Here is a 72,089-nt window from a genome sequence, read left to right as displayed (position 1 = left end):
GGCCTCTTGATGCTGCCGCCACCTCCACACTCTGTCTTTGTGCCACTCTGTGGCTTCCTGATGCTGCCACCTCCTACAAACTTTGTCATTCGGCCACTCTGTGGTCTCCTCATGCTGCTTTCACCTTACCACTATGTCATAGGGCCACTCTGTGGACTTTTCATGCTGTTCCCACCTTCCCTACTTCATTACTGGGACACTATTTAGCCTTTTTGGCTTGGCTGACATAATAATTTATTTGGCCCATCCTCTGATCTGTCAGAAGGAAGGTAAAATGAGACGCACAACGTATCCTGTCTGTGTAGTAGCTGTAAGGCCTGTATGGTCCCATCAGAATTGGCTTATGATTTGGTAGCCAAAAGCAGGAGTGGATAGAAAACACAGAAGACATGCAAATATTCCATTGACGTGTCATCTCTGTTTTAGATCCACTCCGTTTTTTTTTTGCCTTTAGAAATACTAATGGATTCTTTAGCAAATGCTGACCGAATAAAGGCGTATTCTCCACAGACAGGATCCGTTTTTTCTGGGTAATTGTTCTGATGGATCAGAGAATGGGGAAAATAATCAGTGACGTCAACACAGACTTACTGCTGACACCCTCTCCACTCTGTCGGGGGGGGGAAATCTACTTGCATAAGCGTTTAATAGAACAGGTTCTATAGATTTGGTGTGATTTGATGTGATTTGGTAGCCAAAAGCAGGAGTGGGTACAAAACAAAGAAGACTTTAACAAAATATTTTAATGTGTTATCTCTGTTTTGGATCCACTCCTGTTTTTTTTGGCATTAGCAATACTGATGAATTACTGACCAAATGCTGACCGAGTGAAGGGGGATGTTCCACAGACAGGAGCCGTTTTTTATGGGTTATTGTTCTGACAGATCAGAGGAAGGGCAAAATAATCAGTGACGTCCACACAAACTTACTGCTGACACTCTCTCCACTCTGTCGGGGGGCTCTATTTGTATAAGCTTTTAATAGAACAGGTTCTGTAGACATCTACAGTGCTGCCCATAATTATTCATACCACTGGCAAATTTTGACTTAAAGTTACTTTTATTCAACCAGCAAGTAATTTTTTGACGGGAAATGACATAGGTGTCTCCCAAAAGATAATAAGACGATGTACAAGAGGCATTATTGTGGGGAAAAAAAACATTTCTCAGCTTTTATTTACATTTGAGCAAAAAGTGTCCAGTCCAAAATTATTCATACCCTTCTCAATAATCAATAGAAAAGCCTTTATTGGCTATAACAGTAATCAAACGCTTCCTATAATTGCAGACCAGCTTTTTGCATGTCTCCACAGGTATTTTTGCCCATTCATCTTTAGCAATGAGCTCCAAATCTTTCAGGTTGGAGGGTTTTCTTGCCATCACCCTGATCTTTAGCTCCCTCCACAGATTCTCAATTGGATTCAAGTCTGGACTCTGGCTGGGCCACTCCAAAACGTTAATGTTGTTGTCTGCTAACCATTTCTTCACCACTTTTGCTGTGTGTTTTGTGTCATTGTCATGCTGAAATGTCCACTGGTGCCCAAGGCCAAGTTTCTCTGCAGACTGCCTGATGTTGTTGTTGAGAATCCTCATGTATTGCTCTTTTTCTCATGGTGCCGTTTGCTGTCATTAGGTTCCCTGGCTCATTGGCTGAAAAACACCCCCAAAGCATTAGGTTCCCACCACCATGTTTGACAGTGGGGATGGTGTTCTTTGGGTTAAAGGCTTCTCCTTTTTTACGCCAAATGAAGGAAACATCATTGTGGCCAAACAATTAAATTTTTGTTTCATCTGACCATAACACAGAAGACCAGAGGTCTTCTTCTTTGTCCAGAAGAGCTTTTGCAAAGGTCAAGCGAGCTTTTGTGTGCCTTATCTAGAGAAGTGGCATCCTCCTTGGTCTGCATCCGTGGAACCCAGCAGTGTGCAGTGTCCATTGGATTGTCTGCCTTGAGACATTGCCACCAGCAGAGCCCAGATTCACCAGGATGGCCTTGGTGGTGATTCTTGGATTCTTTTTCACCTCTCTAACTATGCTCCTGGCCAGAACAGGTGTCACTTTTGGCTTCCGACCACATCCTCTGAGATTTTCCACAGTGCGGAACATCTTGTATTTTTTTATAATACTTTGCACTGTAGCCACTGGAACTTGAAAACATTTAGAAATGGCCTTGTGGCCTTTTCCTGACTTGTGAGCAGCCACAATGCGCAGCCGCAGGTCCTCACTGAGCTTCTTTGTCTTAGCCATGACTGTCCACAAACCAACTGCAGAGAGCTGCTTTTTCTCACCTGTTGAGTTGATTAAAACAGCTGTTCCCAATTAATCAGGGTAATTAGGATGCTTTAGAACAGCTTGGACTATTTGGAATGGTATAGAACTTTTGATTTTCCCACAGACTGACAGTTTCTGAAGGGTATGAATAATTTTGGACTGGACACTTTTTGCTCAAATGTAAATAAAAGCTGAGAAATGTTTTTTTTCCCCACAATAATGCCTCTTGTACATCGTCTTATTATCTTTTGGGAGACACCAGTGGCGTAGGGATCGCCATAGCAACCATAGCAGTGGCTATGGGGCCCTACGCCACTGGGGGCCCGTCCGGATCGCATTCTTTTTTTTTTTTTTTTTTATTAACACACACACAGGCACTGGCAGCCAGGCCCGCCCGCCCGCCCAATGTAGTGGGTGGGGCGTGGGCGGTCCGCGGCTCAGGCCTGGCTGGGGGGAAGCTGCGTCAAGTCAGGACTCAGGACTGGAGCAGGCGGGCCCGGGGCAGAAGATGAGGTAGGTGGTGGAGGGGGCCGGAACAGGGGCGTACCCATAGGCGTGCGCACGGGGTGTGCCTGGGCACAGCCTAATCACACCCCTGTGCTCGCCTCCTGCACTGCCAGCCATGCACGTGCGGCGTGACGGAGTGAATGACGTCACGTTACGCTGCCGCCGGCTGCCTATTTTGAATGTGAAGAGCGGGAGCCTGCCTGCCCGCCCCCCCACGCCCAGTGTGCCTAATTGATCTGCAGGATGTGTCATCAATACAGAAGTGAATGGATTCTGATCTTTTGTGCACTGCCAGCAGTCTGCCACAGTAAAAAGAAAAAGTCTGGCGTGGAGAGGAGTCCTGACTGTCCCCAGTAAGTAAGTGAAGTGTCAAGTGATAGATAAGGATTATTAGATAGTAGTATACATACTAGTACATACTTTGCACAAGTTTATTATTTACAACTTAAAGGGAACCTGTCACCAAAAAATACTATTAACCGCTTAATAAGCGATTTTGTTGGTGACAGGTTCCCTTTAAGTTGTAAATAATAAACTTGTGCAAAGTATGTACTAGTATGTAGTACCTTATAGTGCTGCATAGTAGTTTCCTAATGCACTTTTTCTTCATTTAGCCGCATCTAGCCTCCTTGAGAAATCAATGTTTTATTCAGTCGCTGCCCCCTGCTTCAAGTCAGGTTTGAAGTCAAGGGGGCAGCGGCCTAGGCGTCTCCAATCCTGCTCTCCCCGCCGCCTTTATTGAGACGCCGGATCTCAGTGCCGGGACCGCGCTCCCAGCCAGCATGCGCAGTAAAGGGCTGCTGTAGCCTGTAACGCGATCCCGGCTCCGGCTCGTACACTCAGCCGGCTTCAGTTTCGCTACTGCGCATGCGCCCAGCATCTTCTGTAACTGCGCTAGTATGTAAGGCTGGCGGGCGCATGCGCAGTAGCGAAACTGAAGCCGGCTGAGTGTACGAGCCGGAGCCAGGATCGCGCTACAGGATACAGCAGCCCTTTACTGCGCATGCGGGCTGGGAGCGCGGTCCCGGCACTGAGATCCGGCGTGTCAATAAAGGCGGCGGGAAGAGCAGGATTGGAGACGCCTAGGCCGCTGCCCCCTTGACTTCAAACCTGACTTGAAGCACGGGGCAGCGGCTGAATAAAACATCGATTTCTCAAGGAGGCTAAATGAAGAAAAAGTACATTAGGAAACTACTATGCAGCACTATAAGGTACTATTAACAGCTTAATAAGTGATTTTTTGGTGACAGGTTCCCTTTAAGCTCACTTACATAAGGAACGCGGGGTCCGTCTTACAATAGTTGTCGGCCTCCACCTCCTGTTGGGGGTCAGTCACTGTCAGGGACACTGTTATGAAGGGGGGGCCCATAAATTTTTTTTGCTATGGGGCCCATGCATTTCTAGCTACGCCCCTGGGAGACACCTATGTCATTTCCCGTCAAAAAATTACTTGCTGGTTGAATAAAAGTAACTTTAAGTAAAAATTTGCCAGGGGTATGAATAATTATGGGCAGCACTGTATGTGGAATTAGCTGACGATAGTGTAAAAGGAGTGCGCTTCTTCTTGGCGCTAACATCGAGTTCATACTTGAGTTATTTGGTCAGTTTTGGTCCCGTGACTGCCCAAATAAGTGAAGTGTGCAGTGATTCTAAGTGAAACGCCTGTCATCTGCATGTCATACGGACTCACATAATTTTTTCACTACCAAAGTGTTAGCCCAGCAAACCGTGCCGATGCTGCTGCCCCTAACCGTGGGAAAGGGCGCCGGGCTCCCTCTTTCCCTGCCGCCATGCACTGTGCTGACAAGCGCGGGCAGCAGATAGTGTAGCTGGCCAGCTAAGACCTGTCCTAGGTTGCTAATATAGGTTATATGTTTTTACAGATAAACCTGCCAATAACCTTAATACTATTCCTATGTTTGTGTGTTAAAGACAAAAGCAGAGTTATTTACAGTGACTTCATGTTTGGATGTCATATAACTGTTATATATATATTGTGTTCACAGATGCAGAAAATATAATATGCCTTTAAGATTCATTATATAATGTAAGGTAAGCTCAATGACACAGCAGAAACCACAGAAAGCAAAGAGTTAAACTGTTGTTGCTGGGCAGGAGTCTTGACCAATCACAGCCAGCTTCACACACAGCAGGAGTTTCGACCAGTCACAGCCAGCCTCACATACATCCTGTGTGGGGGAATTACTCTAGCAGGAGCTGCTAGAATCATTACACCAGAGGAGAGAAGCTGAACAGACATTCACTCCACTAAGAGCTGTGTTTTATGGAAGCAGAGAGGCCAAAATAGGTAATTAAAACAGTTATATAATGTTCCTACTGTTAATAGTGATTAGAACTGTATACTGAACCAGTTATATGTATGTTTACTTACAGTTCCACCAATTGCAAACTACAAAGTTCACAATCCAAATCCAAATTCCATATTGCAATCCAAATTGCATACAACCATACAAGATCATACTCAACCAATCTGCAAATAGTTACTGCTAACTGCATACTGCAAATTGCGACTAAATTCAGCAAGTGAACTATTAGTTAGACCTTAGATATACCTCTCAGAGAGATCATAAAGTGCTTAAATAACTTAAAGTGAGAGTACAGATACTGAAGAGAGAAATATATCCACCATTTTATGTTGAATGACAAGATTGAACAGTTGAACCACCATCTTATGCATAGTTTTTGTGATATCTTTTCAACACGTGTTTTGTACATGGACTATCTGCTGCGGAGGCAGCAGTGTTTTATGAAGAAAACTTGAAGTTAATAAAGAAGTTATTTCAAGCATTTGATGTGCTCTTTAAACCTACTGTTTCCATAAAACGGCACTAGAGGAATTAAAGAGTAACAGACAGACTAAAAGTCAGAGATATCAGAATTCTACTAATGCCACAGCGCAAAAGGCACTTCATAGTGCTGCGCCTGCCACAGATAGCTTAACTATGGTATCTGTGTTCCATGCCAGAGTTTCATTCCAGCTGGAGACTTCCACTGGTGTTTGAACTTGCATACACGCCCTCTGTCTCACCAGCCTATGGCTGGATTGCAGCAGGTATTTAAAGGCGCTTCCTACCACAGGAAGATGCCTGAGCAACCTCATAGTTTTAACTTGTCTATCTCCAAGTGCTAAGGTGTCTCTCTTGTCTGCTTTGCTGTGTACTGGACCTTGCTTATTGAACTCCTGGACTTTGCCTGTTTGCCGCCTGCCCCTGACCTTGGACTTTGTTTACTGACTTTGATTGATTGCCGCCTGTCCAGACCCGGAACCTCCTGGCCGCGCAAGTCCCCTTGGTGCTTGCACCGAGTACTCTGACCCCTTGGTCAGCTGCCACTGACTCAGGGACTGCTCTGGAGTAGCCCCTGACAACTACCCTAATGGCCCAGGCCTATCCTCACCATCAGAGGCTCTAGTGAAGACCAGGTAGTGGCTTAGTTACGCCCCTCCAGAGTATACCCAGTCAGTGGCGCAGTGGGTCCACACCCACTTGCATAACACAAAGCAGATTCCTTATGTGTGTTACTGCAAGGAACAGTGTTCTACACCACTATAATGGCTCTGTGCAGCCAGGAAATAGCCGTTTTTAACGCAATTCGCAGCAAATTTATTTGGATCGAACTGAATTTTCCAAAAAAAATTAGGTGAACAGGCGAATAGAATTTTAGAAAAATTCGCCCATCTCTAGTCATCAGTATTGAACACCTGGAAAACCCCTTTAAGTTATTTTATTGAAAACATCATGGAGATATTATAGAAATGTGAGAAGGCACACTTGAACTCAGGTGGGGGTCCCAGTGACCAAAACAGTTCTCCAGAACCTAAAAAAAAACCAGCTGCAACACAGGCCGAGTTCACAACTCAGTTATTTGGTCAGATATTTTCATCAGTGATTGTGAGCCAAAACCAGTAGTGAAGCCTACTCAGAGATAAGGTATAATGTAAAGATTTCCTCCTGTTCTGTGTTTTTGACCGACACCTAGTTTTGGCTAACAATTACTGATGGAAATAACTGACCAAATAAATTGAGTGTGAACTTGGTCTTAGTTATACTAAAAATGAGCACATACTGCTGCTGACATGAATAGAGGGATATTCATGAGCACATTACATGTTTTAATACAAGTTTGAAATACATTTACAAAAAAACATAAAAATCATAAACAACATTGTATAATAATGTAATAGTCCCAGTCCCTTTTTTTATCTTTGTGCTCCTACATGCGGAATGCCACTGAGGAAGGAACACTGGGTTCCGAAACGCGTCAGTCAAAACGGCAAAAGTGATTGATCATATCTGATAAATGTTACCAGCATACTCCGAGCATTTTATTAGAACATTAAACCTAGCTCGAGGTCCGGCGTGGGGAAGATACAGAAGCGCATGCACAAAGATTTCCCAGGCGGTGAAGCGAGCGCGATAGGGGCAGGAAGACTACAGGGTCTGGTAAGAAGTATCCAGCTTGTATGTACAATAGTATCATAATACAAGAGCAGCACAGTTTGCAATATCGGACATTGATACTTTGTTGGATGGTAGATAGTGTTTTCGCGAATATCGGCACTTCGCTAATTCGCGAATATTTCAAATATTCGTTTTTCTTTTTTCTTTTTTTTTTTGTTATATTTTTTTCTTTCCCACTTCCCTAAAGTTGTACTTACCTGTCCTTTGGATTCCTGGCTTCCTGGCTGCTCCAGTCAGTTCCCGTTGCCTTCTGCCGACTTCCGTGCTCATGGAGCGTCCCCATCACCATGGGAACGTCTCCATATACTAGAATGTACTGTCGGATTTGAGAATTACGTGAAAAATCGCAATTCGATTATTTCAAGTTATAATAATCGAATTTCGATTTTAACTTGTTCATTAGCTGCAAGTACTAGCTTCATTAGTTCATTAGCAGCCTATCTGCATAACTTGTTCATTAGCTGCAAGTATTAGCTTCAAGTACTACATTAAGTACTAGTAAAGAGATATTGCAGGAGGCTGAAGAGATTCAAGAGATACTGCAAGAGATTGGCTTAGAGTCTCCAACTGGCTCATCTGTGTTGTTTTTGCTGATCATTGCTTGAGAAGAGGTAAGGAATTCGGTCAGCTGTTTGCTATTGTGCATTTGCTAATGAGCCTAGCTCACTAAGGTGTTACATTTGTTGCTGGGGGAGGAGTTTTGGAAGCAGTGTGTGTATATATAGAGACAGACTCATTAGCTGGCCTAATTCATTAGCTGCAAGTACTAGCTTCAAGTACTACATTAAGTACTAGTAAAGAGATATTGCAGGAGGCTGAAGAGATTCAAGAGATACTGCAAGAGATTGGCTTAGAGTCTCCAACTGGCTCATCTGTGTTGTTTTTGCTGATCATTGCTTGAGAAGAGGTAAGGAATTCGGTCAGCTGTTTGCTATTGTGCGTTTGCTAATGAGCCTAGCTCACTAAGGTGTTACATTTGTTGCTGGGGGAGGAGTTTTGGAAGCAGTGTGTGTATATATAGAGACAGACTCATTAGCTGGCCTAATTCATTAGCTGCAAGTACTAGCTTCAAGTACTACATTAAGTACTAGTAAAGAGATATTGCAGGAGGCTGAGGAGATTCAAGAGATACTGCAAGAGATTGGCTTAGAGTCTCCAACTGGCTCATCTGTGTTGTTTTTGCTGATCATTGCTTGAGAAGAGGTAAGGAATTCGGTCAGCTGTTTGCTATTGTGCGTTTGCTAATGAGCCTAGCTCACTAAGGTGTTACATTTGTTGCTGGGGGAGGAGTTTTGGAAGCAGTGTGTGTATATATAGAGACAGACTCATTAGCTGGCCTAATTCATTAGCTGCAAGTACTAGCTTCAAGTACTACATTAAGTACTAGTAAAGAGATATTGCAGGAGGCTGAGGAGATTCAAGAGATACTGCAAGAGATTGGCTTAGAGTCTCCAACTGGCTCATCTGTGTTGTTTTTGCTGATCATTGCTTGAGAAGAGGTAAGGAATTCGGTCAGCTGTTTGCTATTGTGCGTTTGCTAATGAGCCTAGCTCACTAAGGTGTTACATTTGTTGCTGGGGGAGGAGTTTTGGAAGTAGTGTGTGTATATATAGAGACAGACTCATTAGCTGGCCTAATTCATTAGCTGCAAGTACTAGCTTCAAGTACTACATTAAGTACTAGTAAAGAGATATTGCAGGAGGCTGAAGAGATTCAAGAGATACTGCAAGAGATTGGCTTAGAGTCTCCAACTGGCTCATCTGTGTTGTTTTTGCTGATCATTGCTTGAGAAGAGGTAAGGAATTCGGTCAGCTGTTTGCTATTGTGCATTTGCTAATGAGCCTAGCTCACTAAGGTGTTACATTTGTTGCTGGGGGAGGAGTTTTGGAAGCAGTGTGTGTATATATAGAGACAGACTCATTAGCTGGCCTAATTCATTAGCTGCAAGTACTAGCTTCAAGTACTACATTAAGTACTAGTAAAGAGATATTGCAGGAGGCTGAAGAGATTCAAGAGATACTGCAAGAGATTGGCTTAGAGTCTCCAACTGGCTCATCTGTGTTGTTTTTGCTGATCATTGCTTGAGAAGAGGTAAGGAATTCGGTCAGCTGTTTGCTATTGTGCGTTTGCTAATGAGCCTAGCTCACTAAGGTGTTACATTTGTTGCTGGGGGAGGAGTTTTGGAAGCAGTGTGTGTATATATAGAGACAGACTCATTAGCTGGCCTAATTCATTAGCTGCAAGTACTAGCTTCAAGTACTACATTAAGTACTAGTAAAGAGATATTGCAGGAGGCTGAAGAGATTCAAGAGATACTGCAAGAGATTGGCTTAGAGTCTCCAACTGGCTCATCTGTGTTGTTTTTGCTGATCATTGCTTGAGAAGAGGTAAGGAATTCGGTCAGCTGTTTGCTATTGTGCGTTTGCTAATGAGCCTAGCTCACTAAGGTGTTACATTTGTTGCTGGGGGAGGAGTTTTGGAAGCAGTGTGTGTATATATAGAGACAGACTCATTAGCTGGCCTAATTCATTAGCTGCAAGTACTAGCTTCAAGTACTACATTAAGTACTAGTAAAGAGATATTGCAGGAGGCTGAAGAGATTCAAGAGATACTGCAAGAGATTGGCTTAGAGTCTCCAACTGGCTCATCTGTGTTGTTTTTGCTGATCATTGCTTGAGAAGAGGTAAGGAATTCGGTCAGCTGTTTGCTATTGTGCGTTTGCTAATGAGCCTAGCTCACTAAGGTGTTACATTTGTTGCTGGGGGAGGAGTTTTGGAAGCAGTGTGTGTATATATAGAGACAGACTCATTAGCTGGCCTAATTCATTAGCTGCAAGTACTAGCTTCAAGTACTACATTAAGTACTAGTAAAGAGATATTGCAGGAGGCTGAAGAGATTCAAGAGATACTGCAAGAGATTGGCTTAGAGTCTCCAACTGGCTCATCTGTGTTGTTTTTGCTGATCATTGCTTGAGAAGAGGTAAGGAATTCGGTCAGCTGTTTGCTATTGTGCGTTTGCTAATGAGCCTAGCTCACTAAGGTGTTACATTTGTTGCTGGGGGAGGAGTTTTGGAAGCAGTGTGTGTATATATAGAGACAGACTCATTAGCTGGCCTAATTCATTAGCTGCAAGTACTACCTTCAAGTACTACATTAAGTACTAGTAAAGAGATATTGCAGGAGGCTGAAGAGATTCAAGAGATACTGCAAGAGATTGGCTTAGAGTCTCCAACTGGCTCATCTGTGTTGTTTTTGCTGATCATTGCTTGAGAAGAGGTAAGGAATTCGGTCAGCTGTTTGCTATTGTGCGTTTGCTAATGAGCCTAGCTCACTAAGGTGTTACATTTGTTGCTGGGGGAGGAGTTTTGGAAGCAGTGTGTGTATATATAGAGACAGACTCATTAGCTGGCCTAATTCATTAGCTGCAAGTACTAGCTTCAAGTACTACATTAAGTACTAGTAAAGAGATATTGCAGGAGGCTGAAGAGATTCAAGAGATACTGCAAGAGATTGGCTTAGAGTCTCCAACTGGCTCATCTGTGTTGTTTTTGCTGATCATTGCTTGAGAAGAGGTAAGGAATTCGGTCAGCTGTTTGCTATTGTGCGTTTGCTAATGAGCCTAGCTCACTAAGGTGTTACATTTGTTGCTGGGGAGGAGTTTTGGAAGCAGTGTGTGTATATATAGAGACAGACTCATTAGCTGGCCTAATTCATTAGCTGCAAGTACTAGCTTCAAGTACTACATTAAGTACTAGTAAAGAGATATTGCAGGAGGCTGAAGAGATTCAAGAGATACTGCAAGAGATTGGCTTAGAGTCTCCAACTGGCTCATCTGTGTTGTTTTTGCTGATCATTGCTTGAGAAGAGGTAAGGAATTCGGTCAGCTGTTTGCTATTGTGCGTTTGCTAATGAGCCTAGCTCACTAAGGTGTTACATTTGTTGCTGGGGGAGGAGTTTTGGAAGCAGTGTGTGTATATATAGAGACAGACTCATTAGCTGGCCTAATTCATTAGCTGCAAGTACTACCTTCAAGTACTACATTAAGTACTAGTAAAGAGATATTGCAGGAGGCTGAAGAGATTCAAGAGATACTGCAAGAGATTGGCTTAGAGTCTCCAACTGGCTCATCTGTGTTGTTTTTGCTGATCATTGCTTGAGAAGAGGTAAGGAATTCGGTCAGCTGTTTGCTATTGTGCGTTTGCTAATGAGCCTAGCTCACTAAGGTGTTACATTTGTTGCTGGGGGAGGAGTTTTGGAAGCAGTGTGTGTATATATAGAGACAGACTCATTAGCTGGCCTAATTCATTAGCTGCAAGTACTACCTTCAAGTACTACATTAAGTACTAGTAAAGAGATATTGCAGGAGGCTGAAGAGATTCAAGAGATACTGCAAGAGATTGGCTTAGAGTCTCCAACTGGCTCATCTGTGTTGTTTTTGCTGATCATTGCTTGAGAAGAGGTAAGGAATTCGGTCAGCTGTTTGCTATTGTGCGTTTGCTAATGAGCCTAGCTCACTAAGGTGTTACATTTGTTGCTGGGGGAGGAGTTTTGGAAGCAGTGTGTGTATATATAGAGACAGACTCATTAGCTGGCCTAATTCATTAGCTGCAAGTACTAGCTTCAAGTACTACATTAAGTACTAGTAAAGAGATATTGCAGGAGGCTGAAGAGATTCAAGAGATACTGCAAGAGATTGGCTTAGAGTCTCCAACTGGCTCATCTGTGTTGTTTTTGCTGATCATTGCTTGAGAAGAGGTAAGGAATTCGGTCAGCTGTTTGCTATTGTGCGTTTGCTAATGAGCCTAGCTCACTAAGGTGTTACATTTGTTGCTGGGGGAGGAGTTTTGGAAGCAGTGTGTGTATATATAGAGACAGACTCATTAGCTGGCCTAATTCATTAGCTGCAAGTACTAGCTTCAAGTACTACATTAAGTACTAGTAAAGAGATATTGCAGGAGGCTGAAGAGATTCAAGAGATACTGCAAGAGATTGGCTTAGAGTCTCCAACTGGCTCATCTGTGTTGTTTTTGCTGATCATTGCTTGAGAAGAGGTAAGGAATTCGGTCAGCTGTTTGCTATTGTGCGTTTGCTAATGAGCCTAGCTCACTAAGGTGTTACATTTGTTGCTGGGGGAGGAGTTTTGGAAGCAGTGTGTGTATATATAGAGACAGACTCATTAGCTGGCCTAATTCATTAGCTGCAAGTACTAGCTTCAAGTACTACATTAAGTACTAGTAAAGAGATATTGCAGGAGGCTGAAGAGATTCAAGAGATACTGCAAGAGATTGGCTTAGAGTCTCCAACTGGCTCATCTGTGTTGTTTTTGCTGATCATTGCTTGAGAAGAGGTAAGGAATTCGGTCAGCTGTTTGCTATTGTGCGTTTGCTAATGAGCCTAGCTCACTAAGGTGTTACATTTGTTGCTGGGGGAGGAGTTTTGGAAGCAGTGTGTGTATATATAGAGACAGACTCATTAGCTGGCCTAATTCATTGGCTGCAAGTACTACCTTCAAGTACTACATTAAGTACTAGTAAAGAGATATTGCAGGAGGCTGAAGAGATTCAAGAGATACTGCAAGAGATTGGCTTAGAGTCTCCAACTGGCTCATCTGTGTTGTTTTTGCTGATCATTGCTTGAGAAGAGGTAAGGAATTCGGTCAGCTGTTTGCTATTGTGCGTTTGCTAATGAGCCTAGCTCACTAAGGTGTTACATTTGTTGCTGGGGGAGGAGTTTTGGAAGCAGTGTGTGTATATATAGAGACAGACTCATTAGCTGGCCTAATTCATTAGCTGCAAGTACTAGCTTCAAGTACTACATTAAGTACTAGTAAAGAGATATTGCAGGAGGCTGAAGAGATTCAAGAGATACTGCAAGAGATTGGCTTAGAGTCTCCAACTGGCTCATCTGTGTTGTTTTTGCTGATCATTGCTTGAGAAGAGGTAAGGAATTCGGTCAGCTGTTTGCTATTGTGCGTTTGCTAATGAGCCTAGCTCACTAAGGTGTTACATTTGTTGCTGGGGAGGAGTTTTGGAAGCAGTGTGTGTATATATAGAGACAGACTCATTAGCTGGCCTAATTCATTAGCTGCAAGTACTAGCTTCAAGTACTACATTAAGTACTAGTAAAGAGATATTGCAGGAGGCTGAAGAGATTCAAGAGATACTGCAAGAGATTGGCTTAGAGTCTCCAACTGGCTCATCTGTGTTGTTTTTGCTGATCATTGCTTGAGAAGAGGTAAGGAATTCGGTCAGCTGTTTGCTATTGTGCGTTTGCTAATGAGCCTAGCTCACTAAGGTGTTACATTTGTTGCTGGGGGAGGAGTTTTGGAAGCAGTGTGTGTATATATAGAGACAGACTCATTAGCTGGCCTAATTCATTAGCTGCAAGTACTACCTTCAAGTACTACATTAAGTACTAGTAAAGAGATATTGCAGGAGGCTGAAGAGATTCAAGAGATACTGCAAGAGATTGGCTTAGAGTCTCCAACTGGCTCATCTGTGTTGTTTTTGCTGATCATTGCTTGAGAAGAGGTAAGGAATTCGGTCAGCTGTTTGCTATTGTGCGTTTGCTAATGAGCCTAGCTCACTAAGGTGTTACATTTGTTGCTGGGGGAGGAGTTTTGGAAGCAGTGTGTGTATATATAGAGACAGACTCATTAGCTGGCCTAATTCATTAGCTGCAAGTACTACCTTCAAGTACTACATTAAGTACTAGTAAAGAGATATTGCAGGAGGCTGAAGAGATTCAAGAGATACTGCAAGAGATTGGCTTAGAGTCTCCAACTGGCTCATCTGTGTTGTTTTTGCTGATCATTGCTTGAGAAGAGGTAAGGAATTCGGTCAGCTGTTTGCTATTGTGCGTTTGCTAATGAGCCTAGCTCACTAAGGTGTTACATTTGTTGCTGGGGGAGGAGTTTTGGAAGCAGTGTGTGTATATATAGAGACAGACTCATTAGCTGGCCTAATTCATTAGCTGCAAGTACTAGCTTCAAGTACTACATTAAGTACTAGTAAAGAGATATTGCAGGAGGCTGAAGAGATTCAAGAGATACTGCAAGAGATTGGCTTAGAGTCTCCAACTGGCTCATCTGTGTTGTTTTTGCTGATCATTGCTTGAGAAGAGGTAAGGAATTCGGTCAGCTGTTTGCTATTGTGCGTTTGCTAATGAGCCTAGCTCACTAAGGTGTTACATTTGTTGCTGGGGGAGGAGTTTTGGAAGCAGTGTGTGTATATATAGAGACAGACTCATTAGCTGGCCTAATTCATTAGCTGCAAGTACTAGCTTCAAGTACTACATTAAGTACTAGTAAAGAGATATTGCAGGAGGCTGAAGAGATTCAAGAGATACTGCAAGAGATTGGCTTAGAGTCTCCAACTGGCTCATCTGTGTTGTTTTTGCTGATCATTGCTTGAGAAGAGGTAAGGAATTCGGTCAGCTGCTTGCTATTGTGCGTTTGCTAATGAGCCTAGCTCACTAAGGTGTTACATTTGTTGCTGGGGGAGGAGTTTTGGAAGCAGTGTGTGTATATATAGAGACAGACTCATTAGCTGGCCTAATTCATTAGCTGCAAGTACTAGCTTCAAGTACTACATTAAGTACTAGTAAAGAGATATTGCAGGAGGCTGAAGAGATTCAAGAGATACTGCAAGAGATTGGCTTAGAGTCTCCAACTGGCTCATCTGTGTTGTTTTTGCTGATCATTGCTTGAGAAGAGGTAAGGAATTCGGTCAGCTGTTTGCTATTGTGCGTTTGCTAATGAGCCTAGCTCACTAAGGTGTTACATTTGTTGCTGGGGGAGGAGTTTTGGAAGCAGTGTGTGTATATATAGAGACAGACTCATTAGCTGGCCTAATTCATTAGCTGCAAGTACTACCTTCAAGTACTACATTAAGTACTAGTAAAGAGATATTGCAGGAGGCTGAAGAGATTCAAGAGATACTGCAAGAGATTGGCTTAGAGTCTCCAACTGGCTCATCTGTGTTGTTTTTGCTGATCATTGCTTGAGAAGAGGTAAGGAATTCGGTCAGCTGTTTGCTATTGTGCGTTTGCTAATGAGCCTAGCTCACTAAGGTGTTACATTTGTTGCTGGGGGAGGAGTTTTGGAAGCAGTGTGTGTATATATAGAGACAGACTCATTAGCTGGCCTAATTCATTAGCTGCAAGTACTAGCTTCAAGTACTACATTAAGTACTAGTAAAGAGATATTGCAGGAGGCTGAAGAGATTCAAGAGATACTGCAAGAGATTGGCTTAGAGTCTCCAACTGGCTCATCTGTGTTGTTTTTGCTGATCATTGCTTGAGAAGAGGTAAGGAATTCGGTCAGCTGTTTGCTATTGTGCGTTTGCTAATGAGCCTAGCTCACTAAGGTGTTACATTTGTTGCTGGGGAGGAGTTTTGGAAGCAGTGTGTGTATATATAGAGACAGACTCATTAGCTGGCCTAATTCATTAGCTGCAAGTACTACCTTCAAGTACTACATTAAGTACTAGTAAAGAGATATTGCAGGAGGCTGAAGAGATTCAAGAGATACTGCAAGAGATTGGCTTAGAGTCTCCAACTGGCTCATCTGTGTTGTTTTTGCTGATCATTGCTTGAGAAGAGGTAAGGAATTCGGTCAGCTGTTTGCTATTGTGCGTTTGCTAATGAGCCTAGCTCACTAAGGTGTTACATTTGTTGCTGGGGGAGGAGTTTTGGAAGCAGTGTGTGTATATATAGAGACAGACTCATTAGCTGGCCTAATTCATTAGCTGCAAGTACTAGCTTCAAGTACTACATTAAGTACTAGTAAAGAGATATTGCAGGAGGCTGAAGAGATTCAAGAGATACTGCAAGAGATTGGCTTAGAGTCTCCAACTGGCTCATCTGTGTTGTTTTTGCTGATCATTGCTTGAGAAGAGGTAAGGAATTCGGTCAGCTGTTTGCTATTGTGCGTTTGCTAATGAGCCTAGCTCACTAAGGTGTTACATTTGTTGCTGGGGGAGGAGTTTTGGAAGCAGTGTGTGTATATATAGAGACAGACTCATTAGCTGGCCTAATTCATTAGCTGCAAGTACTACCTTCAAGTACTACATTAAGTACTAGTAAAGAGATATTGCAGGAGGATGAAGAGATTCAAGAGATACTGCAAGAGATTGGCTTAGAGTCTCCAACTGGCTCATCTGTGTTGTTTTTGCTGATCATTGCTTGAGAAGAGGTAAGGAATTCGGTCAGCTGTTTGCTATTGTGCGTTTGCTAATGAGCCTAGCTCACTAAGGTGTTACATTTGTTGCTGGGGGAGGAGTTTTGGAAGCAGTGTGTGTATATATAGAGACAGACTCATTAGCTGGCCTAATTCATTAGCTGCAAGTACTAGCTTCAAGTACTACATTAAGTACTAGTAAAGAGATATTGCAGGAGGCTGAAGAGATTCAAGAGATACTGCAAGAGATTGGCTTAGAGTCTCCAACTGGCTCATCTGTGTTGTTTTTGCTGATCATTGCTTGAGAAGAGGTAAGGAATTCGGTCAGCTGTTTGCTATTGTGCGTTTGCTAATGAGCCTAGCTCACTAAGGTGTTACATTTGTTGCTGGGGGAGGAGTTTTGGAAGCAGTGTGTGTATATATAGAGACAGACTCATTAGTTGGCCTAATTCATTAGCTGCAAGTACTACCTTCAAGTACTACATTAAGTACTAGTAAAGAGATATTGCAGGAGGCTGAAGAGATTCAAGAGATACTGCAAGAGATTGGCTTAGAGTCTCCAACTGGCTCATCTGTGTTGTTTTTGCTGATCATTGCTTGAGAAGAGGTAAGGAATTCGGTCAGCTGTTTGCTATTGTGCGTTTGCTAATGAGCCTAGCTCACTAAGGTGTTACATTTGTTGCTGGGGGAGGAGTTTTGGAAGCAGTGTGTGTATATATAGAGACAGACTCATTAGCTGGCCTAATTCATTAGCTGCAAGTACTACATTAAGTACTAGTAAAGAGATATTGCAGGAGATAGTCAGGAGGTAGGCTGGAAGGTGGAAACAATACAAAAAAAAGGTAAGATTTGTTTGATTTAAAGTTACAAATTTTTATTTATTTTTTTCTCCTCTTTAAAATGGCAGACTTGGTTCAGTGCAGGAATTGTTGTGCATGTATTTCATGTTCCACTCTTTGGAGATTCGGATGCTGTCAGATCTGTAGACAGTTCTCCTTACTGCAGCAGGAAATTGCATTTTTGAAAGCTGAAATATTTAAATTATCTGTTAAACAAACTCCAGCTAGGACTGCTGCAATGCAGCTGCCACAGAGGACCCCCAGAAATGGCAGATGGGTTACTGTAGGTTCTGGAAGTCTTAGAGTGGTGGATAGAAGACATGTCCCACAGTCGGTGGTTCTCCATAATTCATTTGCAGCACTCTCAGAATGTAAGGACAACATGGATATGGACTCAAGCACAGAGGGTGTGAAACCATCGACTCCTATGTCTAATGTATGCAACAAAAAAGATAAAGTGAAGTCTCAAAGGAAGCAGCTGTTGCTGGGTGATTCAATCATAAGAATTGTGGAGCTTAAAGAAAATGGTTTTGTGAGATGTCTCCCTGGGGCTACTGCTAGAAGAGATAGAAGACGTATTATTAATATTGTTAAGCAAGCAAAGCAGGAAGGGGACGTGGATGTTCTTGTCCATCTAGGGACAAATGACCTGGCTTGCAATGAAGTGTCAGAGGTGAAAAAACTTTTATCACACTTGGTAATGACGTACAGGATTTTGCATCCAGCATTTCATTTTCTGAAGTTCTGCCTGTGCATAATGTTCAGAATGATAGGCAGAGGCGCATAAAGGAGTTCAACATATGGCTTGGTAAATGGTGTCAAGAGCAAGGATTTGGCTTTGTTTCTCATGATAGCTCTACTTGGAATAGAAAGGAACTGTACAAAAAAGATGGTTTGCATCTTTCTCTCAAAGGAACAAATGTACTTAGTGAACAACTCCAAGAATTTGTGGAAGAGTATTTAAACTAGGAAGGGGGGGGCAAAAGAGTGAAAATAAAAGAGTCCAATTGCCCCCCGAAACAATGCCAGAACAGGTCAGAAGCACAGAGGTTAAGAAATGATAAGCTCGGAGTCCTGTCTACAAATGCTCGCAGTTTAGGTAAAAAAATCAATGAACTTGGGTCAATAATGGCATCTGAGAATGTAGATTTAGTGGCTGTTACGGAGACATGGTTTAATGAAAGAAATGACTGGGACATAACCATACCAGGGTACTCTTTATACAGAAGAGACAGAGAAGGCAAGAAAGGAGGATGAGTGGCCCTGTATGTGAAAGATAGCATTAAATCTAACCTAATACAAGTTGGTGAGGCCAACATAGAGTCAGTTTGGGTTACGTTGCAGTTTGCTAACCATGCAGTAACTCGTGTAGGTGTGATATATAGACCACCTGGTCAAGTTAAAGAACTAGATGATCTACTAGTTGAAGAAATAGCTAAAATGACAATGAAAGGAGAAGTTATCATTATGGGAGATTTCAATCTTCCAGATATAAACTGGAAAACCAAAATAGCAAGTTCTACCAGGAGTACAGATATTCTAAATTCCCTACTGGGGTTATCTCTACAACAAGTGGTTGAGGAGCCAACCCGGAGGGAGGCCATTTTGGATTTGGTATTCACAAACGGGGATTCGGTATATGATGTCATTGTAGGCGAAACCTTCAGTGTGGTTTAATATAAGAACTGTGAAAGAATCCCACCACACAAAAACAAAAGTTTTAGATTTTAGAAAAACAGACTTTTCAAAAATGAAATTAGTCATAAATGAGTCCTTATCAGACTGGAACGGATTACATGGAGTCCAGGAGAAATGGGACTACTTAAAAGGTGCATTATTGAAGGCAACAGAAAATTGCATTAGACTTGTCAGTAAAAACAAAAAAAGGAGGAGACCACTGTGGTACTCAGCAGAAGTGGCCCAAATCATTAAAAATAAAAAGCTAGCATTTTGTAATTATAAAAAAACCCAGAGCAATGAAGATAAGGAAATCTACAAGATTAGGCAGAGAGAGGCCAAGCAAGTTATAAGAACTTCTAAAGCGCAGGCAGAAGAAAAACTAGCTCAGTCTATGAAAAAAGGGGATAAGACATTCTTCAGATATATAAATGAAAAAAGGAAATTAAAACAAGGAATAACTAAATTAAAAACAAAGGACGGAAGGTATGTAGAAGAGAATAAAGGGCTAGCCGACTGCCTTAATGAATACTTCTGTTCAGTTTTTACAAAAGAAAAAGGAGAAGGACCTCCACTAGAAAGAATGACTAATAAATCGTTTGATGCATGTATCTTTACAGAGGAAGATGTTCTAAGTTTGCTGTCTAAGGTGAAGACAAATAAGTCACAGGGACCTGATGAGATACACCCAAAATTATTAAAAGAGCTTAGTGGTGAGCTGGCAAAACCGTTAACAGATTTATTTAACCAATCATTAGTAACAGGAGTCGTCCCGGAAGATTGGAAATTGGCTAATGTCGTGCCCATTCACAAGAAAGGTAGTAGGGAGGAATCGAGCAACTATAGACCAGTGAGTCTGACATCAATAGTAGGCAAATTAATGGAAACCCTATTAAAGGATAGGATTGTGGAACATCTAAAATCCCATGGATTGCAAGATGAAAAACAACATGGGTTTACTTCAGAGAGATCATGTCAAACAAATCTTATAGATTTTTTTGACTGGGTGAATAAAATAATAGACGGTGGAGGTGTAGTAGACATCGCATATCTAGATTTTAGTAAGGCTTTTGACACTGTCCCACATAGAAGACTTATCAATAAACTGCAGTCATTGAGCATGGACTCCCATATTGTTGAGTGGATTAGGCAGTGGCTGAGTGACAGACAACAGAGGGTGCTAGTCAATGGAGAACATTCAAAACAAGGTCATGTTACCAGTGGGGTTCCACAGGGATCTGTACTGGGACCGATTTTGTTTAATATCTTCATAAGTGATATTGCAAAAGGCCTCGCTGGTAAGGTTTGTCTTTTTGCTGATGACACAAAGATAGGTAACAGGGTTGATGTTCCTGGAGGGAAACGCCAAATGGAAAAGGATTTAGGAAAACTAGAAGAATGGTCAGAACTCTGGCAACTGAAAATTAATGTGGATAAGTGCAAGATAATGCACCTGGGGCGTAAAAACCCAAGGGCAGAATATAGAATATTTGACACAGTCCTGACCTCAGTATCTGAGGAAAGGGATTTAGGAGTAATTATTTCAGAAGACTTAAAGGTGGGAAGACAATGTAATAGAGCAGCACGAAATGCCAGCAGAATGCTTGGATGTATAGGGAGAGGTATAAGCAGTAGAAAGAGTGAAGTGCTTATGCCGCTGTACAGAACACTGGTGAGACCTCACTTGGAGTATTGTGCGCAGTACTGGAGGCCATATCTCCAGAAGGATATAGATACTCTAGAGAGAGTTCAGAGAAGAGCTACTAAACTAGTACATGGATTGCAGGATAAAACTTACCAGGAAAGGTTAAAGGACCTTAATATGTATAGCTTGGAAGAAAGAAGAGACAGAGGGGATATGATAGAAACTTTTAAATACATAAAGGGAATCAACTCGGTAAAGGAAGAGAGCATATTTAAAAGAAGAAAAACTACCACAAGAGGACACAATTTTAAATTAGAGGGGCAAAGGTTTAAAAGTAATATAAGGAAGTATTACTTTACTGAGAGAGTATGCATGGAATAGCCTTCCTGCAGAAGTGGTAGCTGCAAATACAGTGAAGGGGTTTAAGCATGCATGGGATAGGCATAAGGCCATCCTTCATATAAGATAGGGCCGGGGGCTATCCATAGTATTCAGTATATTGGGCAGACTAGATGGGCCAAATGGTTCTTATCTGCCGACACATTCTATGTTTCTATGTTTCTATGTTTCTATAACTTAGCACTGCTATATTTAATTCTAGCCTAATATGGAATATAGCAGTGCTAAGTTAAAATCGAAATTCGTTAATTATAACTTGAATTAATCGAATTGCGATTTTAACTTGGACCAGGTTTACTATGGTTGGCTTGGTAGAATTAGCGAATATGACGAATGTATTAGTCATATTTCACAAAACGAATATAACGAATGTATTCGTCATATTCCACAAAACGAAGATAACGAAGTATCCTGCATCTTCGTTTTAGCTACCTATTCATCAACTTCGCTAATTAAACTTAGCTGTCTCTATAGTAAACTTTCCTATATGATTGCTAGAATTAGCGAAGTTGATGAATAGGTAGCTAAAACGAAGATGCAGAATACTTCGTTATCTTCGTTTTGTGGAATATGACGAATACATTCGTTATATTCGTTTTGTGGAATATGACGAATACATTCGTCATATTCGCTAATTCTACCAAGCCAACCATAGTAAACCAGGTCCAAGTTGAAATCGCAATTAGATTAATTCAAGTTATAATAATCGAATTTCGATTTTAACTTAGCACTGCTATTTTCCATATTAGGCTAGAATTAAATATAGCAGTGCTAAGTTAAAATCGAAATTCGATTATTATAACTTGAAATAATCGAATTGCGATTTTTCACGTAATTCTCAAATCCGACAGTACATTCTAGTATATGGAGACGTTCCCATGGTGATGGGGACGCTCCATGAGCACCGAAGTCGGCAGAAGCGGCAACGGGCACTGACTGGAGCAGCCAGGAAGCCAGGAATCCAAAGGACAGGTAAGAACAACTTTAGGGAAGTGGGAAAGAAAAAAATAGAACAATAAAAAAAAAAAAAAAAAATTCAAGTTATAATAATCAAATTTCGATTTTAACTTAGCACTGCTATATTCCATATTAGGCTAGAATTAAATATAGCAGTGCTAAGTTAAAATCGAAATTCGATTATTATAACTTGAATTAATCGCATTGCTATTTCAATAGGAGAGTAGCCTTTAAGTTAAAATCGCAATACGCGATTATTTAAATCGCATATTAATCGCGATAACAAGAAAAATGACGAATATTCGATTTCGACGAATATAAAACGAATATTCTATCGAATATTCGCGAATTTCGTCGAAATCGAATATGGTACCTGCCGCTCATCACTAATGGTAGAACTGACACCACTACTTTTAAAAAAAGCATGGGGCTGAGCTGTAATACTAGACAGAACCCATAGGCAAAGAGTGGCGATATTCTGGAAAAGAAAGTAGACCCTTTTCCCCTAACCCCATATAATCCCTTTCATTATTCTTCTGATTATTATGAATTTGTATTAATATGTAACACCTTACACTTGGCCAGTTCTAAAAATAATATTTTACGTGTTCAGCAAAAAGAGGCAATTAAATGTAGAATGAATGTGATATACAGTGGATATAAAAAGTCTACACACCTCTGTTAAAATGTCAGGTTTCTATACCACTCAATTGAAAAACAAACTGAAATCTTTTAGGTGGAGGGAAGAAGAAAAAAAACTAAAATAATGTGGTTTCATAAGTGTGCACACCCTCTTATAACTGGGGATGTAGCTGTGTTCAGAATTAAGCAATCACATTCAAAATCATGTTAAATAGGAGTCAGCATTCACCTGCCATCATTTAAAGTGCCTCTGATTAACCCGAAATAAAGTTCAGCTGCTCTAGTTGGTCTTCTCCTGAAATTTTCTTAGTCGCATCCCACAGCAAAAGCCATGGTCCACAGAGAGCTTCCAAAGCATCAGAGGGATCTCATTGTTAAAAGGTATCAGTCAGGAGAAGGGTACAAAAGAATTTCCAAGGCATTAGAGATATCATGGAACACAGTGAAGACAGTGATCATCAAGTGGAGAAAATATGTCACAACAGTGACATTACCAAGAACGTGACGTCCCTCCAAAATTGATGAAAAGACGAGAAGAAAACTGGTCTGGGAGGTTACCAAGAGGCCTACAGCAACATTAAAGGAGCTGCAGTAATATTTGGCAAGTACTGGCTGTGTGGTACATGTGACAACAATCTCCCGTATTCTTCATATGTCTGGGCTATGGGGTAGAGTCACAAGACGAAAGCCTTTTTTTACGAAGAAAAACATCGAAGCCAGGCTACATTTTGCAAAAACACATCTGAAGTCTCCCAAAAGCATGTGGGAAAAGGTGTTATGGTCTGATGAAACCAAAGTTGAACTTTTTGGCCATAATTCCAAAAGATATGTTTGGCGCCAAAAACAACACTGTACATCACCAAAAGAACACCATACCCACAGTGAAGCATGGTGGTGGCAGCATCATGCTTTGGGGCTGTTTTTCTTCAGCTGAACTGGGGCCTTAGTTAAGCTAGAGGGAATTATGAACAGTTCCAAATACCAGTCAATATTGGCACAAAACCTTCAGGCTTCTGCTAGAAAGCTGAACATGAAGAGGAACTTTATCTTTCAGCATGACAATGACCCAAAGCATACATGCAAATCAACAAAGGAATGGCTTCACCAGAAGAAGATTAAAGTTTTGGAATGGCCCAGCCAGAGCCCAGACCTGAATCCGATTGAAAATCTGTGGGGTGATCTGAAGAGGGCTGTGCACAGGAGATGCCCTCTCAATCTGACAGATTTGGGGTGTTTTTGCAAAGAAGAGTAGGCAAATCTTGCCATGTCAAAATGTGCCATGCTGATAGACTCATACCCAAAAAGACTGAGTGCTGTAATAAAATCAAAAGGTGCTTCAACAAAGTATTAGTTTAGGGGGGTGCACACTTATGCAAACATATTATTTTATTTTTATATTTTTTTCCTCCCTCTGCCTAAAAGATATCAGTTTGTTTTTCAATTGAGTTGTACAATTTATAGGTCACATTAAATGTGGAAAAAGTTCTGAAATGATTTATCTTTGTCTAATTTTTTTACATGACAGAAACCTGACATTTTAACAGGGGTGTGTAGACTTTTTATATGTTTAATGGTGCCATTAGAAAGACAACTCGTACCACAATAAAACAAGCCCTCATTTGGCTATGTGAATGGAAAAAATAAAAATGGTATGGCTTTTGGAAGGCAGGGAGTTAAAAACAAGACACAAAATGGAAAATGGCCATGGCAGGAGAGACTAAAACCTGAAACATCATGTAACGAGACGCCGGGGCGCTCACTCTCCTCAGCAACGTCATATGACCCCAGCTAGCTAGTATTTAACAGGCAGCCTGCTGGCCACAGGTTGCCTGTTAATTTTAGGTTCCTGGCGATTTGTTGGATACCTGTATGCTTACCTGATCCTGTTCCCTGACGATCCTTTGCCTGCTCCTCCTGTACTGCGCATCTCTCCTGGTATTTTGACCTCGGCTTCCACCTGACTATTCTTTGCGGACTCCTGTTGTTCTTCTCTACTCTCCTGGTATTTGACCCCGACTTCTCCTGACCATTCTTTGCTTATCCCTCTGTACTGCGTAGCTCTCTTGGTTTTGACCCGGTCCGTTCACTATCCGTTATTTGTCTCGTCTGTCTTCCCTGCACATATTCTAAGTTAGGGACTGCCGTCCAGTTGTCCCCTGTAATCAGGACTTTTGAGGCAAGTAGGCAGCGCCAGGGGTGAGGGTGGAGCACAGTGGTCACTATCCTCCCCCCTGTGTGTGTGTGGACGTGACCGTTACACATCAGTTTCAGCAAACAATTTCTTGGGCTATTTTACAAGAAACTAAATACTTTCATTCTATTCCTTTTTATGGTGTCCTAGTTATTGAGATAATCTGTTTTGAAAGAGTTGTAAGAAAATATACAGAAGACCCTTTCTGGGTACCACAGCCAACAAACTTTAAATTTGTTATATATCCTCCTACACCACTGTGGTTAGTAGATCTAAACCTAACTCTAGGTATTCACCAGAGCATATAAGGTCCCAGGTTACATTTGTGGAGTAGGTGAGCTCACAAGTAGCAGACCTATCAGATATCTAGGTGAAGCACCACAGTCAAACAAAGCTAAATTAGAAGACAAGGGGTTAATCAAGAAAACTGCTGAAGGATTAAAGCCAGGAGAGTAAGTGGAAACCAAATCAGAAGACAAGGGTTAAATCCAGAGTCAAGCCAAGGTCTCATACATACTGTATTTTTCGCCGCATAAGATGCACTCCCCCCCCCCATACTGGGGGAAAAATGCCCCTGTACCTTATGGGGCAAATACTAATGAGCGCTTCCATTATGGAAGTGCTCATTAGTACTGGAGGACCAGGAAGCGGTGAACGCTCTGTACTCACCGCTTCCTGGTCCTCGGCTGTTTGCTGTGCAGTGGCTGCGCACAGCGTGAGGGCGCTCTGTGACCTCACGCTGTGCGTGCCAGTTCACAGCACAGCCGACGGAGGAGGAAGAAGACCGCACTGGAGGAGATGAGCGGCAGCGTCCAGGAGCAGGAGAGGTAAGTGGTTTATTTATTTTGTTATCTATGGCTGGGGTCTGCTGATTACATATATGGCTGGGGTCTGCTGATTACATATATGGCTGGGGTCTGCTGATTACATATATGGCTGGGGTCTGCTGATTACATATATGGCTGGGGGCTGCTGATTACATATATGGCTGGGGGCTGCTGATTACATATACGGCTGGGGGCTGCTGATTACATATATGGCTGGGGTCTGCTGATTACATATATGGCTGGGGGCTGCTGACTACATATATGGCTGGGGCTGCTGATTACATATATGGCTGGGGGCTTCTAAATACATATATGGCTGGGGGCTGCTGATTACATATATGGCTGGGGGCTGTTGATTACATATATGGCTGGGGGCTGCTGATTACATATACGGCTGGGGGCTGCTGATTACATATATGTCTGGGGGCTGCTGATTACGTATATGGCTGTGGGCTGCTGATTACATATATGGCTGGGGGCTGCTGATTACATATATGGCTGGGGGCTGCTGATTACATATATGGCTGGGGTCTGCTGATTACACATATGGCTGGGGCTGCTGACTACATATATGGCTGGGGCTGCTGATTACATATATGGCTGGGGGCTGCTAAATACATATATGGCTGGGGGCTGCTGATTACGTATATGGCTGGGGGCTGCTGATTACGTATATGGCTGGGGGCTGCTGATTACATATATGGCTGTGGGCTGTTGATTACATATATGGCTGGGGGCTGCTGATTACATATATGGCTGGGGGCTGCTGATTACATATATGTCTGGGGGCTGCTGATTACATATATGGCTGGGGGCTGTTGATTACATATATGTCTGGGGGCTGCTGATTACACATATGGCTGGGGCTGCTGATTACATATATGGCTGGGGGCTGCTGATTACATATACGGCTGGGGGCTGCTGATTACATATATGGCTGGGGTCTGCTGATTACATATATGGCTGGGGGCTGCTGACTACATATATGGCTGGGGCTGCTGATTACATATATGGCTGGGGGCTTCTAAATACATATATGGCTGGGGGCTGCTGATTACATATATGGCTGGGGGCTGTTGATTACATATATGGCTGGGGGCTGCTGATTACATATACGGCTGGGGGCTGCTGATTACATATATGTCTGGGGGCTGCTGATTACGTATATGGCTGTGGGCTGCTGATTACATATATGGCTGGGGGCTGCTGATTACATATATGGCTGGGGGCTGCTGATTACATATATGGCTGGGGTCTGCTGATTACACATATGGCTGGGGCTGCTGACTACATATATGGCTGGGGCTGCTGATTACATATATGGCTGGGGGCTGCTAAATACATATATGGCTGGGGGCTGCTGATTACGTATATGGCTGGGGGCTGCTGATTACGTATATGGCTGGGGGCTGCTGATTACATATATGGCTGTGGGCTGTTGATTACATATATGGCTGGGGGCTGCTGATTACATATATGGCTGGGGGCTGCTGATTACATATATGTCTGGGGGCTGCTGATTACATATATGGCTGGGGTCTGCTGATTACACATATGGCTGGGGCTGCTGATTACATATATGGCTGGGGCTGCTGATTACATATATGGCTGGGGGCTGCTAAATACATATATGGCTGGGGGCTGCTGATTACATATGGCTGGGGGCTGCTGATTACATATATGGCTGGGGGCTGTTGATTACATATATGGCTGGGGGCTGCTGATTACATATATGGCTGGGGGCTGCTGATTACATATATGTCTGGGGGCTGCTGATTACATATATGGCTGGGGGCTGTTGATTACATATATGTCTGGGGGCTGCTGATTACACATATGGCTGGGGCTGCTGATTACATATATGGCTGGGGGCTGCTGATTACATATATGGCTGGGGGCTGCTGATTACATATATGGCTGGGGGATGATTAGAGGCATGGAAGACTGATATGAGGCATGGGGGTCTGATCTGAGGTCTTATTAACATTGGGGGTCTGATTGGTGGTCTGACCTGAGGTGTAATGAAAAATATTGTTTTCTTATTTTCGCCCACTAAAACCTAGGTGCGTCTTATAGTGCGAAAAAAACGGTAGTAAGGTCCAACAGGAATGCAATGCTGCTCAAAGTACAGAGAAAAAACTTGAGTCAAATGAATCAGAGGCACTAACAACAGTAAGTGGCTGTCTTAAATGCCTTGCCTAGCTTAGGCATTGGACACTGAGCTAGGAACCAGGAACCCGCCTGGCTTAGCATCCAGGCTCACTGATAGGTCAATCAGCCAGAGCTAGGCTAGTCAGCATGGCAACCCTCTCATGCCTGACACACGTGCCATTCCTGATCTTCCCCAACACCGATGCACTGACTGAAGTGGCGGGTGCTGGGCAGAGACGCAGCCAACGCAGGATTGTGGCAGGGTAAGTTTCTGATATAATCTTTTGGAAATTTGGCTCTTAAACATTTTGGTTCTGTTATGAATCTATTATTCACATCGTATAATACAACAGATATATGGATCCATACTCCAACATTTCAACTTTCGTTGACTTACATGCAGCAAATAACGGCTCTGTAATAGTACATTTGCTTATCAAGGAAATACTGAGAAGAAAACTATTCACAGATTAGCTCATCTCTACATCCTACTGTACAGTAGATATGAGTATGACGGGCATAGTAATGTCAAGGCATAGCAATGTGAAGCTTCTGTCAAGTTGTAGCATCTTTGTTGTCCAAAACACTGCTGTATCAGATAACAGTCATACATTCAAAATGATGATGATTTGAATAGATTTTGATGTCCATTTCCAGAATCAGTCACTCTTCAGATAAGATGTCCTTCATTGTGATGATACATAAGGCTAGAGCTTAGGATCTTTCTGCATCCCGGAATTGCCGGAAGCCTCAATGTTACCGTCCGGGCCCATTAACTATAATGGGGACCAGTAGAGATTTGGCCACAACGCGGCAAATATCCCAAGAATTGTCCGGAAGAAAACCACTGAGTGTATATGGAGGCAATGGTCTGTTCCTGTATTAGTAGCACATCATTTTTCCCATAGAATCACAACTGGAACATTGCCTAATCAATCCTCATTAAATTGTCAACATATATTTAGAAGATGTACAAGTAAGACAATTCTAAGTACAGTAATTTGTTGTCAATTCCCCTTCTGCATAATTACTTATGCTGCACTTAATGAGGAAAATTATACACAAATATAAGATGCGCTAAATATGCAAATGAAATTAATTCCATCTAATTAATTAAGCATATCGATGCAAGAACATTTACATAAATAAAGTTAAAAAGATTTTATATATTAACCTGAGTGCAAAAAATTAAAAGCTAAAAATATACGACTTCAAAATTGGACAGAAAGAAATGAGTGGAATAAATTTGACGTCTCTGGACTGATTTAAGTGATTTTAAGATTCCACCAGACTTTTGTATCTACTGTTGAAATAAATACGCTTCATTGATCTTCCCGTGCTGTGCTGTCCCAGCATTTATTTCTTCCATTTAGATAATGGCTGTATTTGTGTTATTATATCATAACCATGTTATGTAATGCTGCCACCCTGTGGTCACTCTTGTTATAGGTTTCCTGAAATGTATTATGTAAATTCCATTGCCTTTGCTCTCTGTTCTACTCCTCCCTTTCTGTGACATCACATCCTGTGCTCTGTTCCTGTGTCTTCCTTTCCTGCAGCAGACTCAGAGCTGGTGAGAGCATTTCATTTTGAACTCTAATGTCCTTGAGTATCCTCTAATTTCTTCTATGTGTTTTGCTCAAGGTAAACTCAATAAATTACCAAAGCATCTCCACTGTATTCTCCTCACTGGATTTTCTCATACAAATAGTACCACGACCTAGGGATATTAGTGAGTTCAGCTATCTACCATTGCTTGTACAGAGATTCCCACTCTCAACCAGTCAGAGACTTCTCTAACGTACATCTGTGGCAGAATATGTGCTGTCACTGGAATGGGAGCAGTGCTGCAGTAAGCAGAAACGGCCACTACATAGTGTACATGCTGTCCTGTACTGGTGCCTGGTTCTGGCACACTGGAGCTCCTGTGAATGGCTGAGGGGGGGGGGTTCACATTACGTTTTATGCCTCCGTTTGATGAATACATTACAAAAAAGAATGCAAAAATGCAGCACACCACGTTCTTGTATCCTGCACAGTCCTGTAAAAAAAGTATACTTATTTTTTACAATGGTAAAAAGAAACGTATTCGTGAACATCACGTTTTATGCCTCCGTTTGATGAATACATTACAAAAAAGAATGCAAAAATGCAGCACACCACGTTCTTGTATCCTGCACAGTCCTGTAAAAAAAGTATACTTATTTTTTACAATGGTAAAAAGAAACGTATTCGTGAACGTACGTTGAACAGATGCCACTGTATGGCTTCACTCTGAGGCATCCATTTAACATATAAGTTTTTGTATATGTTAAAAGGATGGGAAAACGTAAAGTGAGCCCACCCTAATCTATGTGGGTACCGAGTGTTGGAGTCCAACCTTCAGTAATAACCAAGAACCACCAACTTTGCAAGACATGATTCAACAACCATGCAAGACACGGGTCCAGATTTACTAATGTATCTACACCAAAAATCTGTCTAAAAGGTGGTGCAAAATGGCGCAAATTGGCATATCTCAGGGAGGGTCTTCCTCGTGTAAAAATCCATCTCAAAGTAAGCCAACCAATAGTTGGTATAGAGTCGGAGAAAAGTGTCTATCCATGCACCACATCTATCATCCAGCCTGAGCCCCTGTGATAAATCTGATGCAGGTCTAGACAGCATGTCTAAGCTTATACCGCCTATAGGATTAGTAAATCTGGGCCACAGTGATGTTGCCAGAGAGATATTGCTGGCTTGAAGGAATGCCTCTGGTATAATATACAGTCACCTAAAGAATTATTAGGAACACCTGTTCTATTTCTCATTAATGCAATTATCTAGTCAACCAATCACATGGCAGTTGCTTCAATGCATTTAGAGGGGTGGTCCTGGTCAAGACAATCTCCTGAACTCCAAACTGAATGTCAGAATGGGAAAGAAAGGTGATTTAAGCCATTTTGAGCGTGGCATGGTTGTTGGTGCCAGACGGGCCGGTCTGAGTATTTCACAATCTGCTCAGTTACTGGGATTTTCACGCACAACCATTTCTAGGATTTACAAAGAATGGTGTGAAAAGGGAAAAACATCCAGTATGCGGCAGTCCTGTGGGCAAAAATGCCTTGTAGATGCTAGAGGTCAGAGGAGAATGGGCCGACTGATTCAAGCTGATAGAAGAGCAACGTTGACTGAAATAACCAATCGTTACAACCGAGGTATGCAGCAAAGCATTTGTGAAGCCACAACACGCACAACCTTGAGGCGGATGGGCTACAACAGCAGAAGACCCCACCGGGTACCACTCATCTCCACTACAAATAGGAAAAAGAGGCTACAATTTGCACGAGCTCATCAAAATTGGACTGTTGAAGACTGGAAAAATGTTGCCTGGTCTGATGAGTCTTGATTTCTGTTGAGACATTCAAATGGTAGAGTCCGAATTTGGCGTAAACAGAATGAGAATATGTATCCATCCTCTGATGGCTACTTCCAGCAGGATAATGCACCATGTCACAAAGCTCGAATAATTTCAAATTGGTTTCTTGAACATGACAATGAGTTCACTGTACTAAAATGGCCCCCACAGTCACCAGATCTCAACCCAATAGAGCATCTTTGGGATGTGGTGGAACGGGAGCTTCGTGCCCTGGATGTGCATCCCTCAAATCTCCATCAACTGCAAGATGCTATCCTATCAATATGGGCCAACATTTCTAAAGAATGCTATCAGCACCTTGTTGAATCAATGCCACGTAGAATTAAGGCAGTTCTGAGGGCAAAAGGGGGTCCAACACCATATTAGTATGGTGTTCCTAATAATTCTTTAGGTGAGTGTATGTGCTGGGCTATGCCTAGTGCAAGGCCTGAAAGTGTGTGTGGGGGTGTTCTGTGTCATGCCCCGCCCCTTAATCTGTGCACTAGGCATAGCACAATGCTCATTTATGCTTGGAATGTTCCTTTCATTATCATTTTCTATACTGGTGTAGGTTTTTAGGTGCTCAAAATCATGAGACAGCTAAGCAACAAGCATTGTAAAGTAGTTGTATAGAATAATAATACAATAAAATAACAAGTGAAAATTACCCATCTTGGGGCAAAACTTAGGCTACTTTGACATCTGCGTTTTTGCTGGATCTGTCATGGATCAGTAAAAATGCTTCCGTCATGATAATACAACTGTCTGCATCTGTTATGAACAGATCCGGTTGTATTATCTCTAAAATTGCCAAGATGGATCCGTCTTTAAAACCATTGTAAGTCAATGGGCGATGGATCAGTTTTCTTTTGTGTCAGAGAAAACGGATCCGTCACCATTGACTTACATTGTGAGTCATGACAGATCAGTCTTGATCAGTTTCTCAGGACACACATAAAAACTGCTTGCAGCGTTTTTGTGTGCGTCATGGGAACGCAATGAAACGGAACGGTATGCATTCTGGTGCACTCTGTTCCCTTCAGTTCAGTTTTGTCCCTATTGACAATGAATGGGGACAAAACTGAAGCGTTTCAGCCCCGCTATTTAGACCCTATGACGGATCTCAATAGCGGAAAAGGAAAGCGCAGATGTGAGAGGAGCCTTAGTATTGCCCCTCAGTGAGATTTCTGACAAATTTTGGAATATTTTTATTGAGTGGCAGAATTGTTTAATGAAAAAAAGCTGTGCTCTACCTCACCCATTTTACCCGACTTCTGTGTTGGAAAAACCGGAACATGTGCTTTATAAAGATGGCACTCTTTTTGATCACCATATTTCTCAATATATTTACACCAGGCAACTGGCATAAATACATTGATAAATTTCCATCACACAGCTCTAAACCTCTTGCTTACCCTCATATGGTGCATGATACATCTGGCTGGCTGCAGCCACTGCTAGGGGGATCACAGTACATGGGAATTGATACCGCTTCCAATGAACTTAACTAAAGCTTTAAAAGTTTCTTTGCACTGAGCGCCCCCTGTGACTCTGTAAATGAAAAACAGAACTGGATCGCACATCCACAATGCTATGCATAGATCTAATTCAACTCGCTTCTCAGAGCAATATTAAGTGTACAGCCCCCTATACTACATGCTGTACAAGAGGCATTAGTGTACATTTTGATCAAAAGGCATAAGCCCACTCACCACGTCAAGGTTGCCTCTTAGAGTGGGACCTACGCGGCACTGCCCTTGTAGACGGCAGGACCCAGGAGTCAAATAGCAACCCTGCTGTCTGACAATGCCATCTATGGCACTGGGTCCCACCAACTCACCAGCACAGTGCAACAAAAAAGCCACCATGCAGTACTGCACCATCTGAACAGTTGTCTAACAACCAGTAATAAAGAAGAAAGATTGAACATGCATATATCAAGGGGAGAACAACTGTTCAGATGGTGCAATACTGCGTGGTGGCCCTTGTTTTTGTGGCGCTGTGCTGGTGGGGCCCAGTGCCGTGGGTGGCATCGTCAGATAGCAGGGTGCTGTTTGACCTGGGTCCTGCCGCCTACTAGGGCAGTGCCGTGTGTCACCGCACTGTGCTGCGCCTATTTGTCAAAGTAAGGCCCCACTCTAAGAGACAACCTTGACGTGGTGAGTGGGCTTATGCCTTTTGATCAAAATGTACACTAATGCCTCTTGTACAGCATGCAGTATAGGGGGCTGTACACTTAATATTGCGCTGAGAAGCGAGTTTAATTAGATCTATGCATAGCATTGTGGATGTGCGATCCAGTTCTGTTTTTCTCCCCTTGATATACTCTGTAAATCTGTGTTGGCCATCAAGACAAGTCCAGGACGGGGCCTACTGTTGTTTATTAAAGTAAAATTCATCTAATGCTGGGAACCCCTCGGTTGGGTTTGGCACTGATCACCAGTGAGTCCCCCATTCCTTCTTACCTAAATGGCCACGGTGAGTAGGAGTTTCAATGATGTGACGGGTGAGCATGCACACTAACTTTCCATTCAGACTGGGGTTGGGGCAGCCATTGATTGAGCACTTATCACCTATATGTAGATAAGTGATACATGCTTTGGGTGAGGAAATCTCTTTATTACTATATCACTTTTTAATCCATTCTGATGAACACATAGTGATATAGTACATGGTATATTTATACTATATGTGTCATCAAAAGTGACATGGGGATACATTTTTTCCTCCAAGTAAACAAATTGCAGACATTCATTTATGTAGACCTATAAAAAAAAAAATGTGCTCCATCAAGGACTAGAAGACAGTCATTGATAAATATCACCCACTTAGAGTTATAGTCATGTTGCTTTCCACACAATCTCAAGACGCTGAACCAAAGCTGCCGCATTAAAAGCTTAGAAAATAAATTAGTCAGCCGCCCTTGGAAGCAGAAAAAAAATGGCAGCTGTTTTTCATCTTTCATCATTAGTACTGTCAGTGTCATTGTCTATCAGTCCTTTTTTATTATTGTCACTTTGCAGCAGTTAGAAGACCATTCACGGCATCAGACCATACTCAATCTATGTCTCATTTTATTAGCTGAGCTGCAGGTGAGTAAAAAGCACCACTTAGATGCAGCTCTCTGCAATATAAACATCTCACTTTTTTCCACTAATGAATCTTAAAGCAAGCGTGTTGCAGTCTCAATGTCTAAATTAACCCAATACTGCACTGTCGAATGCCGCAACCTAAGGTCTTATTGAATAAAGTAAGAAATTATAAAACAATTGAACTGGAATCATTTCCCAGAAATGATAGGTCAAAGTACTGAAATATTCACGCCTGCCCAAAGTTAAACATACTTGATTTTGAGCTTTCTAATGTAAAGTTTTGGTGATAACATTATTTAGCAAAGAAGGTTTAGAACAGTGTTGGCCATCCTTAGAAAAAACTTTACAAAGACCAATCAAGGAAGCCACATCCTCCCTAGAGGAGCATCTAATAAAAAAAACTCAAGCTACTCCTGCATCAGCTGATGTCCTGGTTCATGACTCCACAATAAGGCCTCATGCACACAACCGTACTTTTGGTCCATGTCTGATCCGCATTTTTTGCAGTTCGAATACAGACCCATTCATTTCTAAGGAACCGCAAAAAAATCAGGCAGCACTTCCATAAATTGTAGTACATGTCCTATTCTTGTCCATTTTGCGGACAAATAAGCTCAGACTGACCCCCAGGAGAACTGGGCCGTTGAGCAAAGTGGTCCCTTAGTTTCCCACCCTCTACACAAATTTCACATGGCACTGACTGCACTACATATAAATAAGCAGCATACAGCATCTCAACCAGCCTATGTCCATATTAAAAACTAGATTAGATTTTTTAACAAAGTACCTAATTTATTATTACAGATGCATCTAGAGGCTGGGATGACTTCTAGGCACAGACAGTATCCTCTTTCCCCAGGAACCTGCCCTCTTAAAGTCACTGCAGGGGCCCTCATAATCATCTTGTAACATCTTGAGGCTGCTGCCTCTGTGCGAGCCAGTAATATTTGCATGTAGCTTTACAGTTGGGCCCCAAGAATGAATTTTACTGGTGCACCTCAGACGCTCCAGTCTGACACTGTGGACAGGAAAAGGCATTTCTATAATAGGGACTGAGGAAGGTGCTGGATGCACACAGCCGGTATTCGAATTTTGTGGATCTGCGGTTTAGTGACCACAAAATACATAAGGTCGTGTGCATGAGGCCTAAGAATGAGACTAGTCATAGAGGAGTTTATGGAAAACCTACAAGAATGTCTTCAACATATGTCTCAACGTATGTATGAATACATGAATGATTTCCATGCCCTTTGGGATACTGTGCTATGGACAAGTGAGTCACATATGCAACCCTTTTCATAAGACAGAACTCGTGGCCAGCGTGAAGAAAATCATTCAAAAGTCAAGTGGGTGTTGTGGTAATAGTGTGCAGACACTTTGCTGCCTCAGGTTCTGGACAACTTACCATGAGTGAAGAATTGAAGGAAAAATGGTCAATAGAACCTCCATGTTTTCTACCTCTCCATGGTTACTCTCATAGCGGGCCAGAGAAGTCACCACAGGTAGCCTACATGGATGCTCCTTGGTCCTTCAGACCTTGCCTGAATCCCAGCTTAGTGTGCAATATTGTAATTGCATTATATGTCTTTATTTTTGGTTACACACTTTTACTGCATGCTAACTTTTTGGATTTATTTTTAGTTCCTTTCTTGTTGTCCTTTACTATTAGTGACCTTAGCTCCATCTTCTGGCTATGTCTTGAATCTTCCCTTGTTCTTCTGCTTTGACTCTGACCCTTGTTTATCCAGGCCGAAGCGTATATAATTATAATCATGTTCTAGAGGCTGATCTAATATATATAGGGGGTACTCCCACCTCTCTCCGATGTCCGATGTCAGGGGAGATAAGGATCAGGCGAGTTGGCTGAAGCTTCTTCCCCCTCAGCCTACTGAGAACACATGCTTGCTCAGCTGAGCCAAGAAGGAATGTGCATGAGGGGATTGGGAGTAATGGCTGTTGGCTGAATGTTTATCTTATGTCTATGGCTGGGGTTAGTTTAGGAAAGGGGGAGGGAGAAGAGCTGATAAGAGGAGAAAAATACATCTTTGATACAATATATTAAAGTTTCCTATATTTGCCTATATTATTGATTTATGCAAAGTTTGTTGAAAGTACGGTGACCTTTAAAAAATTAGAAATAAATTGAACGTGTGGAGGACTTTATTTGGGTTTACTTGAACCTCTGATGTTCTCATTTTATGTATTTCACATACAGTACAGTCACAGATAGTGTCTCTTTTCGTTTTTACTAAGAATATTTGCTGCCTATTCATGCATAACCATTTAATAAGCTTTACCCGTGCAACCGTCTCTACTTCGACATCATAACAAGCGTACACTCAAGGACAGTAACAAGCTCCCCGATCAACAAGTCCGCTGGTTAAAAAATAATTACAATTTTCCTTTACTTCTGAAACAAGTCATAAATCACGAGGAAGAAAAATAATTGCTGACAACAATAAAACCTACTTAAGACATCATTATCCAATTTACCAACTTTATCTTGTTGCACACGGTCCATCCATCCTCAGTATGAACCTGAATGACATATGCTTTGGTGCTCTGACTTTCTGACAGTGATTTATAAGCCTACCTCTATGTCAGAATCTGTCACCTCGAAGTTCAAATGCTTAAAGAAAGTACATACAAATTTACAATGGGGCAAATTTTGGTTTCCTCTAAATGTGAAATGAAATATGCCACAAATTAAATCTTTTACAGTTATAATTCTGGACCAGCATCTACTAAGCCTCCGTTCTCACGGCTATGTATTCTCCACGTCTTGTTTCCTCACCGTATTTATCATTTTGAAGTAAAATCTACTGATAGCTTCACAGATTATAGGTACTTGAACAAATGTTACTCTATATAAGACACACCGTGCCTCTTCTAGCCGAATGGTAATAAAACAAACTGCCATATTCCAAAGGCTAACCTCACTACAATCTAACCTGCATGAGAGTAGCTACGAGTTTTTGAGATGATATTAAAGGAAACCTGTCACCGGGATTTTGTGTATAGAGCTGAGGACATGGGTTGCTAGATGGCCGCTAGCACATCCGCAATACCCAGTCCCCATAACTCTGTGTGCTTTTATTGTGGAAAAAAACGATTTGATCCATATGCAAATTACCCTGAGATGTGTCCTGTACGTGAGATGAGTCCAGCGTGAAGGAGCGCAGCACCGCCCCGCATCCTAGCATCCGCAATACCCAGTCCCCAGCTATGGGGACTGGGTATTGCGGATGTGCTAGCGACCATCTAGCAACCCATGTCTTCAGCTCTATACATCAAATCCCGGTGACAGGTTCACTTTAATTATTATCTGTATTACCAGGAATTCTGAGATTTGGGAAAAATAGACATAACACGACTTGCATAAAAGGTTTAGTGAGGTAAGTAACAGAGCCAAAAGCTGTGAAGAAAAGAGCAAGATCCCCATCAATCAGTTCCCAACATGGCACCCGGCCGACACCAATATGATACAAAGAAAGGTGATGGTAGCATCTTACTCTGATAATGTCCTCACTGGAGCTTAGCTCTTTGTTACATAGCTAGATGTTTTCTAGCCTCCTGGCCCCTCCTCAAGGTCTTCAGTATACAGTACAGATGTTCAGTTACTTTAGATCTCAGGAATATGGCCAGGTATCTGGTAACACAAACCAGCCTCATTACAAGGCATTACCATGCTACATATTACCATTTATTGTTATAATGTTAAAGGGGTTTTCCGGGCAGGCTCGGACTGGCCCACAGGAGTACAGGTAAATCCCCTGGTGGGCCCCTGAGCAAGGTGAGCTCCGAGTCTCCCACCCCCTGCACAAGTGGCACGTAACACAGTAGACTTACTGCACTACATACATATATTCAATGTACAGCACCTCAACCAGCCTATGTTCATATAAAAAAACTTGATAAATGATTAAAGAAACTTCCCAGTTTATTATTATAGACACAATCAGAGCAAAGATGACTTCTAGGTATAGAGGAAAGCTAGCCAGTATCCTTTTTTTTCCCAGGACCTACCTTCTCAAAGTTGCTGCAGGGACCCCCCTATTCAATCATCTGGTAGCATCTTGCTGCTGTGTGAGCAGGTAATATTTGAATGTATCTGTACAGAGGGCCCACAAAATAAATTTTACTGGTGGGCCCTAGGCACCTCAGTCCGACAATGTTTCCGGGTGTTTAAATATTGATGATCTATCCACAGGATCTAAAGGGGTCTGATTCTAATCAGCTTTTTGAAGAGACCACGGTGCTCCAGAGCAGTGATGGCCAGTTTGCAGTGTTCGCCAGCGAACACATGCGATCTGCCATCTTAACTGACAAGTCCGGCGAGGCACAGGTAACTCCTTACCTGTACGCTGTACGCCGGTCTGAAATGAAATGCGGTCTCCGGGAGCAGGCCGTTCCGAGAACGGCCCCCGGAGGCTGTTTTAGGAACTGCCTTCAGACCGGCTCGCGCACAGGCACAGGTAAGGACTGTGCCTCGCCGGACTTGTCAGTTAAGATGGCAGATCGCATGTGTTCGCTGGTGAACACTGTGAACTGGCCATGACTGCTCCAGAGAGCACCTCGGCCTCCTCGCAGCTTACAAAGCTCAACGCAGTCCATTGGATAATGACTGTGTTTGGTATTAAAAGTGTTTATGACCTTTTAGTAATTTGGAGATAAGTTTCATTCGATGACTGGCACAAAGTGAAAGTGAAAGTACGATTCTCACAGCTAGAAAAGCAGTTAATGAGTTTTAATAAAGACCAAATGAAAATGATTTTTAGTTCAAAATGAGTAAAATTCAATCATAAAAAAATTGCCCCCAAAGGTGTACATAGCCTTCAAAATTAGCACATTTGACCATCTCAGTGAGCCGGACAAAAAAATAAGAAAAAGAACAAACAGCAGGTGGTGCTATGCAGATACATTTTATTCAATAGCTTACTGGCTATACTACATTTTTAATCACATGCAATTAAAAAAGTATTCAGATGCAGACACTGTTTGAAAAATGCAGAACAGGTTACATGACACAACCCCTTTAATAAGTAAGTAAGTTTTGCATATGCTAGTGGGTGCACCTACACAGGGGTGCACTTAGCCTTTCTGCTACCTGAGGCAAAAACTGAAACGGCATCCCCCCCTCCCAATGCCAAATTCTCAACCTAACCTTTTCCCTCCAGCCCTACAGGCTGTTAAAGGCATACTTAGAAAACATTACATACAGCGCTACTGTGACGGTCACGTACACTACACACAGGGGGGAGGATAGTGACCACTGCGCTCCACCCTCACCCCTGGCCCTGCCTACTTGCCTCGCCAGTCCTAATGACAGGGGACAACTAGACGGCAGTCCCTAACTTAGGATACGTGCTGGGAAGACAGACAAGACGAATAACGGAACGTGAACGGACCTAGAGAGCTACGCAGTACTAAGGAATGAGCAGAGAATAGTCAGGAAAAGCCGAGGTCAAATACCAGAAGAGAAACGAAGTACAACAGGAGTCCGCAAAGAATCGTCAGGTGGAAGCCGGGGTCAGGATACCAGGAGAGATGCGCAGTACAGGAGGAGCAGGCAAAAGATCGTCAGGGAACAGGATCAGGTGAGTGTTCAGTAGTCCAACAAATAGCCAGGAACCTAGAATTAACAGGCAACCTGTGGCCAGCAGGCTGCCTGTATATATAGTGGGGTCTAAGGGTCATGTGACGTGGCCAGAGTCACATGAACGACAGACAGACAAGTCGAGCACCGAGTGATCAGCTCGGCGCTCAAGGCAGACCTAAGAGCAGGAAGCCTCCCAGCTAGAAAAGCCGCCCTGGGAACGAGGCCAAACACAGATCCTCGTTCCCGAAGCTAAGCAGCAGGTCTGCGGCTGATGGGAGACCGAGTGCGCCTTTGGCGCTCCGTGACATTAACCCCCTTTTTACGAGGGGCCACCGGACCCAAGACTTCAGGCGATGGCCTGTCAGGGTGTTCTAAATGAAATTTTCAAACAAGTCTAGAAACATGAACCTCCCTGGTGGGTACCCAAGATCTCTCTTCGGGTCCATACCCCTTCCAGTGAATCAGGAATTACTCACTCTCCTGACATCCACTATCTTAGACACCACATACTCAACAGCATCATTAACAAGAACCGGCGGAGGCGAGGCTTTCGACGGTACAACAGGTTCACAATATTTTTTTAAGTAGAGATTTATGAAATACATTATGAATGAGGAACGACTCGGGCAGCTCCAACTTAAATGATACCGGATTAATCACCTCCGTGATCTTATACGGTCCAATAAAACGAGGAGCAAATTTTCTAGAAGCTACCTTGAGAGATAGATTCTTGGAGGACAACCATACTTTATCCCCAACCTCCGAACGCTAGTGTGAAAGTAGCCATCGAATATCATTCATAAAGTTTTGTAAAACAGCTGGGGCATTGCTGAGTCCAAAAGGCATAACCTGATATTCAAAGTGTCCTGCCGGAGTATTGAACGCCGTCTTCCATTCGTCTCCCTACTTGATTCGGATTAGATTATATGCCCCTTTCAGGTCAATCTTAGAAAACCAGGTTTCCCCCAGAACCTGGTTAAATAAATCCGGAATCAATGGGAGAGAGTATCTATTCTGGATAGTGATCTTATTCAATTTCCGGTAATCGATACAAGGCCTAAGACCACCATCCTTCTTCTTAACGAAGAAAAAACCCCGCTCCCATAGGAGAGACAGAAGGTCTAATGTGCCCCTTACCGAGGCTTTCCTTAATATAATCCTCCATGGCCTTGCGTCCGGGCTTAGAGAGATTATAAATATGCCCCTTAGGAAACCTGGCACCTTCTACTAACTCTATGGTGCAATCATAAGGTCTATGGGGTGGTAGACCCGCCAGGGTAGATGATGAGAACACATCAGAATATTCCCTAATAACCGTGAGTAATATATCAGATTCTACTGAGACCCCAGCTTGTACCACAGACAAGCACGAGTCACACTTGGGTCCCCATTTCACCAACTCCCCCTGGACCAATCAATAGTGGGGTTGTGTAATCGGAGCCAAGGCAACCCTAGTACAACCTCGACTGGTAAGTTCTCCAGGACTAAGAGGTAACATTTCTCAGAGTGGCACACCCCCACGGTTAAAGAAATCTCTGAGGTACATGACCTCACCATACCACCTACCAGGGGGGTGGCGTCAATAGCCATGACATTAATAGGTGCAGGAAGAGAAAAAATTGGAATACCCAGTCTAATGGCGTACTCAGAGTCAATAAAGCTGGCCGCTGAACCAGAGTCAATAAAGGCCTTACCCGGCCATTTATTAACCCCCAGAGATATTGTTATAGGTACCAAAAGCTTACATTTCGTAATATCAGGGTGAATCTGGTCTTTAGGTTGCCTTGCGAGACTTAACGGAGAAGGCCTTCTTAGGACACTGGTTGATCCAATGGTCAGGATCTCCGCAGTAAAAACAACCTCCACGTGTGCGGCGCAGATTCCCTTGAGTCATGCCGACCTGCATGGGTTCTTCCGTGGAGACCTCAGCATTGTTTCTGGGATCGACCTCAGGCTGGACCACCACCTGAGTACAGAACTGTTGTTCCTGTCGTCTCTCTCTAACCCGTCAGTCAAGTCGGACTACAAGGGTCATCATCTCCTCTAGAGTCTCTGGAAGCTGATAACTCACTAGAAGATTCTTTACGTTTTCAGACAGACCTGACCTGAACTGACTCTTAAGTGCTGGTTCATTCCATCCTGAGGGAACACACCACCTTCTGAATTGGGTGCAATACTCCTCCGCAGGTAGATCGCCCTGAACCAGAACCTTTAGGGCAGTCTCGGCTACCAGTGTCCTTTCTGGTTCATCATACAGGGTACCCAGGGCCTGAAAAAGATCCCTCCACTGACGTTAAACAACTGGCATCAGCAGGTAAAGAAAATGCCCAGTCCTGGGGACCCTGTAACCGGGAAATGACAATGCCCACGCGTTGACTCTCAGGGCTAGAGGATTTGGGGCGCAAACGGAAAAAAAGTTTACAATTTTCTCTAAAGGAAAGAAACTTCTTCCGATCTCCAGAAAAGGGCTCAGGAAACTTAATCTGGGGCTCTAAATGCGGACTGGAGGCCTGAGGGATGGAAGTACCTTGTCCTAGCTCAAAAGAACAGAGTTTATCCCCTAGCTCCTGCACTATCTGCGTCAGGTTAGAGACATGGTCAGTCAGGGTCACCAGAGGATTCATGATACAGTGGATAGGTTACGGCCTGTTAATCTGTGACGGTCACGTACACTACACACAGGGGTGAGGATAGTGACCACTGCGCTCCACCCTCACCCCTGGCCCTGCCTACTTGCCTCGCCAGTCCTAATGACAGGAGACAACTAGATGGCAGTCCCTAACTTAAGATACGTGCTGGGAAGACAGACAAGACAAATAACGGAACGTGAACGGACCGGGTAAATACCTAGAGAGCTACGCAGTACTAAGAAATGAGCAGAGAATAGTCAGGAAAAGCAGAGGTCAAATACCAGGAGAGAAACGAAGTACAACAGGAGTCCGCAAAGAATCGTCAGGTGGAAGCCGGGGTCAGGATACCAGGAGAGATGCACAGTACAGGAGGAGCAGGCAAAGGATCGTCAGGGAACAGGATCAGGTGAGTGTTCAGTAGTCCAACAAATAAGCAGGAACCTAGAATTAAGAAGCAACCTGTGGCCAGCAGGCTGCCTGTATTTATAGTGAGGTTGAGGGTCATGTGACGTGGCCAGCGTCACATGACAGACAGACAAGTCGAGCACCGAGTGATCAGCTCGGCGCTCAAGGCAGACCTAGGAGCAGGGAGCCTCCCAGCTAGAAAAGCCGCCCTGGGAACGAGGCCAAACACAGATCCTCGCTCCCGAAACTAAGCAGCAGGTCTGCGGCTGATGGGAGACCGAGTGCGCCTTTGGCGCCCCGTGATAGCTACAAAACATACAGTGTAATACAGTGCCACATACCTCTTAGGCTAGTTTCACACTAGTGGTATCCTTCTCCGGAAGGCTGCTCCAGCAGGGGAATAGCCTGTCAGATCTGTGCTACCGCTAGTGCACCATGGCGCCCGAAGTCCTCTCCAGCCCTATTCACTATAATAGGGATGGGCCGAAGGTCCGGCCGCAGCACAGCAAACATATCGAGAGGCGGCTGGAATAAAACTACGACATGTCCCGCTGGAACAGCCTGCCGGAGAAGGCTGCCGCTAGTGTGAAAGTAGCCTTACATCCAGTGATGTCTCCTCTGATGTAGAAGTTCTATTTCCTTATCTTCTCCATTCATACCAGACTGCAATGATGATTTCTTTCAGCCATCTCTTGTCTCTGCAGAGTTTGACAAACAGACATCTTAGTTTCCTATTTTTCCATCTTCCACCCCACTTGCCCCAACCTTTGCACCGCCTGAGGCAATCGCCTCACCTCACCTTATTAGTGGTGCACCCTTGGGTCTAAATTCCTTTGTGAAAGGAGAAAAAGTAAAAAAAATGATGATAAAAGAGGACCTGTAACCTCTCCTGACATGTCTGTTTTAGTAACTTCTTATATTCCTCATAAAATAACAATTCTGGAGCATCTATTCTCATGACTTTATGATGAGACATTCCTTTAATATTCCTACTAGAAGTTATAAATGAATTACTAGCAGGTTGCAATGAATGTCCAGATGGGTGTTGCCAGTTGGTGATGTGTCCTTGCACAGTCCAACACTGGTAGCAGTGATTGGATAGTGTCAGACTTGCACAAGGAGATATTTCACGCACCGTTCTAATAATAATAAATATGAGGGTATGCAGAAATCAGTGGCTACACCTGCCTGGAAAACAATGGTGTGGTGCTCACTACGCACGACTCGCCCCAATGCCGCAAAATTAAATAAGTACTGTAAAGTTAGTGAATGTGGAGGGCACTCATTACCTAGGAATGGATGGGTGTTGTCAGTATAAATAGTTGATATCTGGAATAGTTGAAGGTATAGAATAAAATCAAATATTACTACAATATAACTAAAAATGGATTTTTATTAATGTATAAAAGAGGGAAATTTTGTTGATATATACAGTTGCAAGAAAAAGTATGTGAATCCTTTGGAATGATATGGATTTCTGCACAAATTGGTCATAAAATGTGATCTGATCTTCATCTAAGTCGCAACAATAGACAATCACAGTCACGGGTAGAGTCACGGGAATCAAGATAGAGCGAGGTGCACCCCCTGAGCTGCCACCTGGTCCCCTGTCCCTGCCTACTTGCACCACCCGCCCTAGGTGACGGAGTGCAACTGGGCGACAGTCCCTAACCTACTAAGTGCAAGCAGAGAGAAAGAGACAGCAGGGAAGAGGACAGCCACTGAGAAGTTACAATAAGCGGACAAGAGGTAGAACAAAAATAGAAGGCGAGGCGGGTCAACTAGCTGAGGTCAGTCCAGGAGGTCACGTCAAAACAAGGGAAGAGGCAAAGACTAATCCGTAAACAAGCCGAGGTCAAAATCCAAGAGGTAGCGTCAAGGTACAGGGAGCAGGCAGAAGAGGTGTCAAGAGGCGGATCGAGGTTCAATTCCAGAGGTAGCTTAATAAAAATAAAGTACACAGCCTATAGGACAAAAATCACAGGCAACCTGTAGCCAGCAGGCCGCCTGTATTTATACTGGGGAGTGATGGTCATGTGACGTGGCCAGCGTCACATGACCGACAGACAAACAAGTCGAGCACCGAGTGATCAGCTCGGCACTCAAGGCAGACCTAAGAGCAGGGAGCCTCCCAGGTAGCATGGTCGCCCTGGGAACGAGGCCAAACACAGATCCTCTCTCCCGAAGCTAAGCAGCAGGTCTGCGGCTGATGGGAGACCGAGTGCGCCTTCGGCGCCCCGTTACAAACACACAAAGAATTAAATGTTACCATGTTTTTATTGAACACACCATGTAAACATTCACAGTGAAGGTGGAAAAAGTATGTGAACCCTTGGATTTAATAACTGGTTGAACCTCCTTTGGCAGCAATAACTTCAACCAAATGATTCCTGTAGTTGCAGATCAGACGTGCACAACGGTCAGGAGTAATTCTTCACCATTCCTCTTTACAGAACTGTTTCAGTTCAGCAATATTCTTGGGATGTCTGGTGTGGATCGCGTTCTTGAGGTCATGCCACAGCATCTCAATCGGGTTGAGGTCAGGACTCTGACTGGGCCACTCCAGAAGGCGTATTTTCTTCTGTTTAAGCCATTCTGTTGTTGATTACTTCTATGCTTTGTCCTGTTGCAACACCCATCTTCTGTTGAGCTTCAGCTGGTGGACAGATGGCCTTAAGTTCTCCTGCAAAATGTCTTAATAAACTTGGGAATTCATTTTTCCTTCGATGATAGGAATCCGTTCAGGCCCTGATGCAGCAAAGCAGCCCCAAACCATGATGCCCCCACCACCATACTTCACAGTTGGGATGAGGTTTTGATGTTGGTGTGCTTTGCCTCTTTTTCTCCACACATAGTGTTGTGTGTTTCTTCCAAACAACTCAACTTTGGTTTCATCTGTCCACAGAATATTTTGCCAGTACTGCTGTGGAACATCCAGGTGCTCTTGTGCAAACTGTAAACGCGCAGCAATGTTTTTTTTGGACAGCAGTGGCTTCCTCTGTGGTATCCTCCCATGAAATCCATTCTTGTTTATTGTTTTACGTATCGTAGATTCGCTAACAGGGATGGTAACATATGCCAGAGACTTTTATAAGTCTTTAGCTGACCCTCTAGGATTCTTCTTCACCTCATTGAGCAGTCTGCGCTGTGCTCTTGCAGTCATCTTTACAGGATGGCCACTCCTAGGGAGAGTAGCAGCAGTGCGGAACTTTCTCCATTTATAGACAATTTGTCTTACCGTGGACTGATGAACAGCAAGGCTTTTGGAGATACTTTTATAACCCTTTCCAGCTTTATGCAAGTCAACAATACTTAATCGTAGGTCTTCTGAGAGCTCTTTTGTGCAAGGCATCATTCACATCAGGCAATGCTTCTTGTGAAAAGCAAACCCAGAACTGGTGTGTGTTTTTTATAGGGCAGGGCAGCTGTAACCAACACCTCCAATCTCATCTCATTGATTGGACTCCAGTTGGCTGACACCTCACTCCAATTAGCTCTTGGAGATGTCATTAGTGTAGGGGTTCACATACTTTTTCCACCTGCACTGTCAATGTTTACATGGTGTGTTCAATAAAAACATGGTAACATTTAATTCTTTGTGTGTTATTAGTTTAAGCAGACTGTGATTGTGTATTGTTGTGACTTAGTTGAAGATCACATCACATTTTATGACCAATTTGTGCAGAAATCCATATCATTCCAAAGGGTTCACATACTTTTTCTTGCAACTGTATAAAAAAGGGGGGGGGGGAATAAAGGATATTGTTATAAATATAAAAAAATAATAATAATAATAAAGTCAAAGGAGGGATTCGATATGGACTCCAAAGGATGGTATTTCAAACAATGATAGAGAGTCTTTTGGAGAACCTTTGAGAGGCAGTCCTTTATAGAAAAGAGTCTTCAGACTGTTTTTAGAATTGCTGGGATTTGTGGTACTACCTGTTGTAGCGCTTATGTTTATTAGAATTTGTCTGCTAGTAGCAGTACTCTGCATTTGAGAGGAAATCTTCCTGCTTGTAGACACAGATGCTGCATTTTATGGTGCTGCACAGAGATGTACCGTGCAGATCGTATTTGTGTGCTAGTGTGCTAGCACTGGTGTTTTTGCAGAAATCATTAATGTTGCACAACGTTGTAAATTGTTGTGCAATAGTACGAGTCCTCCTGTTTTGCTGATGTGAGCAACGGCAATTTGTAATAGTGCTCAGTTCAGTGCTTGCATCGATACAAATGTGACCAATATACTTAAAAAGCTGTATATAACCTTACCCGTCTGTTGGATGTTGCTGGGAACAAGGTATTCTATAGCGGCAGGTAGTTAGTGAAATCATTAATACTCACCAGCTCCGATCGTGGCATCCCACAAGGGTGTTATTTTTTTATTTTTTTAAAGAATGCCGCCTTTTAGACCTGTATGAGGATAGTAGATCGAGTCTTCCGTGTTGAATCCAATGACTCCGGAATAGATGTGCGATCCTTTGCGGGATATCGATGATCCTTTGAGAGAGATCAATGGTCTGTGTGCTGCTGCAGGGGGTACCAAACGCGTTTCGAAGCTCTATGCTTCTTCAGTGGCCAGCATCTGTGTCTACAAGCAGTAAGATTTCCTCTCAAATGCAGAGTACTGCTGAACTAGAAGATTCTCTAAAACAAAGAAGGAACATTTCTCAGAGTGGCAGATCCCTACAGATAGGGTAACCTCCGGAGTATGGAGTTTTACTGTGCCCCCTAGCAGGGGTGGGTAATTCTAGTATAGGAATTTCCATCTGATCAATGAATTTGTAATCAATAAAACTAAAAACATCTTTGCAAATTCTCAAAGTGCCGATATTCGCGATAAAAATTAGCTATTAAAATATTGGCGATCAACACTAATCACTAGTATATGCTATCAATGACATATAGGTATGGGTCCCACCTCTGAGATCTGCTCCTATCTTCAAAACAGGTCCCATGAAGTGAAGGCAGAGCAGTCGCACATGAGCAGCCACTATCTGTTCACCTCTATAGGAGTTCCAAAAATAGCAGAGTCCTGTCACGGCTGTATGTGAGCAACTAGAGCATACACAGAAAATAGAGCCACTGACCGGACCCAAACTAGGGAGGATAAAGGGTGACCCCTGTCAGACCCTCAAAGCTTTCCCTACGCTGCTAAGCACATACCCGGATCCTAAAGGTGGAACGAGGCATGCCCGCGTACCTAAGACTAATGACCACTGTAACCCCTACAATAGTGGAAGGGGCACGGCCACCGGTGCCCTGCTCAGTATATGGAGGGAACCGTAGTCGCCTCGGATCCGGTCAGAAAACAAACAGATACACTACAATGTCTGCACACTTAGCTTGCAGATTGCCATCAACCAAAATCGGAGGAGGAGGCAAAGAGGAGGGTACCGTGGGCTGGACATATGGTTTTAAGAGAGATCTGTGAAATACATTATGTATCTTCCAAACCCGTGGAAGATCAAGACGGAAGGCAACAGGATTGATGACTGACAAGATTTTATAAGGCCCAATAAACTTGGGACCCAATTTCCAGGAGGGAACCTTCAGTTTAATATTTCTTGTAGACAACCACACCAGATGACCCACATTCAGGTCCGGACCAGGCACACGTCTCTTATCAGCCACACGCTTATACTTCTCACTCATCTTTCTAAGATTACTCTGAATCTTTTGCCAAATGGTAGACAAAGACGAGGAAAATCTCTCCTCCTCAGGTAAACCAGAAGGAGCCCCTCCCGAGAATGTCCCAAACTGCGGATGGAACCCATATGCACCAAAGAATGGTGACTTATCAGAAGATTCCTGACGACGGTTGTTCAGAGCAAACTCAGCAAGAGGGAGAAATGAACACCAATCCTCCTGGTTCTCTGCCACAAAACAGCGCAAATATGTCTCCAGATTCTGATTGAGGCGCTCAGTCTGACCATTCGACTGCGGGTGAAAAGCAGAAGAGAAGGACAGCCGAACCCCCAGGCGAGAACAGAAAGCCTTCCAGAATCTGGACACAAACTGCGTGCCTCTATCGGAAACAATATCAGAGGGAATGCCATGCAATTTAACAATATGGTCGACAAAAGCTTGCGCCAACGTTTTAGCATTGGGTAAACCAGGGAAAGGTACGAAATGAACCATCTTGCTAAAACGGTCCACCACCACCAGGATCACCGACTTCCCTGAGGAACGAGGAAGATCCGTGATAAAGTCCATGGACAGGTGTGTCCAAGGACGGGAAGGTATGGGTAACGGGAGAAGGGAACCTGAAGGCCGTGAACGAGGGACCTTAGCGCGAGCGCACGTCTCACAAGCAGCCACAAAACCCTCCACCGACTTACGAAGAGCCGGCCACCAAAATCTCCGAGCAATGAGATCTACCGTGGCTCTACTCCCGGGGTGACCAGCAGGAACAGTATCATGATGCTCCTTGAAGAGTTTGTGACGTAGCTCAGGAGGCACAAACAACTTCCCAGAAGGACAACGGGCAGGTGCCTCAGTCTGGGCAGCCTGGACCTCGGCCTCCAAATCAGAATATAGAGCAGAAACAACTACCCCCTCCGCCAAAATGGGACCCGGGTCCTCGGAGTTTCCTCCTCCCGGAAAACAGCGAGAGAGAGCATCAGCCTTCACATTTTTGATCCCAGGGCGGAATGTAACGACAAAATTGAATCTGGAGAAGAACAGAGACCATCTGGCCTGTCTCGGATTCATACGCCTGGCTGACTCCAAGTATGCCAGATTCTTATGGTCGGTAAAAACGGTGATAGGGTGCCTGGCCCCCTCCAACCAATGGCGCCATTCCTCGAAAGCCAACTTGATGGCCAACAACTCCCTATCTCCCACATCATAGTTTTTCTCTGCCGGGGAGAGTTTTTTAGAGAAAAAGGCACAGGGTCGCCATTTGGCAGGAGAAGGGCCCTGGGACAAAACCGCACCCACACCCACCTCGGAAGCATCCACCTCAACAATAAAAGGTAAGGAAACATCGGGATGCACCAAGACGGGAGCAGACGCAAAACTCTCTTTAATCTTAGAAAAAGCTGCAAGCGCCTCCTCCGACCAAGAGGAAAAATCCGCCCCCTTTTTTGTCATGTCAGTGAGGGGTTTGACAACAGAGGAATAATTCAAAATGAACTTTCTGTAATAGTTCGCAAAACCCAGAAAGCGCATCAATGCCTTCTGATTCTCAGGAAGCTCCCACTCAAGTACAGCACGGACCTTCTCCGGATCCATGCGAAAACCAGAAGCAGAGAGGAGAAAACCCAGAAATTGAATCTCTGATACCATAAAAACACATTTCTCCAGCTTGGCGTACAATTTATTCTCCCGCAGAATCTGCAGAACCTGAAAAAAATGATCCTGATGGGTCTGAACATCAGGGGAAAAAATCAAAATATCATCAAGATACACCAATACAAATTTCCCCATTAAATGGTAGAAAATACTATTAACAAAATGCTGAAAGACGGCCGGAGCATTCATCAGGCCGAAAGGCATAACGAGATTCTCGAAATGCCCGTTAGGGGTATTAAAGGCCGTTTTCCATTCATCCCCCTCTCTGACCCTGACCAGGTTGTACGCGCCTCTCAAATCCAATTTGGAAAAAACCTTGGCCCCAACAATTTGGTTGAAGAGGTCCGGGATCAGAGGAAGGGGATAGGGATCGCGAATCGTGATACGGTTCAGCTCCCTAAAATCTAGGCAAGGTCTCAGAGAGCCATCTTTCTTTTTAACAAAAAAAAAAACCAGCGGCAACAGGTGATTTTGAGGGACGAATATGCCCCTTATCGAGACTCTCGGAGATATAGGTTCGCATTGCGATTCTTTCCGGTTGTGAGAGATTGTAGAGGCGTGCTTTTGGCAGCTTGGCGCCGGGAATGAGGTTAATGGGACAGTCAAACTCCCGGTGAGGAGGTAGCTCCTGAACACCGCTCTCGGAAAACACGTCCGAGAAATCAGAGAGAAATGATGGCACAGTTTTAGTAGACACCTCTGCAAAAGTCGCTGTGAGACAATTCTCTCTACAAAAGTCACTCCACTCATTTATTTGCCTTCCTTGCCAATCAATAGTGGGGTTATGTCTAGTGAGCCAGGGTAACCCCAAAACTAGAGGAGAAGGCAATCCGTTAAGGACAAAACAAGATATATCCTCCACATGATTGTCACCCACAGCCAACCGGATATTGTGAACAATGCCCTTCAGAGATCTCTGTGAGAGTGGAGCAGAGTCAATAGCAAAAACAGGTAGATCCTTTTCTAATGTACAAACCTGAAAACCATGCATGGCTACAAATTGAGTGTCAATAAGATTGACGGCCGCTCCACTATCGACAAAAATCTCACAAGAAATGACTTTGCTCTCTAGCGCCACCCTGGCAGACAGGAGAAAACGGGAACTGCAGGTCAGAGGAAAAGCATCAATTCCTACATCAACTTTGCCCAAAGTAGCAGATGAAGCAGAGTTTGATGATTTACCTTTTGAGGTTTTTCTCTTATTATCGCTCTTAGTACAGTTCAAGAATCTCCTAGACGGACAAACATTTGCCAAATGACCTATGCCCCCACAACAAAAACACACCATACTCTGAGGACTAAATCCTCTTTTATCAGGGGCAAGTCGACCTAGCTGCATGGGCTCCTCCTCAGAGGGGACCGAGACAGGATGAGGCCCCTGCACACTGAATGAGTCCGCACCACTGCCCCTAGACTGACAATGGCTGGACAGAGAGGTCTCGTTTCTTTCTCTTAGACGCCTGTCAAGGCGTACCGCCAATGACATGGCAGACTCCAAGGACGTTGGTCTCTCATGGAAAGCAAACGCATCTTTCAATCTCTCTGAGAGACCATGACAGAACTGACTCCGGAGTGCAGCATCATTCCAACCTGAATCAGCTGCCCATCTCCGAAATTCAGAACAATAAAGCTCCGCAGACAGTTTGTTCTGGCATAAAAAACGTAAGTTAGATTCGGCCAGCGCAACACGATCCGGGTCATCATATATCTGCCCCAGGGCCACAAAAAATCTTTCCACGGATCGAAGGGAGGGATCCCCTGATGGCAGCGAAAAAGCCCAAGTCTGAGCATTACCCCTGAGCAGGGAGATGGCAATCCTCACCCTCTGCTCTTCATTAGCAGAGGAATGGGGACACAAGCAAAAATGGAGTTTGCATGCCTCTCTGAAGCGAACAAAATTCTCACTGCCCCCGGAGAACGTTTCCGGAAGTGAGACCTTTGGCTCGCAACAGACTCCATGGGCCGGAGCAGAGCCCAATGCTTGAAGCTGAGTCATAGATTGACGGAGATCCGCTACCTCCAAAGAAAGACCCTGCATGCGGTCAACCAGGCCAGAAAGCGGATCCATGTCAAAAAAGACGGTTTTGGTGGATTATAATGTCACGGCTGTATGTGAGCAACTAGATCATACACAGAAAATAGAGCCACTGACCGGACCCAAACTAGGGAGGATAAAGGGTGACCCCTGTCAGACCCTCAAAGCTTTCCCTACGCTGCTAAGCACATACCCGGATCCTAAAAGTGGAACGAGGCATGCCCGCGTACCTAAGACTAATGACCACTGTAACCCCTACAATAGTGGAAGGAGCACGGCCACCGGTGCCCTGCTCAGTATATGGAGGGAACCGTGGTCGCCTCGGATCCGGTCAGAAAACAAACAGATACACTACAATGTCTGCACACTTAGCTGAAGGGGTTGCAGCAGCAGAGAAGACGGATCCAAAGACAGGTGGCAATATCCGGAGTACTTGCAGCAGCAGAACACAGGTCCAGTGAAATGATAGCATACAAGTAACATAGTAACATAGTAACATAGTAACATAGTGCATAAGGCCGAAAAAAGACATTTGTCCATCCAGTTCGGCCTGTTATCCTGCAAGTTGATCCAGAGGAAGGCAAAAAACCCTATGAGGTAGAAGCCAATTTTCTCCACTTTAGGGGAATAAAAAATTCCTTCCCGACTCCAATCATGCAATCAAAATAACTCCCTGGATCAACGACCCCTCTCTAGTAGCTATAGCCTGTAATATTATTAAGCTCCAGAAATATGTCCAGGCCCCTCTTGAATTCCTTTATTGTACTCACCATCACCACCTCCTCAGGCAGAGAGTTCCATAGTCTAGTGAAGATACTCAAGCAAGAGCTACAACTCAAATGAGAAATATAATCCACACTCTACAAAAGGAGGAGGGGGGATTTAAAAGGCAGAGAAATCAAACATAGGAGAAACAGCTGAGAGGAAGGAAACAGAAAGTAATGACCTCATCCCAGGGGCGGAGAAACAGAGCAGTGGGAACTCCTCTAAGCTCAGGTAGTGACATCATCACAGGGGTGGAGAAACAGAGCTGTGAGAACGTCTCAGAGCTCTGGTAGTGACAAGTCCCATAGCAATGAATGGAGAGCAAGTGATATAAGGAGAAACCAAAGCACTCAGAAGTCTTTGTTTCAAACTGTGATTTATTCACCAAAACAATGTGACGTTTCAACCTTACATGGTAGTTTGAAACAAAGACTTCTGAGTGCTGCAGTTTCTCCTTACATATCTGGATAATGGGGGTTCTACGGGCTGGTACCTATCACCACTGGCACCACCAGTTCCCTTTTTTACCATAAGTGCTGTTACAACTGTTAGTTTTTGGATGGAGAGCAAGTGAACCATACACTGTGCTGTCCTTCACTTCGGGAGCCCTGTTCTGCAAGTAGGAGCAGACTCCAGAGGTGGGACCCCCACCTATCTGCCATTGATAGCATATCCTAGCGATATGCCATCAATGTCCCAGATGGGAATACCCCTTTGAGTGCAACAGATTCCCCCATAGAAATCTAGCCCACATCAACCTCCTGTGATGGCTGGTAATGGACTGTCTACCTCTGATGTTGATCAAAGTATATTAGCTGTAATGACTGACTATTGTTCAATATCACAATAAACAGACCAGGAGACGGCTCTCCGTAGACTGGTACATTGTGACGACAGATTTTAATTATGTAGACTGATGAAATTTAGTACTATGCTTGCAAAAGGAGAGTGCACATAAGCATCTTGTAATGGAGATCTACTATATTAGCAATGTTCAACCCTGGTTTTATTTTTATGGCAAGTCTGAAAACACAGGTTATAAATGTGAGTATCCGCTATAAGTAAAGCCGTGTATTACTAAACATAAGTAACGTCGATTGCTTATCACAAGTAGCACTAGTATCCTTTGCGCAGTCCTACTTCTGCCTAAGATGCAATGGTGAATGTAAATTATCAGAGACCTAATCAACACAGACTTGAATAATTGTAATCTGATTACTGTAATACAAAATTAGAAATGCGGCAGAAATGTAATGAGATTATCATTATGCTACATACACAGTTACACCCATTACCTGTTTATGATCAGTCCCTGCTGTTCATTATGTTTTTTTGTGAGACAGCCCATGCTGTTAATTATTGTCCATTTCCAGTGATAATATTACATGACCTGGATTTAAAACACCTTTTTATGAAGAAACCAAATAACGTATAATATATTACATACATAAACACTGTGCTGGACATAACTGTGTATTTTAATGGCTTAAAGGGAACCCGTAACAGTTGAATGTAATGATACCTTTCATTTTACGATCCATTGCTTTGTTCTGGAGGAAAAGTACTTTTAAAGAGGACCTCTCACCTCTCCTGACAGGCCTGTTTTAATAGCTTCTTGCATTCCCCATGTAATAACACTTTTATGACTCTATGTTGTACCATTCCTTTATGATTTCTACTAGAAGTTATGAATGAATTGCTAGCAGTCTGCAGTAAGGGTACAGAGGGGAGGTAACCAGTTGTGGGGGTGTCCCTGCACAGTCTCACTGTATCCAGTCAGTGCTGCCCTTGTCAGACTGTGCAGGTACACACCACACATCACCAACTGGTTACCTTCCCTCTGTACCCTTACTGCAGACTGCTAGTAATTCATCCATAACTTCAGGTAGAAATAATAAAATAATGGCACAACATAGAGCCATAAGAATAGATGCGCCATAACTGTTATTACATGAGGAATGCATGAAGCTATCAAAACAGGCACGTCAGGAGCGGTGACAGGTTCTCTTTAATCCATATGCAAATGAGAAGTTAAGTGCACCAAGAATGGTGCTCTGTGCACTCTTGCTTCTCCTGCTTCCTCTGTCCGCCCCTCCCTCTGCTTGATTGACAGGGCCAGGTTCCTGCCTAGTCATTTCGCTTGATATTATCAATTAAGAAGAAGAGGAAGGGAGTGGCAGAAGGAACATGATCCACTTGGGAACAGTTATCTTTTAAAATTGATAAAAATCCACATTAAATTGTTCAAATGCCATTTAAAGGTTCCTAGGTATCTCAGCGTCAAATGAGTTAGGTACTGAGCAGAGTAGATGCATTTCTATTTTGACTGCCTCCCTCTGCCCGCAGTCCGGGCATAAGTACCCCCATGAGCCACACTGCATGGATGTAGAGCTCTCTATACTATTTGGATGCTAAGCTGCACACTTACATGTCTGAAATTACCATATTGATAAAAGTCAACAAAATTCTTAATGACCGTACATAACAAAGACGATAGGAAAGCACGGACTAGAACTGGAAACAGTCGCTCCACAGCAGTAGAATGAAAAGATGAGAAGGTGCAGCTTCTCCAAAAAGTGACAATCTTTATTAAATATTATTTAGTGCAGATAAAATCCATAATCTAATAACAGCATCTACGTTTTGGATTATGGATTTTATCTGCACTAAATAATATTTAATAAAGATTGTCACTTTTTGCAGAAGCTGCACCTTTTCATCTTTTCATTCTACTGCTGTGGAGCAACTGTTTCCAGTTCTAGTCCGTGCTTTCCTAAATGGCGTCCTTTCAGGTGAGAGCAGCCGCTATTGTTTTTGTATTACAAAGACGATGTATACCGCATTTTGAGTTTAAAGGCTATGGATACCTTTAGGAGTAATTTTTTATGATTGCATTTTACTCATTTTGGACAATTTTTTTTTTTTAATTGGTCTTTATTGAAAATTTTCAGGCATTTCTGAGATACAGGGGTTTAAATTGTGGAAGGAGGGGGCACACCAATAAATACAAATGATCCAAGGAGTGCAAGGGGGTGGTTTAAAATAGTACAGAACAAGACAGACCCAAGAAAGAGTCAAAATAACCACCCTATAAATGCACATCCAACAATATCCATGGATAAAAATATGTATAAAGTTTACACTGCGTGCAGAATTATTAGGCAAATGAGTATTTTGACCACATCATCCTCTTTATGCATGTTGTCTTACTCCAAGCTGTATAGGCTCGAAAGCCTACTACCAATTAAGCATATTAGGTGATGTGCATCTCTGTAATGAGAAGGGGTGTGGTCTAATGACATCAACACCCTATATCAGGTGTGCATAATTATTAGGCAACTTCCTTTCCTTTGGCAAAATGGGTCAAAAGAAGGACTTGACAGGCTCAGAAAAGTCAAAAATAGTGAGATATCTTGCAGAGGGATGCAGCACTCTTAAAATTGCAAAGCTTCTGAAGCGTGATCATCGAACAATCAAGCGTTTCATTCAAAATAGTAAACAGGGTCGCAAAAAGCGTGTGGAAAAACCAAGGCGCAAAATAACTGCCCATGAACTGAGAAAAGTCAAGCGTGCAGCTGCCAAGATGCCACTTGCCACCAGTTTGGCCATATTTCAGAGCTGCAACATCACTGGAGTGCCCAAAAGCACAAGGTGAGCAATACTAAGAGAAATGGCCAAGGTAAGAAAGGCTGAAAGACGACCACCACTGAACAAGACACAAAAGCTGAAACGTCAAAACTGGGCCGAGAAATATCTCAAGACTGATTTTTCTAAGGTTTTATGGACTGATGAAATGAGAGTGAGTCTTGATGGGCCAGATGGATGGGCCCGTGGCTGGATTGGTAAAGGGCAGAGAGCTCCAGTCCGACTCAGACGCCAGCAAGGTGGAGGTGGAGTACTGGTTTGGGCTGGTATCATCAAAGATGAGCTTGTGGGGCCTTTTCGGGTTGAGGATGGAGTCAAGCTCAACTCCCAGTCCTACTGCCAGTTTCTGGAAGACACCTTCTTCAAGCAGTGGTACAGGAAGAAGTCTGCATCCTTCAAGAAAAACATGATTTTCATGCAGGACAATGCTCCATCACACGTGTCCAAGTACTCCACAGCGTGGCTGGCAAGAAAGGGTATAAAAGAAGAAAATCTAATGACATGGCCTCCTTGTTCACCTGATCTGAACCCCATTGAGAACCTGTGGTCCATCATCAAATGTGAGATTTACAAGGAGGGAAAACAGTACACCTCTCTGAACAGTGTCTGGGAGGCTGTGGTTGCTGCTGCACGCAATGTTGATGGTGAACAGATCAAAACACTGACAGAATCCATGGATGGCAGGCTTTTGAGTGTCCTTGCAAAGAAAGGTGGCTATATTGGTCACTGATTTGTTTTTGTTTTTGAATGTCAGAAATGTATATTTGTGAATGTTGAGATGTTATATTGGTTTCACTGGTAAAAATAAATAATTGAAATGGGTATATATTTGTTTTTTGTTAAAGTTGCCTAATAATTATGCACAGTAATAGTCACCTGCACACACAGATATCCCCCTAAAATAGCTAAAACTAAAAACAAACTAAAAACTACTTCCAAAAATATTCAGCTTTGATATTAATGAGTTTTTTGGGTTCATTGAGAACATGGTTGTTGTTCAATAATAAAATTAATCTTCAAAAATACAACTTGCCTAATAATTCTGCACTCCCTGTATTAGACAACACCAAAAGACAGACACATTAAATAATTGTATACAATATGAACAACGTGTCGGTGACAGAATAAAACCGACACATACAGAATCCACTGAACGTCCACTAATCAGGACATACAATATATACCAGCTATACACAATATCAACCTATAAATAACATGAAGACAATGTTGAATAAGATGAGACCACTGATGAATAAAAACAGACCACAATAAGGTCAAACAGTGAGAGCCAAAACCTGTATGAGCAGCTGGTGCAGTGGATCTGAATGAATGAGAGATGACCAACGCATATCGCCGGCGCAGTCCGGCTTCCTCAAGGGTAATGAGCCCAATGTCAGTGCATCATATATATACAGAAAATAAGATCAAACAATTAAGCATAATATAATTTACCTGTGAGATGGGAGTGTGGGAGCGCAACAGCATGTCAGAGCACTTCCGGTCCGCGACCTTTGTATTTTTGGTACGCGATCTGTGTTTTGCACTGGCCCTTCAGATACTTCTGTCATTCATGAGCGCAGCATGCGTTCCACGACGGCCATCCTTTCTGGTGGAATGCATCCTGCATTCCATCACGGCTTCCTACTTCCGGTCATGTGATTCTTGCATTTTCGGTCCGTGATCCGCTTTTTTTCATGTGTCGCTGCTCGTCATCTGACATGCTGTTGCGCTCCCACACTCCCATGTCACAGGTAAATTATATTATGCTTAATTGTTTGATCTTATTTTCTGTATATATATGATGCACTGACATTGGGCTCATTATCCTCGAGGAAGCCGGACTGCGCCGGCGATACGCGTTAGGCATCTCTCATTCAGATCCACTGCACCAGCTGCTCATACCGGTTTTGGCTCTCACTATTTGACCTTATTGTGGTCTGTTTTTTTTCATCAGTGGTCTCATCTTATTCAACATTGTCTTCATGTTATTTATAAGTTGATATTGTGTATAGCTGGTATATATTGTATGTCCTGATTAGTGGACGTTCAGTGGATTTTGTATGTGTCGGTTTTATTCTGTCACCTGTTTATATTGTATACAATTTTTTAATGTGTCTGTCTTTTGGTGTTGTCTAATAAACTTTATACATATTTTTTTATCTATGGATATTGTTGGATGCTCATTTATAGGGTGGTTATTTTGACTCTTTCTTGGGTCTGTCTTGTTCTGAGATACAGGGGTTATTAATCTGTCTGTTTGCAGAATATCAATCTTCTTAATCCCGTCAGCTGATGACTCCTAAAGACCAATTGAAAAAAATTATTAGCCCCAATTAAGTAAACTGCAATCATAAAAATTATCCCGAAGGTTTCCATAGCCTTTAAGATTTTAAGATGTATTTATAATGGTGGGGAAGATTTATATGAGTTTGTCTTTTTCTGTACCACTCCATGTTGTGACAGGTCCCCTTCATCATGACAGAACCAGAGTCCATCAGAAGAACCTAATCTCCACTAGTCTTCTTGTGGGCTTACTTAGAAAAGTGATAAAAAAAAAGAATTGAAGAATTAGTTAAATGAGGTGACTCTTGTCTTGACAAAGTGGTATGTGTTGGCAAAAGTGGTTTTCTTAAACAATGACTGGCATAAATACATTGATAAATGTTACCCAATTTCTTTGGGTTTATTAATCATTTTTAGAGGACATTGGAAGGGTTAATTGTACTTGAGTCACTGCAGCTACAGAAGTCAGACCAAGATTGTGTTGGCAGAGCTGTACTATAGGTTGGAAAACCTGGCACTATGACAATTATGAGAAAACAATATACATCTTGTACGTCTATGACAGGTCTCATAGAAAACATAAAGCATTTCAAACTTCTTTGTGATTGAGCATCATTGATCTCACTAAACATAGTACATAAAAGCAAAAAAAAAAATGATGTAAAGTCTAGCGGAAGTGAGTGGCAAACCTATGACATGATGTTGCACCAAGATCACATTATTGGAGCCATAGGGAGTTTCTTATTTTTCTATTTAGGTTGATTGGTTGAAGAACATGTATTTTCTGTTTTCTTGAGTTAGCATTATATAAGACTTGATGATTAACACTTGCGATGAGCAGAACATTGTAGAGTCCTGGGAGGGCATAACCTTGTTATATTAAATCATTACAGCACTGCACAATATTGCAAGACACAGTTAGAAATCTGCTTTTTGTTTCAGCACATTACTTTGGTATATCAGTCAAGTGAGCATTCGATGGTCTGTGTTAATGTGAGCTAAAAATAAAATGCCATCTGTTCACCTTTCAAACCCTATCAAGGCACTGAATATGTGATACACCGCATAATAAGCCAAATACAATTATGCTTTTTCCACATCTAGAGGGGAGAAAAACGTACGCAACTTGTGATGTTTAGCTTATATTAAGCGTGGTGAGATGGTTTTCATTTTTCAGTCTGATCTGTTCATTTTAATAGACCTGCATAAAATTCTCCAATATCAATCCAGAATTTCTTTAATCTACTCAGAAATTATCTCAGCACAATAGATATGGACACATGTACTAAACTGACTCCTTGATCTAATGTGAAGTGATGCAGGATGGTTCATAAGACATGAATATTGGATTTTTATCATGTTCGGAAGTATGGTCCCAATCTAGTATGGCTACGAGATTCTAATGTAACCCTTGCCTCCAAACTTTCAGATCAAAGAGGGACTCCAGTTTGTCCGTTTTGCAGTTGAACTGCTTTCTGAGTCCCCATGACAATGCCAGGATGCAAATAAAATGACTGTCATAGCATTCGATACAGTGATATGCATGCACCCATATAGAGTAGAGTCATAATCCAATGACCTGGTGGTTCACTTCTAAAGGTTAATGCTGTAGTGCTATGGTTCACTGCTAAGATGATGTTATACCTCACTGTTAAAATGTTTACCGAGATGTTAACTATGCACATTCAGTGGTACAAATGTCTGATATAACTTTACTATGGACTATATATCCCGAAAGGTTATGTATGGGAGGAAATAATTAACCTGGCAATCTTAGTAACAGTTGTCGGGTGGTGGGCTGGCCCCATCGTCTCCTGGCTAGAGTAGAAGAGAGTTGCTCGCAAGCAAGTCAACAGTCTTGACGTGTGTGCTGATGCTACAGTGAAACCAATCACTGCCTCCAAGAGTACAGTGTTATATCCTTGACGTATGATGATGTAGTTATTAATATTTAACTTTTATTAGTTAGATTAAAAGATATGCACATAGTCAGTAGTTGTTGGGATATAGCGAAAGAGTGCACCCCAGGTCTAATACCAACAAAAGAATTCCTATTTTTGCTCTGTACACTGGATAAATTGGCGCTTGTGCATTTCACTTGTAAAATGTAAGCCTAAATTGTTGTTGCTGTTCTCAATAAACCTGTCAAATTCCATTTTTGTGCCAGCCCAGAAGACAAAGATATCGTCTATGTAACTGAGCCACAGACACATTGGGTTTTGCCAGAGATTCACATCATCAGAAAAAAAAAAATATATAGGGACTCCCGTGAGCCCAAGAACAAATTAGCATATGTTGGGGCACATGGGCTTCCCATGGCCATGCCCCTGGGCTGGTAGTCAATCTGTCCATCACATATAAAAAAGATTTTGGTAAGGTTAAACTCAAGCAGTTTCATAATAAATGTATTATGCAGTTTGAGTCTGATGTCCCTGGTGGATAGCAAAGTAGTGGTCGCTTTGAGGCCTAGTTCACAATTAATGGAAGTGTACAGGGACTTTACATAAATTGAAGCAAATAGCATCTGTTGATCCACATGTACAGTTAGGTCCATATATATTTGGACACTGACACCATTATTTTTTTTCACCTGTTTACTAAAACATATTCAAGTTATAGTTATATAATATACATGAACATAAAGTCCAGACTTTGAGCTTTCATTTGAGGGTATCCACATTAAAATTAGATGAAGGGTTTAGGAGTTTCAGCTCCTTTACATGTGGCAGGCACCCTGTTTTTAAAGGGACCAAAAGTAATTGGACAATTGACTCAAGGTCTGTTTCATGGGCAGGTGTGGGCAATTCCTTCTTTATTTCATTCTCAATTAAGCACATAAAAAGCCTGGAGTTGGTTTGATGTGCGGTGCTTGCATTTTGCTGGGAAGTAAACATGCAGTCAAAGGAGCTCTCCATGCAGGTGAAACAAGCCGTCCTTCATCTGCGAAAACAGAAAACAAAATCAGAGAAATTGCTACACTATTAGGAGTGGCAAAATCTACAGTTTGGTACATCCTGAGAAAGAAACAAAGCAAACACTGGTGACCTCAACAATAGTGTTGAGCGCAAATATTGGAATAGCAAATTTTTTTGTCGAATATCGAAAATTCGAGAATTCGCAAATATTTTGAATATAGTGCTATATATTCGCTATATCAAATATTCAGAAATTTTAAACATCTGAAAAAACATGATCCCTCACTGCTTCTTGCTCGTGGGCCAATGAGTCATTGGCCCACAAATAAGATTATACCACTATATTAACTAAATCGATCGATTATAAATTATTCTTTCGAATATTCGCTATATTGCAAGAAGCAGGGTGGAATCAATCTTGTTATTCGAATTCCCGATTTTTACCCGAAAATTGGGAATGTTATGAATAATCGCGTGAGGAGCCGATCTTATGAGTGACGTAATCATGTCACGTGACATGTTCCCTGGTTTCGGTTTCGGTTTTGCATTGCTTCCAGTGGAGTTTGGCGTTAGTTTAGTGAAAAATCGGTGATCGAAAATGGCAAGAATTCGATTTCAAAAGGAAGAAGTTCTTCTCACTGTAAGTAATATTGTATTACAAACAAGGTTGGGCGTCACTCAATATCGGGCATCAAATAGACAAGGACAGAAAATGGTGTCTGAAAATATCATTTATATCACACTTACAACATGTTGTATAAAATTGCAAATAAAATAGCATAAAATACTCTAAAACACATATAGCCTCCTAGGAATCACTATACTGAACCGCTAAAGTAGGTTTCCAAAGTCCATATTACTTCAATGTCCTTAATAGTTCATGTAATGGTCATCAAGGTGGAGCAAAAGGTTTATACTGATTTTATGGTTCACAAAAGTAAAGTACTTTACCACTCCTTTGGGCCGCTTGTCCTTCGGAAATGCGACTGCTCTACTGTGAGCTGTAAGGACCTGTGGGTCCGGTCTTTTCTATTGGAAGTTCCCCGTATCGCTGGATGTTGCTTTGCAATATTATTTGTAGCTCTGACCTTCCAGGACCTGTTTGTGGCGTCCCACGTGGTTTCGCTGAATAGGTCAGGTGACTTTCAATTCCAGGCGGGGTTTTCGAACTTGTAAAATCTTCCTTATATTGTCCCACACTGTCTATTAACCATACGCGTTTCGGGGTCAGTAGCCTCAGTGGAAGGGGCTACTGACCCCGAAACGCGTATGGTTAATAGACAGTGTGGGACAATATAAGGAAGATTTTACAACTACGATCGGACGCTGTACAAGTTCGAAAACCCCGCCTGGAATTGAAAGTCACCTGACCTATTCAGCGAAACCACGTGGGACGCCACAAACAGGTCCTGGAAGGTCAGAGCTACAAATAATATTGCAAAGCAACATCCAGCGATACGGGGAACTTCCAATAGAAAAGACCGGACCCACAGGTCCTTACAGCTCACAGTAGAGCAGTCGCATTTCCGAAGGACAAGCGGCCCAAAGGAGTGGTAAAGTACTTTACTTTTGTGAACCATAAAATCAGTATAAACCTTTTGCTCCACCTTGATGACCATTACATGAACTATTAAGGACATTGAAGTAATATGGACTTTGGAAACCTACTTTAGCGGTTCAGTATAGTGATTCCTAGGAGGCTATATGTGTTTTAGAGTATTTTATGCTTTTTTATTAGCAATTTTATACAACATGTTGTAAGTGTGATATAAATGATATTTTCAGACACCTTTTTCTGTCCTTGTCTATTTGATGCCCGATATTGAGTGACGCCCAACCTTGTTTTAAATTTTTCACTTTACCAGCAACAGGGAGTGCTGTGCGGCAGTGCACCTATTCCATTAGTAATCAGTGAGTGAGCCACCAAACCTCGATACTAATATTGTATTACAGCACTGTATTTTATTTCATATTGCATGCATGTCAGAACAATATTTAGCAACACTCGATCTACATCTAAATTATTTATATGTAGATTGAGTGTTGCTAAATATTCGTGTATGCAAATAAGAACTACAATGATTAACATTTTTTTTATTTATTTTTTTCCTCCACCTCCAGCCCCCCCCAATAGCAGATACTACTGATTGGGTATTCTTGTTACTTCACAGCACTATGTCAGTAGCATTTATTCATGGACGACAGATAAATATCTATCACATGCACATAGCACGTTCGTTTTCCTGCCATGCAATATATACCACACACTATATACCATACACACAATATATATAGATTAAAATTTATGTCCATGAGCTTTTTTTGTCAGACCGCCAGTATTTGATGGTTCATTTAGCGTTACCCAGGGTGCACCACGGGGATGCAAACCAGCAGTATCACAATACCGTACCGTTACTTAACTAGACAGGTACATCGCAGCTTAGCTGGCTATTATCTGATTGCTCAGACCTCACATACATATAATCGCAATACAATCCGATCTTATATCGGTAACTTTAAATCTAATATTTCCCCCTTTAACCCCTTCAAGGCCAGGCCTATTATCATTTTTACATTGTTGTTTTGTCCTCCTCATGTTCCAAAAGCCATAACTTTTTTATTTTTCCGTTCACATAGCTATATGAGGGCTTATTTTTTGCGGGACAAGATGCATTTTTTAATGCCACCATTTAATTTACCATGTTTTGTATTAGAAAAAAGGAAAAAAATTATTTGTGTGGCAAAATTGAAATAAATACAAAATTCCACCAAGGTTTTTGGGGTTTTGACATCACAGCGTTCACTATTCACTAAAAATGACCTGACATTTTTATTAAAAATGACAAAAAAAAATGGCAAATCGCGTGTTTTTCATTTTTTCTTCGGTTACTGCGTTCACCGCACAAGAATTATTATTATTTTTTTTTAATAGTTCAGACATTTTCGGACGCGCTATACACCATATTTTTTTTTTTTTTATTGTTTATGTAGTTTTATATGTAAAACGGGGAAAGGGTGGTGATTCAAACTTTTAATATAGTGGTGTTTTTTTAAACTTTATTTAACTTTTTTTTTTTACAGCAATTAGCCCCCATAGGGGCCTCGTACATGGGATCTTTTGATCCCCTCTCCTATTCACCATGATAGAGATCTACGGTGAATAGAATTTTTACACACTCCATTCTGCGCTATGCCTCGTGCATAGCTCAGTATGGAGAAAGCCATGGCAGGCCTGAATAGCCTCAGCAGCGTCCATGCTGCAATGGCAACCGATTGGAGCCCCACGATTTCACTGCGGGGGCTCCGATTGGAAGGAAGATGGAGGCGCATCACGTCACAGGTGCCGCGATCAGCCTTGATTGCAGCATCTGAGGGGTTGAATGGCAGGGGCGGCGCTATCGCCGCTTCCTGTTAGTGTGGCCGGATGCCGGCTGTATCATATAACCGGCAGATCGTGCGTATGGAGCGAGCTCACTGCAGAGGCCCGCTCCATACATCCCCTGTCACGCAATGACGTACCTTTACGTGATAATGCGTGAAGAGGTTTTAAAGACTTAACTACTTTTTGCTATTTTTTTAGGTTCTTTCTTTGAAATTTGTATAATAAAAATTGTGATTATATGCTTTCATCTTTATCCTTCAGCGCTTTCTGGAGCGGGGATACCCTTGGACCAACAAAAGGGTAGAAAAAGAGGCCATCGTACTTTCTGTCCGGGCCGAATTAAAATTAAAAAGCGGGATATGGCACGACTACAAGGCAATAAAAAAAAAGTGGTGCGACCTGAAGCGCCTACACCCAGTGCAGGTCGATGAGTACAGTCGGCGATTACGCCCAGGTACAATGCTTACATGATTTTTGTATCTCTCTCTACAACACTCAGTAATGTATATATTCAGTTATGCTGATAATCTGTACAGATGTAGTATGGTTTACACACAATCTCTTAACTCAAATTTCTTAACTCATCACGTAATCATGAAACACAAGGTATTTTTAAAATATCTTAACGTATTTAATTGCATTAAGTTTACATAACACGTCTCATAAAGCATGTGTGTTAACTCTACTACATCCGTATTTCATCCCTTTTCAAATGATTACTTAATACCTGTTGTGACATGTACAAAATCTTCTGGTTTCTTCATACATCTCTACCTCGCTGAGATTGTATATATATTGTTATACACACAGCGCGGTACTGATGTATGATGTCACCGGATGATTTCATACGTTTCACACACACATAAATATATATAGGTATTTTTGTTTATATCTACATACACTGCAAACATCATTCAGTATTCCGGTCAACGTCCACGACCATTACATACATTCCCCACCTATTTTGCATGGGATTCAAGATTTTATATATATATATATATATATATATATATATATATAAAAGGATGTATGTGTGTATGTATGTTCCACAAAAACTCAAAAACGCAACCATCGATTTCAATGAAACTTGGTATACACATCCCTTGCTATCTGGAAAGAAATCTTGCGGGGGTCTCGGCTCTCTACGACGTACACGAGATATTTCCAAAAAATGACCTGTATTATCCAATACAAGCCTGCCAGCCTTTCACTTAAATCCTAACTGCCAATTGACGGGAGCTGTGGAGTTCACAGTTAAAGGGACGTTCACCGTGAAAGTCACTGTGAAAGTGCCGGTCACCATCAAAGTCACTGTTAAAGGGGCGGTCACAGTCAAAATGACAGTTAAAGGGGAGACTTTAAGCCTCCTTTTAATTATAAAGTTACCTTGACAACTAAATCAACAGGGAGGTAGGGCGGGTTGGCAGCCACAAAAAATTATATACCCAACATAACACCATCCAATAACCCCTTATCTAATTTCTGAACTGTTGTTTGGTTTACCTAAACATCCATTACCCAGTCACAATACCCTATAGGGCACCTTCCTAACAAATCCCATGTTACCTCATCCTACCTTGTAACTTAGACTAGTTTTACCCATCTATAACCCTTTTTTTTTTTTTTAAATAAGGTAAATCCACTATTGGTATAATTCATAATCCCATGCAGATTCCACCATATAGGAATTTCTTGATCTTTACCTTTGTTATGATTTATGAGTTGTTTGTGTAAATTCTTAACATTGTGTCATTATTACAGGTAAACCTGTTCCCTCGGTCCACCACCACAAAAAAAAAAAAACACAAAAAAGGTGGCGCACATGGAGGAGGAGGAGGAGGTAGAAAATGTGGAGGTGCCCATGGAGGAGGGAGAAAATGTGCAGGCCACTTCACCCCCAGATGTTGGTGATACAGAGGCGACTGAGGAGGCGGCCGGACCTTCCCAGCCACCTGATTCCCCCCCCCTGCTCCAGAAGAGGAGGAAGAGGTGGTCTACACCCCCCACCGGGAGGGTAAATATGTGCACACATTACTATAATTTGATATACATAACATATTCACAAGCATCCCACGATCCCCCCACCACCCTGAGTCTCCGGAGCTGTAATGCACATGTGTAATGAATCTGAAAAATAGCAACCCTTAGTTAACATGGCTGCCTGTTTAGCTGAGTTGCCTTTGCACCCCGGTTCACAAACGATTATGCCTGGGGGCAGGGTGTTTGTTGGTCCATAATAGACTGTCCCTCTGAATCAAGTCACGTCCCGCTGAGGCCTACTCTTAATGGCCACCCGTGAAGTGGTTAAAAGTGGTAACAATGAGGGGACAACAGAAACTAGTGTTATAGGATAAAAAATGCAACATATTATGTAAACTACGGAAAAAATATTAACTAACAAAATAAATAACATTCTACTCTATCAGAACTATCACTAAGAAAACCTAAATATAATTAATGTAAATATCAATATTTATTGTATTTAGATGTAAATCGCCAGTGTTTAAACACATACTACACACAATGCACTAATTGTCTTGTAAGTAACCCTAATTTTAATTATAATTTTTTTTTTCCAGTAGTGAACAAGGCCATAAAGGAATTGGAGGCCACCAAAAAGCAATTCCTCAAAGATTTTGGGCAGCTTAAAAAAATTCAGCATCAATTCAATAAGAGGTTGCGGCAAATGGAGGAAAAACACCTTCACCAGCTCCAAAAAATTGATACAGTATTATTGGAGCTAAAAAAGTGGCCATAGAGGTTTGCTTTCTTATTTTTGTTATAAAAACATTTTTTTCAGTTTGATAATGTGTGCTTTGTTTTTTTTTAATGTAATGATATGGTGTAATTTTAGAAATTTGTTGTAAGGCCCCTTTATTCCAGGGTCAGGACAGACAGCAGAACAGACAGCATTAGGTACATGGTAACACTGTAGTATACGCCCCACACATAACTCAGCAGTGTCAGGACCTACAACAGCAAGTATCGGTAACGGTGGAGTATAAGGCCCACACATAAGTCATCAGGGTCAGAACAGACTTCAGCATCAGCACCAGGAAGATGTTAAGGGTCCAGTATAAGTGCTACAGATAGCTCGGCCTAACTCAGCACGACAGCCAGCAACATGTTCGAAGTGTGCAGCCAGCAGCATGTTCGAAGTGTGCAGCAGGAATTTGTTCCCAGGAATAGACCCCTACCAGACCAGGACAACACCGAAAATAAACCAAGACACCTCTGACAGCATCATGTTGTAAGTGTGCAGCAGGAATGGGCTAGCATGAAAAAAATTACACTATTTGACTTTCTAAAGTTTTTGTTTAAATACATTTTTTTTTTAAAACAACAAGAAAAAGAAGTACAAAATTAGCTACACACGACACGACGCATTCCTCTGACTGATAGAACTTTCAAGATCGGACACATCATTTTGGGCTTATTTAAAAAAAAAATCATGAAATGCAACTATAAGTTTTTGTATTTTACGGTTCCTCTAATCCATCCTCCGAACCTTTTTTGAAACCTGCCGCAGAAGCTTATTTAGAGCCAATCGATCTTTTTCTTGCTCCTTCTGGTACTTGGCCATTCGTTTATGGCATTTCTTGATTACTGTATGTTTAAAAGAAAAGAAAATATTAATGCAATTTAGTTTATCAGAGATTTAGTGCATTGTGTGGAGTAGGTGTATAAACACTTAAGATTTACATCTAAATCCAAAAGTTACACATGTTTATGGTCATTATAGTGTTTTTTAGATTAGAGATAGTTCGGATACAGTTTAATGTTATTTTTTTGGGTAGTTTATATTTATTAGCTACTTACACTTACGCCACTTGCACACGACCGTATGCCCTTCGAGACATACAGTCCAAAAAATAAAATCGTATCAATATAGATAATAATCGCATCTTTGAATATTTCAGAATTCGGGATCTACAGAACAATCATTGTGCTGCATGGAATATCTACACAAACAACATATATGCTTTAAGAGAATATTACTTACAGTTAATATGATGTCGTTCTCATCTTTCTCAAATATGTGTCTGAACTTTGACGTACTTCCAGTAGCCGATGTAGTCATGCACTTGTAAAGTTCAAATAGTGATGAATGCTTTATAGACACTGGTCACAGTCACTGGGCAGTTCTAGTATTATAAATTACGTCATACGTTTTTTCACGCACGTTTACGCTACCCGCTTTATTTAAAATAGGGACAGCGATAGCAAATAAAAAATAATAATAAATAAAATCGAATATTATTTGGAACAAAAAAATCGAATATTCTAAAAAACTAATTCCATAGCAAAATATCAAATATATTTGTTATTTAATCAACTTCGGCATACACCTCCCCAACAAGCGTCCCCGTCACCATGGGAACGCCTGTGGGTTAGAATATACCATCGGATCTGAGTTTTCCCTGAGATTGTGAAAACTCAGATCCGATGGTATATTCTAACCCACAGCCGTTACCATGGTGACGGGGACGCTTGTCGGGGAGCAGTCTGCAAAAGTGGAATAACAGTAGATTGAAAAAAAAATAATATGCGAATATTCTAAGTAACGAATATATTCGCTATGTTGCTATAACTTTGTTTTTTAGAATATTCGTCATATTCTAAAAAACTAAGTTATAGCAATATAGCGAATATTTGTAAAATACACATATAGACTGCAATTTAGCTAATATAGTGCTATAATCTTTTTTTATAGTCTAATTTTTTTGTCTCTTCTAAAGCTCAGAAGAGACAAAAAAATTAGACTATAAAAAAAATTATAGCACTATATTAGCTAAATTGCAGTCTATATGTGTATTTTTCGAATATTCGCTATATTGCTATAACTTCGTTTTTTAGAATATGAAGAATATTCTAAAAAACAAAGTTATAGCAATATAGTGAATATTCGAAAAATACACATATAGACTGCAATTTAGCTAATATAGTGCTGTAGTATTTTTTTTTAATAGTGTACACTTTTTTGAAAAATTAAGTTCAGAAAAGACCAAAAAATTAGACTATAAAAAAAAAGTTTAGAGCACTATATTAGCTAAATGATGTGTATTTTACGAATATTCGTGATATTGCTGTAACTTCGTATTTTAGAATATTCGTAATATATTCTAAAAATCTAAGTTATAGCAATATAGCGAATATTCATAAAATACACATATTAGCCATAGACATAGTTAACCAATATGAAAGTTGCCTTATACAGTGTAAAGAAAATCGCAATACGCGAATAATTAAATCGCATATTATTCGAGATAAATAGAATAATGACGAATATTCGATTTTGACGAATATAAGTCGAATATTCAATTGAATCGAAATCGAATATTGGACGCCCACGGAAGACAACAGTGGTGGATGATCGCAGAATAATTGCCATGGTGAAGAGAAACCCCTTCATAACAGTCAACTAAGTGAACAACACTCTCCAGGATATAGGCGTATCAATATCCAAATCTACCATAAAGAGAAGACTGAATGATAGTAAATACAGAGGGCTCACTGCACGGTGAAAGCCACTCATAAGCCTCAAGAATAAGAAGTCTAGATTGGCCTTTGCTAAAAAACAATCTTAAAAACCAGCACACATCTGGAAGAACATTCTTTGGACAGATGAAACCAAGATCAACCTCTACCAGAATGATGGAAAGAAAAAAGTATGGCGAAGGCATGGTACAGCTCATGATCCAAAGCATACCACATCATCTGTAAAACACGACGGAGGCACTGGGTCCCTAGTGTTTATTGATGATGTGACACAGGACAGAAGCAGCCGGATGAATTCTGGGGTTTTCAGAGACATACTGTGTGCTCAAATCCAGCTAAATTCAGCCAAACTGATTGGTTGGTGTTTCAAAACACAGACGGACAATGACCCAAAACATAAAGCCAAAGCAACCCAGGAGTTTATTAACCCGTAGAGGACCCGCGGTGGATGTGACTTAAGGACCAACGCTGTACATGTACGGAGGGCTGATCGGACGGGTGCAGGAGCTGCGCCCGCCCGATCAGCGGCATGGAACCAGCAGTCACTGACAGCCCCGACCCATGCTGCATACGCCGGAATCGGTTAAAACACAGATGCTGGCGTGTTAACCCCTTGTATCCCGCGGCATGCAGAGGGCTCGCAGAGGGTACGGGTAAAGGCAAGCCCGATGACTTTCATAGGTATCGGATCTTGCCTTCTACGGAAGCCTGTGAGATCCAGCCATAAAAGCTGACAGCCAATGCATTTCAATACAGGTTGTATTGTAATGCATTGCAGAGGGGATCATACCCCAGAAGTTGAAGTCCCAGAGTGGGAAAAAAAATAAACATTGAAAGTTTCAAGTAAAAAAATAAAAATAAAAAAATTCCCAAAATAAAACACATAAAATTGTAAAAAAAAAATTGACAAAAAAACTGACATATTGGGTATTTCCGCATCTGTAACAACTGGTTCTACAAAAATATCACATAATCCGCCCCCTCAACTGAACGCCGTAAAAATGGAGTAAAAAAAGTCATTTTTTGTCACCTTACATCACAAAAAGTGCAACACCAAGCAATCAAAAAGACATATGCCCCCCAAAATAGTACCAATCAAACTGTCACCTCATCTCGCAAAAAATGAGCCCCTACATAAAACAGTCGGGCAAAAAATAAAGAAACTATGGCTCTCAGAATATGGAGACACTAAAACATGATTTTTTGGTTTTAAAAATGCTTTTATTGTGTTAAAAGTGAAAAAAAAAGTAGACATATTAGGTATCGCCGTGTCCGTAACAACCAGGTCTATTAAAATATCACATGACCAGACCCCTCAGGTGAACACCGTAAAAAAATAAAAAAATTTACCTTTTATCACAAAAAGTGTAATACCAAGCGAT

This window comes from Bufo bufo, chromosome 7 (genome assembly GCF_905171765.1).
Source record: "Bufo bufo chromosome 7, aBufBuf1.1, whole genome shotgun sequence".
In the NCBI taxonomy this organism is placed as follows: domain Eukaryota; kingdom Metazoa; phylum Chordata; class Amphibia; order Anura; family Bufonidae; genus Bufo; species Bufo bufo.
The sequence above is the reverse complement of the archived record's forward strand: the minus strand, read 5'-3'. Positions refer to the sequence as shown.